At 42.0% G+C, this 58,185-nt stretch overlaps 2 protein-coding genes across 8 annotated transcripts in view; both read left to right on the plus strand.

Annotated features, from left to right (window-relative positions):
- The first annotated feature begins 11,366 nt into the window (after positions 1-11,366).
- LOC110491683 (signal transducer and activator of transcription 5B) lies at positions 11,367-46,429 on the plus strand. 4 transcript variants are annotated; one of them, XR_005036482.1, is made up of 20 exons: positions 11,368-11,879; positions 13,769-13,909; positions 14,854-15,010; positions 17,461-17,550; positions 17,757-17,937; positions 18,442-18,572; positions 19,744-19,895; positions 20,160-20,315; positions 26,467-26,646; positions 31,173-31,260; positions 34,384-34,506; positions 34,922-35,014; positions 35,195-35,401; positions 35,907-36,001; positions 36,635-36,777; positions 37,114-37,269; positions 37,361-37,412; positions 37,705-37,812; positions 43,922-44,005; positions 44,170-46,429. XR_005036482.1 is itself a non-coding variant. In XM_036946577.1 (19 exons), exons 2-19 carry the CDS (start codon positions 13,782-13,784, stop codon positions 44,291-44,293), a joined length of 2,367 nt encoding a protein of 788 aa, XP_036802472.1. In that variant the 5' UTR covers positions 11,367-11,879; positions 13,778-13,781; the 3' UTR covers positions 44,294-46,429. The 4 variants fall into 4 exon arrangements, 3 of the variants coding, with proteins under 3 accessions (XP_036802472.1, XP_036802471.1, XP_036802473.1); XM_036946577.1 differs by lacking the exon at positions 43,922-44,005 and having other exon boundaries at positions 11,367-11,879; positions 13,778-13,909; positions 44,167-46,429; XM_036946576.1 differs by lacking the exon at positions 43,922-44,005 and having other exon boundaries at positions 44,167-46,429.
- Positions 46,430-57,355: 10,926 nt separating this feature from the next.
- Positions 57,356-58,185, plus strand: part of ghdc (GH3 domain containing) — a 22,491-nt gene continuing 21,661 nt past the window's right edge. Inside the window, exon 1 of one of the 4 annotated variants that reach the window (XM_021565314.2) lies at positions 57,356-57,466. Coding sequence is in view for 1 of the 4 variants with exons in the window: in XM_021565313.2 (XP_021420988.2) it covers positions 58,023-58,134 (112 nt within the window). In the remaining 3 variants the exon portion in view is untranslated. Of the gene's footprint in view, positions 57,545-57,787; positions 58,135-58,185 lie in introns of those variants that run through there. The other 3 variants (XM_021565315.2, XM_036946579.1, XM_021565313.2) reach the window with 3 other exon arrangements.

The raw sequence follows: 58,185 nt of genomic DNA on the forward strand, positions 1-58,185 counted from the left end.
TTTACAAGCAAATGGAATTATTCACACAGAGGGGAAATTGTTTCAATGCGAAGACTGTGTGAAATGTTTCAGCAGTAAGGGAAAACTGAAGAAACATGTTAAGATTCACACTGGGGAGGTGAGATACAAATCAGAGAGAAAATATACCTGTCCTGTATGCAGAAAAGGCATAAGCACAGCATTCGGGTTTAAAAATACATCAGAGAATTCACACAAGGGAGAAATCATTTCAGTGCCTGTTGTGTGGAAATGTTACCCATCAGCAAATTATCTTTAAAACAACACCAGCACACTCAAACATTGAGAGAAGACATTTCGGTGCAATGATTGCGGCAAGCACTACTGCTGCAAAAGCGCCCTGAACATGCATTTAAGGATACACACGGGACAAAAATGTTATTGCGCAGAATGTGGCAAATAAAGTGCATTCAAAAAGTATTCAGACCCTTTGACTTTTTCCACATTTTGTTACGTTTCAGCCTTATTCTAAAAATGTATTGTTTTTTTTCTTCATCAATCTACACACAATAACCCATAATGACAAAGGAATAACTGTTGTTTTTTTTTTGCACATTTATAAAAATAAACTATCACTTTTACAGAAGTATTCAGGCCCTTTACTCAGTACATTGTTGAAGCACCTTTGGCAACGATTACAGCCTCGATTCTTCTTTGGTATGACATGTCAAGCTAGGCACACCTGTATTTGGGGAGTTTCTCCCATTCTTCTCTGCAGATCCTCACAAGCTCTTTCACGTTGGATGGAGAGTGTCGCTGCACAGATATTTTCAGGTCTCTCAAGAGATGTTCGATCGGGTTCAAGTCCGGGCTCTGGCTGGGTCACTCAAGGACATTCATGTCATGAAGCCACTCCTGCATTGTCTTGGCTGTGTGCTTAGGGTCGTTGTCCTGTTGGAAGGTGAATATTTCCCCAATCTGAGGTCCTGAATGCTCTGGAGTAGATTTTCATCAAGGATCTCTCTCTACTTTGCTCGGTTCATCTTCCCTCGATCCTGACCAGTCCCTGCCACTGAAAAACATCCCCACAGCATGATGCTGCCTCCACCATACTTCACCGTAGTGATGGTGCCAGGTTTCCTCCAGATGTGATGCTTGGCATTCAGGCCAAAGCTTTCAATCTTGTTTTCATCAGACCAGGAAATCTATCAGATTGACCATCAGGTTCTTGGTCACCTCCCTGGCCAATGCCCTTTTCTACAATTGCTCACTTTGGCCGGGTGGCCAGCTCTAGGAAGAGTCTTGGTGGTTCCAAACTTCTTCCATTTAGGAATGATGAAGGCCACTGTGTTCTTGGAGACCTTCAGTGTTGCAGACATTTTTTGGTACCAATCCCCAGATCTGTACCTCGAAACAATACTGTCTCTGAGCTCTACGGTCATTACCTTCAACCTTATGGCTTGGTTTTTGCTCTGACATGCATTGTCAACTGTGGGACCTTATAATGTCCAATAATGTCCAAATAATGTCCAATCAATTGAATTTACCACAGGTGGACTCCAATCAAGATGTAGAAACATCTCAAGTATGATCAATGGAAACAGGATGCACCTGAGCTTAATTTCGGGTCTCATAGGTCTGAATACTTATGTAAATAAGGTATTTCTGTTTTTATAAATGTGCAAACATTTATAAACTTGTTTTTCACTTTGTCATCATGGAGTTTTATGTGTAGAATATTGAGTATTTATTTTTATTAAATCTATTTTAGAATAAGGAGTAACGTAACAAAATGTAGAAAAAGTCAAGGGGTCTGAATACTTTCTGAATGCACTGTACTTTGGTAGAAAGGCAAGGCTCACAGACCATTTGACAATTCACACAGGGTAGAAATCACACGCGTACAATATGCGGCCCATGCTTTAATGTAAAGTCAGCACTTAGAAATCATGTGAGGGTGCACACAGGAGAAATCACATAAATGCACTTGGTGTGAAAAAATGATTTAAAACAGCACCTGCTCTGAAACAACACCGACAAACCACACTTGTGCCTTTTGTGTGAAAAGCACTTTAGGAATGACCAGTGATCTCAAATACCACCAGCGGCGAACTCATTGAGAGAAACCATTTCCATGCCCTGGATGTGGAACGTGCTCATGACATCGACTGAACTTAGCGGTCATCAGCTAATTCACACTGGAGAAGAACTGTGACAAATGCTTTAGTCAACAGGAGCACCTGGCAGGGCAAGGACTCATACAGTAAATAAAAATACTTTTTAAAGATCCTGTGCAATAGAAATCTTAATAATATAACAACAAATCATTGCCTCAGTTTTATTGGTCTATAACAACATTAATGGTATTACTTTACAATGTGTCCCTATGACCCATGTATTCAGATGGTAGTTATAGTTGCGGTCAAATATATTGGCACCTTTGCATGATTCACTATTTCTTCAAAAATAAATTGAAATTTAAAGAACGTTTGGCGTTCACACTTGTATTTGCTTGATTGACAACTTCACAGGACCAAGAAAAATGTATTGGGTTGGCAGAAAGTGATTCTTGTTAACTGTGTAACTTATCTAACCTGTGGTAAGTTGCAGATGGCTACAGGGTAAAAAAATAGCCATTAAATCAGTTATGTTACACTTGGTTTGATTTACAACTCTGTACATGCAAATGAAGCAAATATTTCCTTAACTTACCTCATTTGCACTCACTGTATATAGACTTTTTGTTTTATTTTGTTCTACTGTATTGTTGACTGTATGTTTTGTTTATTCCATGTGCAACTCTGTGTTGTTGTATGTGTCGAATTGCTACGCTTTATCTTGGCCAGGTCGCAGTTGCAAATGAGAACTTGTTCTCAACTAGCCTACCTGGTTAAATAAAGGTGAAATAAATTAAATAAAAATATATCACACAGTACTCAATGACATCAGCAATCTCAAATCAATCGTTGTCCTAAATCAGCAGTAAACCAGTAAAGCTTACATGGATACCAGCAGACTCATAGCTTTATCGATGAAAAGCTGTCAGTATCTTCCCAGATCCTTTATAGGCATGATATAAATCAGGATAGAGTGGCTGAGTGAATGTGGTCTGGACTCTGTGGAGGAGGTTTATTGTGCCAGATACGATGTAGAACAGTGGTCGACAACCGATCGATCGCGAAAAGCCAACGAACGATGAAGGCTTGTGCTCCTTTTTAAAAATCGTGTTGAGCTGTTGCGGGTTGGTGCACTTGATTCAAAAGTCCTGTGCACCGGGTAAGCAAAGTGTTCCCATGAGACAAACTTCGCCTATTCGGCAGACTGGCCAATCTGTGACTGAAATCGAGTGCACCTATTGGGCTGCCCAATCGGTTAGCTCAAATCACCGTGGCTACAGAGCTTCCATGTAAGATTTAATAACTTTTAAACCCATGACCACAGAGAGACTGTCAATGAATACAGCAAAGAGCTGCGTTTTTTATGAGTGAGTTCGTGTTTAAAGGTTATATTCAGCACTGTCACTATTCAACACTATTACAACACTATTATCCGTACTTCCGCTCGGGCTGCAGCTGCTTTGAACGAGTAGCTAAGTATCGATAGCACTGCTCTTTATTATTATTAGCAGCTCGTCGTGTCGATTTTAATATTAAGGAATATTTAACTTTCTCTGGTCACTGGAACAACATTAATTTGTGCATGAGGCAGATGCGGTGCGACTCGAGTTTCGCCATCAGGTGGAAGACGGTGTCCCCTCTCTCTGGTCAGTCTCCCCGGAGGAAAGGAAGGAGAGAGCAGAACTATCATCCAACTCGGATTTGACCTCGTTGACCAGTAAAATAAAAAAACAAATCATTTCAATTCATGCTCCACAGTGCCTCAACAAGTGCTAAACTAACGGATCTATTGTTATCAAAGCTCGAGTTTTGAAATATAATATGATCTGATTAACAATATTGGCAGCCAATCATATTGCCAATATGCTGGGATAGTGTATTAGGCCTAGTGCACAAACCTCATTCCTACAAAACTGTTTGTGTGAGGTTAATGTAAGCAGTAGTTCTCAGCTTGCTTTTCGACTGCGAAAGTGATCTTGACTCAGAAAAGGTTGGTGACCACTGATGTAGAAGATGTAACATGCGTTTACCAAAAAACAAAACACGCAGGGATAGATTCGCTATGATCATCGTTGAAGCTTGTGTCGATACTGATATGATAGAAAGGCAGCGCTGCAGTCTGATCTGCTTCCTCCATTCAAACTTAACATTAGAGTTATGCCACAATACTGACGACGGGTCAGCTCCTAGAGAGATTCTAATGCTTACAATATAATAATGCACTAAATCAAGATTTGGCAAATAATTGCGCACGTTAGGCTAAACATCAGGAAATATATTGAGGCAAAACATTTCACAGTAGCCAAATGGCAAAATAAAACAACTGAATGAACATGAAATTGATTAACATATCATCGAACTATATAGGCCTATACCGTAGGTAGGCCATTTATCTTTTAATGCAGTCATCTCGGTTTTCATTTGAAGCGTGTTTTTATCCTTTGCTTGTTTGTAACAATTACAAAGACATTGGCAGCTTTAGTTGTAGTCAACTTCGTTGTGAAATAATAAATGTGTAAGTGTTGTGGAGGAAGCGCTACTTTTAATACACCACAACGGTGAAACGACGCCAACCCAAACCAACGCCCCAAACACGGGGAACTAAACAGTCCAGTAAAATACACACACGGACAACCGTAACCTACAGCCGTGTACACTGAAAATAATCCCGCACAACCAGCAGGCGGGCCGGCTGGTAAATAACGCCCAACCATTTATCCTAAACTAAACACAGGTGCAACTAATAAACAGAAAAGGGGGAAAAGGGATCAGTGGCAGCTAGTAGGCCGGTGACGACGACCGCCGAGCGCCACCCGAACAGGAAGGGGAGCCACCTTCGGTAGGAGTCGTGACACAGTGGTCATGGAGAGAAGGATAAACACTGTGATTCTATGTTTAGCGGAAATCTTCTGTGTATAAAGTGTCGTGGCAGAGCACACTCCTTTGCCTTATATAACTTAGACCATCCCATATAACCCTCAGGATTTCATCCAGCTTCAACCACAAAAAAAAAACAGCCCCAGACCATTTTTTATCTTCCACCAAACTTTACAGTTGGCACTATGCATTGGAGCAGATAGCGTTATCCTGGCATTGGCCAAACCCAGATTTGTCCATCGGACTGCCAGATGGTGAAGCGTGATTCACCACTCTGGAGAACGCATTTCCACTGCTCCAGAGTCCAATGGCGCCGAGCTTTACACCACTCCAGCCAAAGCTTGGTATTGCGCATGGTAATCTTAGGCTTCTGTGCGGCTAGTCAACCATGGAAATCCATTTCATAAAGCTCCCGACAAACAGTTATTGTGCTGATGTTGCTTCCAGAGGCACTTTGGAACTCGGTAGTGAGTGTTGCAACCCGAGGACAGACTATTTTTACGTGCTTCACTCGGCGGTTCCGTTCTGTGAGATTGTGGCCTACCACTTCGCTGCTGAGCCGTTGTTTCTCCTAGACCTTTCCACTTCACAATAACATAACTTACATTTGACCGGGGCAGCTCTAGCAGGGCAGAACTTTGACTAATTGACTTTTTGGAAAGGTGGCATCCTATGATGGTGCCACATTGAAAGTCACTGAGCTATTCAGGAAGGACATTCTACTGCCAATGTTGTGTAGAAGCCGGATGTGGAGGTGCTGGGCTGGCATGGTTACACGCAGAGGTGTAAAGTATTTAAGTAAAAATAATTGAAAGTTATACTTTAGTCGTTTTTGGGGGTTACTATTTATATTTTTGACAACTTTCACTTCTCTACTTTTCTGAAGAAAATTATGTACTTTTAACTTACATTTTTCCTGACACCCAAAAGTACTTGTTACATTTTGAATGCTTAGCAGGACAGGAAAAGTGTAATTTACACACTTATCAAGAGGACATTCCTGGTCATCCCTACTTCCTCTGATCTGGCAGACTCACTAAACACATGCTTAATTTGTAAATTATATGCGAGTGTCCTCCTGACTATCCGTAAATTTAAAAAACAAGAAAATAGTGCCGTCTGGTTTTGCTTAATATAAGGAATTTATATTTCAGCAATTACATTTGACTTTTAATACTTAACTATATTTAAAACCAAATACTTTTACTTTTACTCAAGTAGGATTTTACTGGGTGACCTTCACTTTTACTTGAGTCATTTTCTATTAAGGTATCTTTACTTTTACTGAAGTATGACAATTGGGTACTTTTCCCACCACTGGGAATGGTCTGCGGCTGTGAGGCCGGTTGGACGTACTGCCAAATTCTCTAAAACGACGTTGAAGGTAGCTTAAGGTAGAGAAATTAACATTACATTCTCTGCCAACAGCTCTGGTGGACATTCTTGCAGGCAGCATGCCAATTGCACGCTCCCTCAACTTGAGACATCTGTGGCATTGTGTTGTGTGACAAACTGCTCATTTGAAAGTGGCCTTTTATTATCCCCAGCACAAGGTCATCTTAAGGGCATTGAGCCAGTAACCGAAAATTCACTGGTTCGAATCCCAGAACCAGCAAGGTGGAAAATCTGCCATCTGCCGTTATGTCCTTGAGGAAGGCAGTTAAGCCCCAACAGCAACTGTTCCCCAGGCACCAATGACGTGGACATTAAGGCAGCCCCCACCTCCCTGGTTCAGCGAGGTTGGGTTAAATGCGGAAGACACATTTCAGTTGAATGCATTCAGTTGTGCAACGGACTGTTTCCCTTCCTGATCTGAGCAGCCCTAAATACAGCCCAGTAGGTATACAAAAGGTATGTCAATTGGTATTTGCATGATATCATGCAGATCACATTTACCATCCTCCTCCCTTACCTCTTCAATTAATATCCCATAGGCCTCTACATTATGGACAAGTTATGTGTATGAAAACTATTATCAAAGCAGTTTTTTTCATTCACATTTACCACAAAAACCAAGGCATGAATACTGTTGTATATTTTGTTAATCTGTATAATTCAAATGTTTTTAGGATTCACAGACTTCACCCTCCCTACACCTCTATGAATATAACAGGAAACCTGTTCGATCACCATGACTGCAAAATCATTCTGGCAACACATTAGCATCAAAACGCCAGATTAAATACCCATTGGACTTGGGGCTCTGCTGGGAGTTTACCTCATATTTGGATTTTTAAAGTTCTGCTTTGTCACCAAAATCATAATAAACACTGAGAACTAAAATATTATGTTGGTATTATTAATAATACACATAACAAAAACAATAACGGGGGTGTAGCCCAAAAGGTTATTCAAAAGGTTCTTTGAGGATCCATTGTAGGGGTCACCCCACTGTTTCAATTGGAATAACCCCTAAAGGATACTCCAGGAACCTTCTCTTTTTAGAGTGGATCTGACATCTGAGCCAGGAAGCCACCGTCGACGGAATACAAGCCAGTCCTACTCCTCAGAAAAATAAATTTACTGTATCTCTGGCTCTCACGCTACATTTGTTAGTGTGTGCATCAAAATGGCAGAGGCCATGGACTTGATCAGTTGCTCGATCTGTCTGGAGCTACTGAAGGATCTAGTGACAATTCCCTGTGGACACAGCTCCTTGTCTGTATACCTGCAGACACAGATGCTAAAGTGAGCAGTCCTCTGCACCCAATACAGCTAGCCTTCAACATATTCTCATAGCCGGTATATTCTTACCTCTTCATTGCTTGATATCCATTGACTTGTGTCCATTCTCTGTTTTAAAAAGATTTGCACAAATATGAAAAGATACATGGTATCATTATGAAACAATATCAATGTACAAGGGACAAACCTTACCTTAAGTTGAGGAGATATTTACATTTTTCAGTTAAGTGCCTTCACCTGCTGTCCTTTCAAATTCTAATCCAAATGTTTCAGTTGGGCAGTTAGTTTCCTGCAAGAAACCCCACCAGCTAAGGAGGTTCCTCGATGAACCCCACCTCCTATGGGGTTCTTGGAAGAACCTTTTTGGGTGCCATTTTCAGTGCCAAGAACCTTAAGTTTCTTCTGAGAACTTTGAGGATCTTATAAGAACCCTTGTTGAACCCCTAATTTTTAGAGTATGGCAGGTCTGTCCAGCAGAGGGCATGAGTGGTCTGTCACAGCCAGAGAGAGTGAACATTCTCACAGTGGTCTATGATGTTCAAGATCAATAGCTCCCGGATCATCATTTCTCCCTATTCCGTAACAGCCACTGAATGCAGAGAGGGAATACAGGTGAAACAAATAGAGCCCTCCCAATCTTCACTATAACTTTCTCTGTTTAATGGGACCGTGGCAGGGCCTTCGATGGGTTACAATGACCTGAGCTAGGTAAGAGGGAGGTCCAGTTTTTTTTTTATCATAGAAAACACAATGGCTTGTTCTGAACTTAAACTATACTAATGACGACATGAACCATCATCATCAACAACTTTAGTTACACTGTCTAGAAACTTATGGAGGACTCTGTCCATAACCTACACAGCCACTTTACTGCTGATGGGGGTGTGGTTTATACACACCTCCCCTCAGGTTACAGGCTCACTGAAGGGATTCAATTAAGCTGCCAGGGTTTTTAAAATTTAACTAGGCAAGTCAGTTAAGAACAAATTCTTATTTACAATGACGGTCTACCCTGGCCAAACCTGGACAATGCTGGGCCAATTGTGCACCGCCCTATGGGACTCCCAATCACAGCCAGATGTGATGCAGCCTGGAATTGAACCAGGGACTACAGTGACGCCTCTTGTACTGAGATGCAGTGTTGTAGACAACTGCGCCCCTCGGGTGAAAAGTGATTGCAGTGGGAAAGTTAATTTAGCATGGCCTGGTGTCCTCGGATTGGGGGAGCTTGTATATTTTAGTCCATTCCATTGATCATTTAGTGAAATCTCCACCCACTCACGGCACCGGACCATGCAAAACAAACTTGCCCATTCATTTTATGCTGTATTCATAGCCAAGTGTTTCAAGCTGACCACCATTGTCCCAGTTTCCCAAGAAATCCAAGGTAACCTGCCTAAATGATTATCACCCTGTAGCACTCCGATATGTAATTATGAAGTGCTTTGAAAGGCTGGTCATAACACACATCATCATCTCAGACACCCTGGACCCACTTCAATTCGCATTCCATTTGCAACAGATCCATAAGATACTGCCCTCTCCCACCTGGACAAGAGGGGAAATTACTATGTGAGAATGCTGTTCATAGACTTCAGCTCAGCGTTCAACGTCATAGTCCCCTCCAAGCTCATCACCAAGCTCGGGACCCTGAGACTGAACACCTCCCTCTGCAACTGGATCCTAGACTTTCTGACGGGCTAGCTCCAAGTCGGGAGGGTAGGCAACATCACCTCTGCCACACTGACTCTCAACACGAGGGCCCTTCAGGGGTGTGTGTTTCATCCCCTCCTACACTCCCTGTTTACCCACGATTGCGTGGCCAAACACGACTCCAACACCATCATAAAGTTTGCTGATGGGACACTGGTGGTAGGCCTGATCACCGATGGCGAGGAGGTCAGAGGCTTGGCAGTGTGGTGCCAGGACAGCAACCTCTCCCTCAACATCAATAAGACCAAGGAGCTGATCATGAACTACAGGAGAAAGAGGGGAGAGCACGCCTCATTTACATCGACAGGGCTGTAGTGGAGCAGGTTGAGAGCTTCAAGTTCCTTAGCATCCACATCACTAAGGACCTAACATGGTCCACACACACCTGCACAGTCGTGAAGAGGGCATGACCTCGCCTCTTCCCCCTCAGGAGGCTGAAAAGATTTGGTATGGGCCCTCGGCTCCTCAAAAGGTTCTACAGCTGCACCATCGAGAGCATCTTGACTGGCTGCATTATCACTTCGAATGGCAAATGCGCCACCCCGGACCGCAAAGCACTACAGAGGATGGTGCGGATGGCCCAGTACATCACAGGGGCTGAGCTCCCTGCAGGACTTCTATATCAGGCGGTATCAGAGGAAGTCCCGAATAATTTACAAAGACTTCAGCCTTCCGATTTTGCAGGTTTTCCTACTTACAAAGCATGTAGTTGTCTGTCATTTTTTTATCATAGGTACACTTCAACTGTGAGAGACAGAATCTAAAACAAAAATCCAGAAAATCACATTGTATGATTTTTAAGTAATTCATTTGCAGTTCAATCCCTGGCTGAGTCATAACCAACGTCTGAAGAAATGGGACCCAATGCATCTCTGCTTGGTACTCAGCATTAAGGAGATTGGGGGTAAGGCCCATGGCGTGTACACAGCTACTTCTTATAGTGAATAGAACCACAACACCTTCAGTGGCTTAATGCAGTGGTGGAAAAAGTATGCAATTGCCATACTTGAGTAAAAGTAAAGATACCTTAATAGAAAATGACTCAAGTAAAAGTTAGTCACCCAGTAAAATACTACTTGAGCAAAAGTCTAAAAGTATTTGGTTTTAATGAAACATAAGTATCAAAAGTAAATGTAATTGCTAAAATATACTTAAGTATCAAAAGTATAAATAATTTCAAATTCCTTATATTAAGCAAAGCAGATGGCATAATTGTATTTTCCTTTATTTGTGGCTAGAGAACACACAATATTTGACAAACCAAGCATTTGTGTTTAGTGAGTCTGCCAGATCAGAGGCAGTAGGGATGACAAGGGACGTTCTCTTGTTAAGTGTCTGATTGGACAATTTTCCTGTCCTGATAAGCATTCAAAATGTAACAAGTACTTTTGGGTGTCAGGGAAAATCTATGGGGTTAAAAAAATATATGGGGTTAGAAATGTAGTGAAGTAAAAATAGTAAAGTACAGATACCACAAAAAACGACTGAAGTAGCATTTTAAAGTATTTTATCTTAAGTATTTTAAAGTTTACACCACTGTCCCCATGTGAGGGGGAACTGTAAACGAAGCCAAGTGAAGAGTCTGGAGGCTATTCTAGTACCTTCCCGCGAAGTAGTGATGAGCAGACCGAGTCGTATCCGTGAGCCGGCTCATTTGGCTACCAAACGGCTCTTCGTTCAAATTGCTTAAAAATCGACCTAGAACAACAACAAAAAATGCGAAACTACGTTTTTTTTCACGCACTGCAAACATCCGCGTGGACCAGATTGATGCGCTCTCCCCACTATGTATTGCTTCTGTAGTGAGGATTCATCCTCTGTAGATAATTATTGCCTCTTATCTGCAGAAAAACTTTGCCTTGAGCTCATAAAGCAGTAGTAGTAGGATGCAAATGGGGAGCCAACTGAATTGGCCTTCACCGATGCGATTCGCTCCCCGAAAAAAGATCCGTTCATTCGCGAACGACTCATCATTACCACGTAGGAGAAACCAGAGCTGCGTCTATAGGATATGCTTCTGCTGAAGCCGGACCAATAATAAAAAGAGAACAAAGAATTGTCTCCGTTTTATTGGACTAGAGCGGAAATACATTACATTTATGCCCCCACCCGTACCAATGTCTTTAGGGTCTACATTGTAGTTGGTGTTACACTTGCATGGCTTTGTATTAACTAGCTTATATAAATAACGTTAGCATATTTTAGCTAGCTATAAGACGGAGGAGGTAGCGCTGCTATAACCAAAACGAGCATTCTCCCCGGAAGTGGGTGGTGCATGCAAATAGTTTTATGCTAACGTTAGTTAGTTAGCTATATGGTAGCAGCAACAGCTGGTTGCTAGTTGATTTTCTTGCCAAGCAAATTAAAAACTGGCCATTACGATACCGGTAATGGTTCGATATGACAAACCGCAACATTCTGGGTAACATTAGCTAGCTAGGGAACGTTAAACACAAAACGTTTTGAAGGGCTTAGTTTTGGTGTTTCCTGTGCCCTATGATCTAAATCAGATTTGCTGTCTGGATATAGGTAAGCGACTGATTGCACTCATGTTTTTCTTTACATTTCGAAATATTTGTAAACTAACTTGACTGATGTTAGCTAGCCTGCAACGTAATGCACGATTTGCATTTTATTTCTAAGGTCCTAACTAACTATCTAGTTGTTTATATGTGTCGTCCAACTAACGTAATCAGATAGCTAGCGTTAGTTAGCTACAGTAGCTGCTATCAACACGCATGTTTTCACTGGCAAACAGGCTAGGTAACGTTACCTAGCCTATCTATGTACTTTAACAATACTCACTTAGCTAAATAGTTAGCTGGCTAACTGAGCTAGTTAGCTACCTAGCTTCGAATCAAATAAAAATATCACACATGTGCCGGATACAACGCATGTAGACTTAACCGTGAAACGCTTGCCTTGAGCCTTCCCTAACGGTGCTAGCGGTGCTAGCAGTAAAGTTAGTTAAAGCAAATACACTAGTTACATTAGACAACTAAGTTAGTTGGCCAGATCACAAACTATATTGTGCCTAGTTATAGCTAGCTAAACTGTTTATCACAACAGAAGTATAACTGTCAATCAGCTGGCTAAACCCGAAAGCGAAATCGAATGCTCGCAAAATGGACATTCCATGATGTGGTGCTAAGAAGCTACATGTCCAACGCTGTCTCACACACATTCGTATTATATTATACATCAGTGTCAGCACACTGTATAAATTGTAAACATGGCAAACACGCCATTCATACAGCTACCTATCCATACAAGTAATAGTTTTTGGACAGCTAGTTATTATACATGGAACTGTTTTAGACTGGCCAAACCCTTACTTGTGTTGATGGCTAGCTGCATGAATTGCGTGTTAAAATCAAATTGTATTGATTACATGCAGATGTTATTGCGGGCGTAGCGAAATGCTTGTGGATGAATGTGCTGTTTGATTTTTATGAGACTACATGCGAACAATATTTTTCTGCTAAAGGGTTTGAAGGCTTCTTGTTGGGCTCAATGCATACTACTAACTAGTCTCTCAAGCTTTTGCATTCATGTCAGCAGTTTAAGGCAAATTACTGGACCGATAATTGTGTTCCTTGACCATACATTTGAGTATGCCAAAATGGTTTTGCAAACTTTGAGGAATGGCAGCATCCATATCCCATTTGACACTGCAAACCTCAAAAAAGATGTGTGTATCTTCTATCCATGCAAAAGACTGGGCTGCATCGCTAGAGCCTACTCTGTCCTAAGACTACTAGCTAAGTTGTCATTCCACTCCTAACCCAGTGCTGGCACCATATTTGGAAAGGAGTGTTAGGAGTGGGTTTAGGCTTAGTCGATGGCACACTTCCCATCACCTGTTAAACCAATGCTTTGGCAATGGCTTGGCTGGAGTAAGGTTTTTGCATGTCCAGATTTAATGAGGTTGTTGGTCAACAACATCCTGAGTCTGTCAGCTGCTGGTCCTTCTCATTCTGCCGGTGACAGCCCGGAGCATAGAGTTTCTCCAGGATAGGACACACAGCCTATTTATTTGATTGTCACCCCACACACAATTTTAACTTTTCCCATCTGTCTCCCTGTTACTCTTTACTTTTCCTTCACGCATCTTGGACACTATCCTTTCCTCTACTCTCCCTCCATCCTCACCTGTTTCCTCTGCTCTCCCTCATTTATTTGTCCCATCTTTTCTTCTCCTCTACCCACTCTCACCCTCCTTCCTCCTCTCCCCTTTCCTTCACTCACCATTTCCTTCACTCACCCTATCTCTTCTGCTCTCCCTCTGCTCTGCTCTACCAACTCTAACATTCCCTCATCCCTCTGCCTCTCCCCTCCACTCTCCCTCTTTTCTCCACTTCTCTGCATCTACCCCTCTCTCTCACCTCCTTCCTGTGTCTTTGTGTGCTCGGGGCAAGGGGCTGAAGGAGGATGGCGGTGTGGATCCAGGCCCAGCAGTTGCAGGGGGATGCGCTGCACCAGATGCAGTCTCTCTACGGACAGCACTTCCCCATCGAGGTGCGTCACTACCTGGCCCAGTGGATCGAGGGGCAGCTCTGGTGAGTTTACACCACTTTTCTCATGGCTTTTATCCCTTTTCCCCTCTATTTACCCAGGTTAGTCTTATTGATCATATTGATGGCTGGAGTCTTAATGCATGTCTTAATATAGGCTTCAGTTTTTTGTTTATTTTTATACAAATTGTGGACAAATCATGCACACACTCAAATAGGTGCTTAAATGTCCCACACACAGGTATTTTACTTGAGACTTGAATTTGCATTGGCCTTGCTTTAACAAGGGCATGATATGCACTGCTCATGCAGACTATCATTTTTCATTTGACAAGCTTCAACTGAATGACGCTTTGACTTAGCCACAGAACAGTTGTTGCAAAGTGCACTGACTGAGAAAAGGGTGAAATATGTATTGCATGCGGGTGTGTGCACAAGAGCGGTAGCAATGGCATTTGTTAATTATTTTTTTCGCCTATTCTCTGTAGTTTTGAGTGGGTCTTGACAGTTTTAGTTCACTTCCGAACAGTGGAGAATTTTTAAGGTTAAACATTAGTGTGTGTGTGTGACTGTACAAGAAAAGGAGTCTGTCTTGTTTGCACATTTGATTGTTGATAATGAAGAAAAAAAATATGGTCTCTTAGGGACCTGGAAACCCAGAGAATTTTAGGCTAAATGTGTGTGCGTGTTTCTAAGGAATTGAGTCTAATTTGACAGGGACAGTAGCCCATTTACCATTTAAGATTTCACATCAATGTGTATGTGCTGGAAATGGCTATGGAGCTAGTTTACATCTGTAGTACTTGTGTGCACGTGACAAAACAATGTTGTGCGAAATGCACAGAAGGTTACACAGGACAAAAGAGAGCCTGTGTGTGCTACATTTAGAGAGCTGGAGATAAAGGCATGGATAATGAGTATATAAACCCATGTCCCACAACTTAGTACTTCTGATGTTGTCTGTTTGACCCCTGACCCGGGCAACCCAGGGATTCTGTGGAGCTGGAGAACCCCCAGGATGAGCTGAAGGCCAAGCGTCTGCTGGACAGCCTGGTGCAGGAGCTGCAGAGGAAGGCCGAGCACCAAGTGGGGGAGGACGGCTTCCTGCTCAAGATCAAACTGGGACACTACGCCAGCCAGCTCAAGGTAAGAGACCAAAGGGGCCAGAGTGTGCACCCCAAGTAGTAGCGGATGTCTTGTGTAATGCAGCTTGAATTACATGTCTTCTGGTTCTCCAGCACAGGAGACAATGCCTAACCCCCCCCCCCCCCAAAAAAAAAAATATCTTGTAGCATCTCGAAGCGAACCTAACGTCTCTGTTTTAGGTTGATGCACCATTGAGCAGGTTCCATAGAAATGCCTGTCTGTAGTTATAACACTCTACCTTTATGGGAGAGACACCTACACTAGTTTGTGTTCATTAACGTCTCTGGGATAATTGGGACGGTAGCGCCCCACCCCGTCAACAGCCAGTGAAAGTGCAGGGCGCCAAATTCAAAACAACAAATCTCATAATTAAAATTCCTCAAGCATAAAAGTATTTTACACCATTTTAAAGATACAATTCTCGTTAATCCAGCCACAGTGCTTGATTTCAAAAGGCTTTACAGTGAAAGCACCACAAACGATTGTTAGTTCACCACCAAGTCACAGAAAAACACAGCCACTTTTACAGCCAAAGAGAGGAGTCACAAAAAGCAGAAATATAGATAACATTAATCACTAACCTTTGATCTTCATCAGATGACACTCATGACTTCATGTTACACAATACATGTTTTGTTCGATAAAGTGCATATTTATATCCAAAAATCACATTTTACATTGGCGTGTTATGTTCAGTAGTTCCAAAACAGAGAGCCACATCAATTCACAGAAATACTCATAATAAACATTGATACAAGATACAACTATTATACATGGAACTTTAGATGAACTTCTCCTTAATGCAACCGCTGTGTCATATTTTTTTTTTTTTACTTACGGAAAAAGCATACCATGCAATAATCTATGAGTACGGCGCTCAAAGCCCAAACCAGCCAAAGAGATATCCGCCATGTTATGTAGTCAACATTAGTCAGAAATAGCATTATAAATATTCACTTACCTTTGATCTTCATCAGAATGCACTCTCAGGAATCCCAGTTCCACAATAAATGTTTGATAAAGTTCATAATTTATGTCCAAATACCTTCCTTTGTTAGGGCGTTTGGTGAACAAATCCAAACGCGCGTGCAAGTCCAGCCGAAAGGTCGGACGAAAAGTCCAAAAAGTTCCGTTACAGTCCGTAGAAACATGTCAAACTACGTATAGAATCAATCTTTAGGATATTTTTAACATAAATCTTCAATAATATTTCAACCGGAGAATTCCTTTGTCTGTAGAAAAGCAATGGAACGCGAGCTAACTCTCACATGACCGCGCGTCACGATCTCAAAGCATTCTGCCAGACCTCTGACTCATTCCCCTCCCATTCGGACCCACTTCACAGTAGAAGCCTCAAACAAAGTTTTAAAGACTTGACATCTAGTGGAAGCCTTAGGAAGTGCAACATGACCAATATCCCACTGTATCTTCAATAGGGAATGAGATGGAAAAACAACCAAAATCAGATTTCCCACTTCCCGGTTGGATTTTTTTCTCAGTTTTTCGCCTGCCATATGAGTTCTGTTATACTCAGACATCATTCAAACAGTTTTAGAAACTTCAGTGTTTTCTATCCAAATATGCATATTCTAGCTTTTATGGCTGAGTAGCAGGCAGTTTACTCTGGGCACCGTATTCATCCAAGCTACTCTATACGGCCCCCCAGTCACCAAGAAGTTAAGGGACGCAGCGTTTCTGCACTGAAAGATGAAAACAAGCTTCTCTAAATGGGCAGGTCTGGGTTTTCTTCCGTTTGGTGCCTAATTATGGCCCAGCACTGTTACAGCAGGAGGTGGCTAATCCGGCGTTGGCTCACACTGAATTTTTGGCACCTTGAAATGAAGCAGAAGATTAGGAAAATTCCAAAGGCGTTTCTCTGTAGCACTCTCTAACTTCACAACGTGGTATGAAATTGTCACTACTTCGAGGGTCAAGTGGCAGTGTTACAAATGCCTGGCGTCAACACTGATGTTAGCCCACAAAACCCATTTCAGTTGATTGATCTGATTGAGTTAGCCTTGTTAGAGTATGTATGCAGTATGTTCTCCCTCCCCTGGTGGTGCAGGGCTCCGTATTGGAACAGCAGCCAATGCTACTGGGGTGGCGTCGTGACGGCAGTGGCCGTGTCCACTTCGTCATAGTGCAGCTTTTTCTTCGTGTGTATGTGTGGGAGATTCTCAATTAGACAAAAGTCTGCCCTTTTTGACTCCTCCGTCCTCCTCTCCTCTGGAAACCGAGAAGGGTGTCAATTCGGTAGTAGGCGAACGGAGGAGTTTGCTCCCTTTCTCAATTACCTCCTTTAGCGAAGGATACTGAAGTGCATCCTCGGCGTATCCTCTGTGGAAGAGTATTGAAATCTTGCGGCTGTGCGCCTTTTTGTTTTTGTGTCTGCATCTGTTTGTGTGTACACTTGTGTGTTTGTATGACAAATGCATCCTTTCCTTCCTCAGAGCACGTATGACCGCTGTCCCCTTGAGCTGGTGCGCTGCATCAAGCATATCCTTCACTCGGAGCAGAGGCTTGTGCAGGAGGCCAACAACGTGAGACTTACACACACAGAGTTTATAGAGCTGGAATGACTCCCTATTCTACAAGACAGCAAATCATATAAATTGTACAAAATGCTTTGTTTTATGATGTCGCTCTCTGTTGAACGGGCCCTTGGCGGCCTTGACTATACTTCATCCTGCTGGAGCTCTGTCATCCAATTGGACTGCTCTCTCAAGGCCTCTTTCCCCATTGGCAGGCCGTCGGGAGTGGCGGTGGGGGTGGGACCATGGACAGCCTGTCCCAGAGGCACCAGCAGATCAACCAGACGTTTGAGGAGCTGCGCGTGTCCACGCAGGAGACTGAGAACGAGCTGCGCAAGCTGCAGCACAACCAGGAGTATTTCATCATCCAGTACCAGGAGAACCTGCGCATCCAGGGTGAGACGCTGACTGCCTATATTACAGCAGCGCTTCTCAATGCATTCCTTGAGGGATTAACCCACTTGGGCACACTGTAGCAAAACGTTTCGCAACCAAAACGAGCATTTCTTGTTGGACAAGTTCAGGTAGTTCCTCCCCATTTCACTCTGTTTTCTTCCATGTTGTGCCTAATGAACACGACCCAGATTCAACTAATCGACCGCGCCTCAGGGCCTTGATGAGCTGAATCATGTTAGAGTGGATCAACCCTGTTAGTGGTTAGAGTAAAAGCCTGCATACTCCGTATAGTAGCTCTCCAGGTGGGTGTATGTAACGGGGAAATTAGATGTATTTACCCATGCCGCCGCCACCACCTCCACTTCTCCCTCTCCTTCAACCTCCCTCCTCTCATCTTCTTCCTCCATTAATCACCCCCCCCCCCTACTTCAACCCTCCCCTTCCTTCTCTCTTCCCCCCCCCCCCCCCCCCCCCCCCCCCCCCCCCTCTCCCTCCACTCTGTAGCCCAGTTGAGCAGTCTGTCAGCCGTGCCGGCAGAAGAGCGAACCCAGAGGGAGACCAGCCTGCAGGCCAAGAGAGCCACCGTGGAGGCTTGGCTCACCAGGGAGGCCAACACACTGCAGAAATACAGACTGGTACACTACTAAACACACACACACTGCAGAAACAGACTGGCAGATATACAGTGCATACACAAGCAACACATTCAATACTACTAGATTGGGGCCAGAAGCATAAACATTTCTTCCAATTAAAGGAATTGGGGAGTGAATTTTGTAAATTTGTAAATTTTGTTATATTTATTTCGTTACTACAAATAAGCTGACCTGGTACAGATGTTAGTAAACCATTAGTAAACCATTAAATTTATTAGGCTACAGAGGAAATAAGTTCTGATGGGGCCTCCCGAGTTGCACAGTGCTAAAGACAGACCCGGGTTCGATCCTGGGCTGTATCACAACCGACCGTGATCGGGAGAACCATAGGGCGGCAGACAATTTGGCCCAGCATTGACCGGGTTAGGGGAGGGTTTGGCCGGGGGGGGGGCTTTACTTGGCTCATCGCGCTCTGGCTATTCCTTGTGGCGGGCTGGACGCCTGCAGACTGACCTTGGTCGTCAGTTGAACGGTTTTTCCTCCGACAGATTGGTGCGACTGGCTCCCAGGTTGAGCGGGGTTTGGCGGGTGATGTTTCGGAGGACGTATTGATCGAAATTGGGGAGAAAAGGGTGGTAAAATACAAAAAATAAGTTCTAATGAACTACACAGGGTGGTGGAAGTGCATGGTTATGAGCTTGACGCACCTTTCCAATAAGTATGGAGGGTCTTATTCTGGTGACATGATGATCGATGCTTGGCTGCCGTTAGACTAGTAAACTCTTCTTGCTCTTATCCATAATAATGTAATCATGTAGACTAGCCTACCCACACTGTATCTGCCAGCTGTTGGCTAGAGTGCACATGCCAAGACCAGAGTAGGCACATTTGCTATTTAACGCAACAGTTCTTGTGACACAACTATCGTTAGATTTGGAAATGCGCCGGAAACATGTTGAACTTCAGATTTTTATTCGGTACATGAAAACTTAAGCAATAAAGTACATTTTGTGTGTACTTGAGCCGACTGAACATGCCACTGGTGGGAACATGCACATATTTTCTTTAAGCAGATTCTAGAATATTCGCATGAAAATCTGTCGCCAATTGGATGGAAACCAAGCTTGCGTGTGTCTCCATTTGTGTGTGTTTGCGATTTTAAATTTTATTTTAAATTATTATTGATATTCTTTTTTGTGTGTGTGTGTAGGACCTGGCGGAGAAGCACCAGAAGACTCTGGGCCAGCTGAGGAAGCAGCAGACGCTGATCCTGGATGAGGAGCTGATCCAGTGGAAGAGACGTCAGCAGCTGGCCGGCAACGGGGGACCCACCGAGGGGGGACTGGATGTCTTGCAGTCCTGGTGAGTCCCACCACACACACACACACACACTCCTAGCTGTCCATTGCTGCCGACGCTCTTCTTGGGTTGCGGGGTAGGGGTGCTTTCGCGCTCCTGGCGCTGGTGTGCCACTTAGTCTCTCTCTAGCCACTCTCCTTTACAAATTGAACACAAACCGCTTTCCCATCCCTCACTCTGATTCTGTTTTTGTGTGTGTGTGTGTGTGCGCATCTCTGCTTATGTGTGTGTGTTTTCTTGGGGGCTTGTTCTTGTTTCCCTCTCCAGGTGTGAAAAGCTAGCGGACCTGATCTGGCAGAACCGGCAGCAGATCCGGCGGGCCGAACACCTGACCCAGCAGCTACCTCTGCCTGGCCCAATGGAGGAGCTGCTCACCAAGCTCAACTCTGACATCACCGACATCATCTCCGCTCTCGTCACCAGGTAGGGGTGGGTGTGTGGGGGAGGCATGTGGCGTTTGTTTTCCAGGTTATCCACAATAATGCAAAGAGTACAGGTTTGTTAATGTGCTGATCATGATGTGAGTGTGTATGTGCTTCTGTACTAGTTTGCAGAACAGCATGCTCAGGGCAGATAGTTCTGTGTGTGTATTTGTAGTCATTTGCCTCCAATTCCAGTCTAATGGAACTAATTTTGGGATTATTTAAGAAAATACAAAGTGTTGGTCCAGATTCTATATATACTGAACAAAAATATAAACGCAACATGCAAAAATGATCAAAGATTTTACTGAGTTACAGTCCATATAAGGAAATCAGTCGATCGGGATAAATACATTAATTTCAAATCTATGACGGGGAATATAGATATGAATTTGTTGGTCACATATACCTTAAAAAAAAGGTGTGGACGTGGATAGGGTTGCAAAGGGTCGGGAACTTTCCATGGGAAGCTAAGCCCTTGAATTTGGGGGATTTTGCTTAAAAATATTAGTGAACCTTTTTTTGTGGGATACAAATTAGGCAATTCTAGGTTTTGTGGCATATTTTGGTTAAACTATCCCCAATTCAATGGAATTGCAACCCTCTGCATGCACAGTGCATTCTTCCATCACATGTACAGCTGATTCTCAAGTTCTTGCACACTAATGATATGCTATTGAGCCCACACTACTACACTGTCTGAGCCAAGGACTACATGCTTTCTGGTAAGTTTTGATTACAATACTGGGTGGGGTGAATATATTTTATGACATTATTTTTTGTTAACTAGTAAATAGTAGCCTACAGCAAAGTGTTTAACCTGTTAGATCTCTAGGGGCGCTATTTCATTTTTGGATAAAAAACGTTCCCGTTTTAAGCGCGATATTTTGTCACGAAAAGATGCTCGACTATGCATATTATGCATATAGTTTTGGAAAGCAAACACTCTGAAGTTTCAGAATCTGCAAAGATTTTGTCTGTAAGTGCCCCAGAACTCATTCTACAGGCGAAACCAAGATTATGCATCAACCAGGAATTAGCAGAATTTCTGAAGCTCTGTTTTCCATTGTCTCCTTATATGGCTGTGATTGCGCAAGGAATGAGCCTACACTTTCTGTCGTTCGCCCAAGGTCTTAGCAGCATTGTGACGTATTTGTAGGCATATCATTGGAAGATTGACCATTAGAGACTACATTTTCCAAGTGTCCGCCTGGTGTCCTGCGTGGAATTCGGTGCGCAATTGCCAGCTGCTTTTACTTTACCATTTGATTCAGGGGAGAAACCATGTGTCCAAGAACGATGTATCAATGAAGAGATATGTGAAAAACACCTTGATGATTGATTCTAAACAACGTTTGCCATGTTTTCAGTCGATATTATGGAGTTAATTTGGAAAAAAGTTCGCGTTTTGAGGACTGAATTTTCGGGGTTTTTTTGGTAGCCAAATGTGATGTATAAAACGGAGCTATTTCTAATACACAAAGAATCTTTTTGGAAAAACTGAGCATCTGCTATCCAACTGAGAGTATCCTCATTGAAAACATCAGAAGTTCTTCAAAGGTAAATGATTTTATTTGAAGGCTTTTATGTTTTTGTTGAAATGTTGCGTGCTGGATGCTAATGCTAATGCTAACGCTAAATCCTTTGTTTGCTAGCTACTGTTACACAAATTATTGTTTTCCTATGGTTGAGAAGCATATTTTGAAAATCTGAGATGACAGTGTTGTTTACAAAAGGCTAAGCTTGCGAGATGGCATATTTATTTCATTTCATTTGCGATTTTCATGAATAGTTAACGTTGCGTTATGGTAATGAGCTTGAGGCTGTAGTCACGATACCGGATCCGGGTTTGGGAGATCAGAGAGGTTAAAGTCATTTCTAACTTGTTAACAATTTCTGCTAGTTAGTTTTTTTGCAATCATGTGGGTTTTATCTTGCTTGAGCCTGCTGAGTGTTAATTCACCTGTTTCCATACATTTTTTATTTTACAACATTTATCTTACAAAGGAGTTGTTTAATCTAACTGCTTAACTATTTATCTGTACATGGAATTGTATTTTTTTATTTATTTTCTTTTTACAATTGTTTTTCTAATCTTTACAGGATAATGCCACGGGCACTATCTGATGGGTGGAGTCATTTCACTGTAGCTAATGTAGAAGGAAAAGCTGTGTACATTTGCAAATACTGTGCCAAATCATATGTGAAGAATGCAACAAAGATGCAGAATCATCTGGCTAAGTGCATCAAGTTCCCTCAGTGCTCACAACAAGCAACCTCTGACAAAAGTCCCTCTACTTCTATTCGAGGTGAAAATTATGAATCAGACACCTTATAGATAGCAACAGCTCATGGTCCTCCTGGAATCAGAAGTTATTTTTGACTCAATGGACGAATGTAGTCAGATGCATACACAGCTCGAGCAAGACATTCAACTGGTTCACCGCTGCTCACAGGCAATGTGTATTGGAAGAGATTTCTGAATGTTCTTCGCTCAGCATACACCCCTCCAACCAGAAATGCTTGATCTACTCATTTGCTGGATGCGGAGTTCAACAGAGTTTAGTGAAAGTCAAGCAAATCATAGAGAAATCAATCATCTCTGATGGGTGGTCGAATGTTCGTGGGCAAGGAATAATTAACTACATCATCTCCACCCCTCAACCAGTATTCTACAAGAGCACAGACACAAGGGACAACAGACACCGGTCTCTACATTGCAGATGAGCTGAAGGCAGTCATCAATGACCTTGAACCACAGAAGGTATTTGCACTGGTGACAGACAATGCTGCTAACATGAAGGCTGCTTGGTCTAAATTGGAGGAGTCCTACCCTCACATCACGCTCATTGGCTGTGCTGCTCATGCATTGAATCTGCTCCTCAAGGATATCATGGCACTGAAAACAATGGAAACACTCTACAAGAGAGCCAACGAAATGTAGATGTATCTGAGGGTAGGACTGTAAGTGAGAAGAATAAGAGCACCACATGGAAGCTGCCCAGCAACACTCATTGGGGTGGTGTTGTCATCATGTTTGATATGGACAGCCGCATCAAGAGGATCCTCCTGGATGATGTATTTTGGGAGAGAGTGGTAAGCAGCCTGAAAATCCTGAAACGTATAGCAGTAGCCATTGCACGGATTGAGGGAGACAATGCCATTCTGTTTGATGTTCAGACTCTGCTTGCAGATGTAAGAGAAGAAATCCGTTCCACCCTGCCCACTTCACTGCCCTACGCACTCCAAGCAGAGGAAACTGCAGTTCTGAATTGCATCAAAAAGCGTGAAGACTTCTGCCTGCAGCCCATACACCGTACATGTTAGACCCCAAGTATGCTGGCAAGAGTATCCTGTCTGGTGCAGAGATCAACAAGGCCTATAGTGTCACCACTACCGTATCTCACCACCGTGGCCTGGATGAGGGCAAGGTTCTTGGAGGTCTGGCAAAGTACGCTTCCAAGCAAGGGCTTTGGGATGGAGATGCAATATGGCAGTTGTGCCAACATATCTCATCTGGTGGAAAGGACTTTGTGGATCTGAGGCTCTTTCCCCTGTTGCCTCCACCGTCTTCCAAATCCCACCAACATCAGCCGCCTCAGAGGGCAACTGGTCCTTGTTTGGGAACACACATACCAAAGCATACAACAGGCTGACCAATACAAGGGTTGAAAAATTGGTGGCCATCCAGGCAAATTTGTGTCTTTTGCGCCTGACAACGAGCTATCCTCAACAAGGTAGGAAAGTAACTGTGAAGATGAGGCCTCAGAGTCTGATATTCAAAAATTGGACATTGAGGAGGTCTAGGGAGAAGACATGGAAGCCTGAGAGGAAGACAACCAAAGCTTTAGTTTCTAGACTATCATTTTACAGATGTATGTTGAAAATGTTATTGGGAGATGCGATGGATCAATCAATATTCCCTTTTGTCCAATGAAATCATCCCATGTGACTCATTTGAAGTTTAATTTGTAACTAAATGTTTTTATTTTTATTGGAAGGATTTAATCATTTCCAATTATGTCTACTTATGATAAGGTAAAATATTTATGTTTCTGTATGGTAAATATATCCAAAGCAAAAAACATCTATATTTAAATGGTATTAACCTTGTTGAGGATGGCTATTCAGTCTGTCTACAAACAGGCTTGATAGGAAGCCCAATAGCCATCATCACTGTTCATTTTGATTAATGGGCATTGTCCCTGTAAAAATAAACTCAATATTAATTTGCTTATATTCCCACGGAAAGTTTCCACCTCACAATTATCCCCAAAATGTTCATCAGAAAACCAGTCAGTATCAGGTGTAACCACCATTTGCCTCGCACTTCTCCTTTTGTAATGAGTTGATCCGACTGTTGATTGTGGAATGTTGTCCCACTCCTCTTCAATGGCTGTGCGAAGTTGCTGGATATTGGTGCAAACTGGAACATGCTGTCTTACTGAGCATCCCAAACATGCTCAATGGGTGACATGTCTGGTGAGTATGCAGGCCACTGGGACATTTTCATCTATCGGGAATTGTGTACAGGTTCTTTCAACATTTTTCATCTGCCTGGTACAGTTGCAACCGGGATTCATCCATGAAGAGCACACTTCTCCAGTGTGTTAGTTGCCATCGAAGTTGAGCATTTGCCCATTGAAGTTGGCTATGATGCCGAACTGCAGTCAGGTCAAGACCATGGTAAGGACGACTAGCACGGAGATGGGCTTCCCCGAGACGGTTTCTGACTGTTTGTGCAGACATTCTTTGGTTGTGCAAACCCAGTTTCCTTAGCTGTGTCAGACGATCCCGCAGGGGAAGAAGCCGAATGTGGAGTTCCTGGGCTGGTATGGTTACACGTGTTCTGCTGTTGTGAGGCTGGCTGGACATACAGCCAAATTCTCTGGTACAGAAATGAACATTCAGTTCTCTGGCAACCGCTCCGGTGGACATTCCTGCAGTCAGCATGCAAATTGCATATGACCTCAAACTTGAGACATCTGTGGACATTGTGTTGTGTGACAAACTGCTCATTTTTAAAGTGGCCTGTGTGGCATCATGCTGTTTAAATAGCTTCTTGATAAGCCACACCTGTCAGGTGGAAGGAGAAATGCTTACTAACAGGGATGTAAACACATTTCTGGGGTCTTTTATTTCAGCTCATGAAACATTGGACCAACACTTTGCATGTTTTATATTTTTGTTCAGTATATGATCATGAGTCATATAATGCCTGATAAGAGCACAATTAGGAAAACCAACACTTTGTAGTTTCTTAAATTAACACAAAAATAAAGTGCAATATGGGTTTGAAATCAATATGTAAACATGGCTGACATTGCATAGGCCTATGCTATAAGGTTCTCTTACAAAGAGAGAAATATGCACTTGTGTGACTCATATAGGTGGCGTGTCTGTAGCACGTACTTCTCATTTCACCCTCCGGGGTAATGTGATGGGCTGTCACTGTTAAGAAGCCCTGGAGGTCCATCCACCTGTAATGAGCACAACACCGGGTGCGTTGGCCAATTCATTGACGACTTCTGCTTTAGCTTGCTTATAGAGCGGGTACTGCTTGTTTGCTGAAGTCAGTGCGAGAGAGCCAAGTTCATAACGTGGCACGAGCACTTTCACAAGGTGCTGAAACCCCCTATTCTTCTCAACCACTGAGAATGGGTGCATATCCGCGGCTATAAACATACCTATTTCTCTCGTGATTTTCTTAGGCCCGATCAGAATCGGCTGCGACGGGCTGCTTGAATGCAGAGGGGAGGTGTAGTTATTTTTTTTTGCTCTGGTGCACGGAATACTGGGGTGATGGGCTCTAGTTGCTTTAACGGAATAGCCAGATGACGAGAGATTCTGCTCCGATTTTCCTCGAGGCGTACAACAGTGTAGGCAGCCTGTAGGCCTAGTGTGATCTATTATGTATTCATTCAGCTTCAAAGTGCGTCCCAAACTGAGATCCCAAAACGGTTTGGTGTGAATCCGTGTACCGTTACACCCCTACAATCTGTAGGTCATGTCATTTTATCTTGTACGCAGCCTCTAATCTTTTAAATGCAGCATTTACCCACTTTCTCTCACTCTTTTTCTACCCAACCATCTTTTCTCCCTTGCTACATCCCCCCCCCCCCCCCCCCCAAATCCCTCACCTCACCTATCAGTACGTTTATCATCGAGAAGCAGCCCCCCCAGGTGCTGAAGACCCAGACTAAGTTTGCGGCGACTGTGCGCCTACTGGTGGGCGGGAAGCTCAACGTGCACATGAACCCCCCGCAGGTCAAGGCAGTCATCGTCAGCGAGCAGCAGGCCAAGGCCCTTCTCAAGAATGAGAGCACCCGCAAGTGAGAAGCCACACACACACACCCTCTGACAGGCATACACACTTAAACACACACAGGGCCATAGCCAGGGTCTGAGTTTTGGTGAGGTCCGGATGGGGGTGGGGAGAAATGTTTGCAGTTTTAAAGCTTATTTCCTGCAATTTTACACTTTTCCATGCCTTATGCCATGTTAATATATTTGAGTGACAGAAAAAATAGTGCCCTGCATGCCCAGTCTATAATTCAGCCATGAATATTACAGGTGTAGATAGCTGGCTAGCTAGACGACCTAGACTAATTTACCAATTACATTTTGTTTGTCTTTTACAGTGACTGTCAGTGAATCTGTTTGTTTAGAATCGCGCTGCAATGGAAAGCTGCCGTTTTACGGTCTCCTGACCAACTCTTTTTTTTGTTGCACAGATCTGAACTTATTTGTACATAATGTTTCCGCCATTGTTTCTTTCCTATGACCGAAAAGACCTTCTGGACATCAGAACATCGATCACTAACCTCGATTTGCATCACTGGAGGTTGGATCATAATTGGTCATATGGACACAGAGAGAAACAGATTACACTGAGTGTACAAAATATTAGGAACACCTGCTTTTTCCTGTACACACTGACATGGTGAATCCAGGTGAAAGCTGTCATACCTTTGTGGATGTCGCCTGTTAAAAACCACTTCAGTCAGTGTAGACCGGTTAAAGAAGTATTTTCAAGCCTTGAGACATCGTTAATGTGCCATTCAGAGGGTGAATGGGCAAGACAAAAGATTTAAGTGCCTTTGAACGTTGTATGTGCCAGGTGCACTTGTTTCAGTGTGTTAAGAACTCAAACGCTGCTGGGTTTTTCACACTCAATTAACCTGATTGTGGAAAATGTATGCTCAGTTTGTTGTGCACCGTATTGCGGTACCGCTAGCAACATTTTAGCAACAGACTTATGGGCTAGCTGTCTAGTCTGTGTTTTATAAATGTGCAATGAGCATAAAATAGATGCATAAGGAATTGGCAAATTGTTCTCTTTCTGAGAAATTAGCGTCTTATCCAGGTAGGCCATTTGATTTCAACATCTAAACAAAGTGAACGACCTATCGTTCAAACGGTTGGAGACAGACAGGAGGGTGTATTCATAACAGTTCAACTGTTCTACCTTGTTAGCAAAGCAAATAGATCCAAGTTGGCTGCACTTCAAACATAAAGATTAGCTGGCTACTCACTAGCACTGGGCTTGTGCTTGAGAGATTGTTTGAGACCTGTGTTAACGTTCTATAATGCCCGCTACCAGAGTTGGTCGTTATTGTTGGATGTGCATTGTACATGGATGGTTCTGGTTAGTTTTTCTAACAAATAGGGCATATTTATAGACATGAAAGCCAGATCCGTGAATATAACTATTTTGATTAAATTAACTTATTTGTGGGTCTTATGGTTGAAGGATCATATTTACTCTAGGTTTAATTTTACAAGCCCTGAATTCATGAATCATTCATGAATGTTTGAAATGCAGTGTGTTGATATTTTATTTTATTTTTACTTAAAAAAAAGAAAGTCCAACAAAAACAGCTGGTGTCTATTTACCACCACTAACCGATGCTGGCACTAAGACCAACCTCAACGAGCTGTATAGGGCCAGAAGCGAACGGGAAAATGCTCTTTCTAGCATGTCACCTGTGCAACTAGAGGATACAAAAGTCCATCGCCTTTATTCATTAGTCAGTGTGGAGCTGCTGGACGAATGGCAAGTCATTTTGTTTGGCTTGGTAGCTATCTGGCTATGCGATCCTTATTTTTATTTTTTTTACCTTTATTTAACTAGGCAAGTCAGTTAAGAACAAATTCTTATTTTCAATGACGGCCTAGGAACAGTGGGTTAACTGCCTGTTCAGGGGCAGAACGACAGATTTTCGGGGATTCGAACTTGTAACCTTTCGGTTACTAGTCCAACGCTCTAACCACTAGGCTACCCTGCCACCCCGGATGTAGCAGGGCTTTTAAACTATCATGGATTACAAAGGGAAACACAGCCACGAGCTGCCCTGTGATGCGAGCCTACCAGACGAGCTAAATGCTTTCAAAGCTCGCTTCGAGGCAAGCGACACTGAACCATGCATGCGAGTGCCAGCTGTTCCAAATGACTGATCACGCTCTCCGTAGCTGATGTAAGACTTTCAAACAGGTTAACATTTACAAGGTCGCAGGGCCAAGCCGGTAATCAGGATGCATACTCTGAGCATGCTCTGGAAAGTGTCTTCACTGACATTTACAACCTTTCTCTGACCCAGTCTGTATTACCTACATATTTCAAGCAGACCACCATTGTCCCTATGCCCAACAACGCCAAGGTAACCTGTCTACATGACTATCTCCCCGTAGCACTCACATCTGTAGCCATGCAATGCTTTGAAGGCTGGTCATGGCTCACATCAAGGCCATCATTCCAGACACCCTGGACCCACTCCAATTTGCATACTTCCTCCACAGATGACACAATCTCTATTGCACTCCACACTGCCCACTCCCATCTTGACAAGAGGTACACCTATGTGAAAATACTCATTGACTACAGCTCAACGTTTAACAAAAACGTGCTGAATACTACAGGTGTAGACCTTACCGTGAAATGCTTACTTACAAGCCCTTAACCACTGTATTCGTAGTAATATGTACATGCAGTTTAAGTCGGAAGTTTACATACACCTTAGGCCTTACATTTAAACTCAGTTTTTCACAATTCCTGACATTTAATCCTAGTAAAAATTCCCTGTCTTAGGTCAGTTAGGTTCACCTACTGATGATTTACCTGCTGATTTATTTCAGCTTTTATTTCTTTCATCACATTACCAGTGGGTCAGAAGTTTACATACACTCAATTAGTATTTGGTAGCATTGCCTCTAACTTGGGTCAAACGTTTCGGGTAGCCTTCCACAAGCTTCCCACAATAATTTGGGTGAATTTTGGCCCATTCCTCCTGACAGAGCTGGTGTAACTGAGTCAGGTTTGTAGGCCTCCTTGCTTGTGCACGCTTTTTCTGTTCTTCCCACAAATTTTCTATAGGATTGAGGTCAGGGCTTTGTGATGGCCACTCCAATACCTTGACTTTGTTGTCCTGCTTGGGGTCATTGTTCATTTGGAAGACCCATTTGCGACCAAGCTTTAACTTCCTGACTGATGTCTTGATGTTGCTTCCATATATCCATAGAATTTTCTTTCCTCATGATGCCATCTATTTTGTGAAGTTACCAGTCCCTTCTGCAGCGAAGCACCCCCACAACATGATGCTGCCACCCCGTGCTTCACGGTTGGGATGGTGTTCTTCGGCTTGCAAGCCTCCCCCTTTTTCCTCCAAACATAACGATGGTAATTATGGCCAAACAGTTCTATTTTTGTTTCATCAGACCAGAGGACATTTCTCCAGAAAGTACGGTCTTTGTCCCCATGTGCAGTTGCAAACCGTAGCCTGGCTTTTTTTATGGCGGTTTTGGAGCAGTGGCTTCTTCCTTGCTGAGCAGCCTTTCAGGTTATGTCGATATAGGACTCGTTTTACTGTGGAAATAGATACTTTTGTACCTGTTTCCTCCAGAATCTTCATCAAGGTCCTTTGCTGTTGTTCTGGGATTGATTTGCACTTTTTGCTCCAAAGTACATTAATCTCTAGGAGACAGAACGTGTCTCCTTCCTGAGTATTATGATGGCTGCGTGGTCCCATGGTGTTTATACTTGCATACTATTGTTTGTACAGATGAACGTGGTACCTTCAGGTGTTTGGAAATTGCTCCCAAGGATGAACCAGACTTGTGGAGGTCTACAATTAAAAAAAATATATATAATAATAATTGCTGAGGTCTTGGCTGATATCTTTTGATTTTCCCTTGATGTCAAGCAAAAGAGACACTGAGTTTGAAGGTAGACCTTGAAATACATCCTAACTGACTTGCCAAAACTATAGTTTGTTAACAATAAATCTGTGGAGTGGTTAAAAAATGAGTTTTAATGACTCTAACCCAAGTGTATGTAAACTTCCGACATCAACTCGGTACTGGTACCCGTGTGTATACAGCCACGTTCTACTTTGTGTATTAATTATTACTTTTATTATTGTGTTATTACATTTCTATTATTTCTCTATTTTTTTTCTTTCTGCATGGTCAGGAAGGGCCTGGAGGAAACAGGTACAGAAGTATCTATAAGCATTTCACTGTTAGTCTACACCTGTTGTTTACGAATGTGACGTAGAAGATTTGATATATAATGAGGAAAACTGCTAAAGCGCAACTAAGTTTCGAAATTGCACCTTGTGTATTCAAACTTTCAGCAGTAAGTTAAAGACCTGATTGAGTTCCTAAAAAAAACTGAGGTCCGGACCTTCATTGTTGGCTACGGCCCTAAACACACACACATACAAAATGTGAAACTTCTACTCGGTCCAATTCTAGGGCCACTACTGTCACCCGCAACCAAAAGTTGACAAATATACACATTTGTACATGTACACACGCACACAACAGTTTGACAGATTTATGTCTCTTGTCTGTGTTGCAGTGACAGCAGTGGAGAAATTCTCAACAACAACTGTGTGATGGAATACCACCGAACCACAGGAACCCTGAGTGCTCACTTCAGGAACATGGTGAGTTAGGATAAATAAGCAACCAACGCTCAGTTTTTTTATTTTTATGTCAAACATGTACAGGTGTATTAACCCTTTACACCGTTGGGAATTGGCCAGAAGAAATATGAAAAGCACATGCATAAGCTTGGTAGCAATTGAAAGGGAACAATTTGGAGATTACGGAAGCATTATTAGACCAAAGTTGAGGATACAACAGTTCACCTGACACAAGACTGAATCCAGACATTACAGAGTTGATCTTATGTGCATTTTACATTTACTGTACTTTTTGCTGCATTTGTTAACGAAATCTGAAAATACATTCAGTAACATAAGAATATTCCTGCAAAATGTGGGGTAGGTGCAACATAAGACACACAAAAATGACAAGAAGAGCTCCCCTATGTGCTGTTGAGGAACTAGAGCAAGCACACTTGTAGTTTTGTTTGGAACACAGCCCTGCATCACACAATTACTGTTTACGGTGGATCCAAAAACAGGCCATTTTATAAATCGCGATCTGAGGTGGGCATCATTTGAAAGCTTGTTTTATTGCCAACATGACCAGCTAAGTTTCTAAAATATGATCTTAGTGTTTGGGCTTTCACAGGGCAATTCGGGTAGAAATGAGTCATGCGTGCGTTCAGGTGTGTGTTCCGCAGCTCCATTTTCTTGACAATGGACAAACCGGTTCATTCTGTTCAGGACAGCACAGGGTTGTGATGCCATGTCATCTTGTAACTGTACATCAGACGTGGTGATCATAAACGTTGAAACTGTATATATTATGTTATGGAAAGGTGAAGTACACATTTGGTGTTTAATGTAATCCTCAAGGTCTCATCTTTCACCAGACATAGTCCTCTTAATTTACATTGTTTCCATCTCTGACAACAAATGTGCAAAGGTTGTCCAATTTAGCGGGAGGGATGTGGGGCAAGTTCTTGTTGCGAGCGGTGCTCAAGTTCAGAACGGCTGTCAGTCAAAACCCATAGTGCTTTGAAGCGCAGAGCATAAGTTTAACTGTACAGCCAGCTCGTTCCAATTTAGGGGCTTATCTGCTCAAATCTGCCATTTTCAACCTATATACAGGTACGAGTGTAAAGGGTTGATACGCATGTGTGAATTGGAAATGTGTTTTTTGCATATCCCAACTCCCCCTGAGACACCCTCGGAGAGTGGGGTCACGGCCTGGGTCTGCCATTATCAACGGCGACCCTGGAGCTATTAGGTTTAAGTGCTTTGTTCAAGGGCACGTCGGCAGATTTTTCACCTTGTCAGCTCGGGGATTCGTTACTGGCCCAACACTCTAACTGCTAGGTTAGAATGAGTTACAATTACATTACTGATTTATTGTAAATATATTTATAATTGGACTTAATTGGCATTTTACTCGAACCTTTTGTGGTTTTGCCAAATTGTGATACATATACAGTGCCTTGCGAAAGTATTTGGCCCCCTTGAACTTTGTGACCTTTTGCCACATTTCAGGCTTCAAACATAAAGATATAAAACTGTATTTTTTTGTGAAGAATCAACAACAAGTGGGACACAATCATGAAGTGGAACGAAATTTATTGGATATTTCAAACTTTTTTAACAAATCAAAAACTGAAAAATTGGGCGTGCAAAATTATTCAGCCCCCTTAAGTTAATACTTTGTAGCGCCACCTTTTGCTGCGATTACAGCTGTAAGTCGCTTGGGGTATGTCTCTATCAGTTTTGCACATCGAGAGACTGAAATTTTTTCCCATTCCTCCTTGCAAAACAGCTCGAGCTCAGTGAGGTTGGATGGAGAGCATTTGTGAACAGCAGTTTTCAGTTCTTTCCACAGATTCTCGATTGGATTCAGGTCTGGACTTTGACTTGGCCATTCTAACACCTGGATATGTTTATTTTTGAACCATTCCATTGTAGATTTTGCTTTATGTTTTGGATCATTGTCTTGTTGGAAGACAAATCTCCGTCCCAGTCTCAGGTCTTTTGCAGACTCCATCAGGTTTTCTTCCAGAATGGTCCTGTATTTGGCTCCATCCATCTTCCCATCAATTTTAACCATCTTCCCTGTCCCTGCTGAAGAAAAGCAGGCCCAAACCATGATGCTGCCACCACCATGTTTGACAGTGGGGATGGTGTGTTCAGCTGTGTTGCTTTTACGCCAAACATAACGTTTTGCATTGTTGCCAAAAAGTTCAATTTTGGTTTCATCTGACTAGAGCACCTTCTTCCACATGTTTGGTGTGTCTCCCAAGTGGCTTGTGGCAAACTTTAAACAACACTTTTAATGGATATCTTTAAGAAATGTCTTTCTTCTTGCCACTCTTCCATAAAGGCCAGATTTGTGCAATATACGACTGATTGTTGTCCTATGGACAGAGTCTCCCACCTCAGCTGTAGATCTCTGCAGTTCATCCAGAGTGATCATGGGCCTCTTGGCTGCATCTCTGATCAGTCTTCTCCTTGTATGAGCTGAAAGTTTAGAGGGACGGCCAGGTCTTGGTAGATTTGCAGTGGTCTGATACTCCTTCCATTTCAATAGTATCGCTTGCACAGTGCTCCTTGGGATGTTTAAAGCTTGGGAAATATTTTTGTATCCAAATCCGGCTTTTAACTTCTTCACAACAGTATCTCGGACCTGCCTGGTGTGTTCCCTGTTCTTCATGATGCTCTCTGCGCTTTTAACGGACCTCTTAGACTATCACAGTGCAGGTGCATTTATACGGAGACTTGATTACACACAGGTGGATTGTATTTATCATCATTAGTCATTTAGGTCAACATTGGATCATTCAGAGATCCTCACTGAACTTCTGGAGAGAGTTTGCTGCACTGAAAGTAAAGGGGCTGAATAATTTTGCACGCCCAATTTTTCAGTTTTTGATTTGTTAAAAAAGTTTGAAATATCCCATAAATGTCGTTCCACTTCATGATTGTGTCCCACTTGTTGTTGATTCTTCACAAAAAAATACAGTTTTATATCTTTATGTTTGAAGCCTGAAATGTGGCAAAAGGTCGCAAAGTTCAAGGGGGCCGAATACTTTCGCAAGGCACTGTATGTACATGTGGTCAAAATGTTGCAGCATTTTTGTAGTTGTGGTCGATAAGCAGAGATTGTGTTGTGGTCTCTCCTGTGTTTTCTAGTCCCTGAAGCGGATCAAGCGGTCGGACCGTCGCGGGGCAGAGTCGGTCACAGAGGAGAAGTTCACTGTCATGTTTGAGTCTCAGTTCAGCGTGGGGGGCAACGAGCTGGTCTTCCACGTCAAGGTTACAGGAAAATCCACTTCTAGAAACACCGGAGCCCAGTTTGTCTAAACATTTAATCCAGATCGAAATAATTCTGTGTAGTCTGTGGTCCCTCTTTTTTTTTTTTATGCAGTTTAAGGCAAAGAGAAGCAGATCTCTAACATACCTCATCATAATGCTATTACAAAGATCATGTTATATGATACCATGATATGTGGTTGAAATATTGTCCGCGTCCTTAAATTAAAGGGGAACACAATTGAATAGGGCAACAAGATTGAGACAACACAGGATCATTTTGATCAGATTGGATGTCTTTCATTTCATTGACATCCATTCTTTAGTGAACTTTGAGTAGGATGACTTAAATGAGTCTATTTAATCACTTAATGCAGTCAGTGTAACTTTTATTTTGTATTCCCCCCCTCCCACCCAGACATTATCTCTCCCCGTCGTGGTGATAGTTCACGGTAGTCAAGACAACAACGCCACGGCAACGGTCCTGTGGGACAATGCTTTTGCAGAGCCGGTGAGTTTATTGGCCTTTACTGGAAGACACTTTGCATACACCCCTGTCTCTTATCTGCCACTAAGCGTTGGAAAGGTTCGGAACAACTCCTGTATATATCATTCTTATTGCTGTTCCAACCCTCTTTTCCACTCCCTCATACACACACTCTGCTTTCCTCCTCCATCCCCCCTCCCCCAGGGCAGGGTGCCATTCGTCGTTCCTGACAAGGTGCTGTGGCCCCAGCTGTGTGAAGCCCTAGACATGAAATACAAGGCAGAGATGCACAGTGCCCGCGGCCTCTGCGACGACAACCTGGTCTTCCTGGCCCAGAAGGCATTCAGCAGCGCCAGCATAAACCCAGAAGACTACCGCAGCATGACCATGTCCTGGGCCCAGTTCAACCGGGTACGACCGTTTTTGATTAAGACTTTTAGATTGTTTTACCACAGCAGTGACTATTATTACCGCCACATGACCATGTCTTGGCCCCGGTACAAACCAGTTCTAACCGTTTCACCACTGACTACTACTGCGACATGACCATTAAACCACTGGAATAGGGATGTTTCCACACAGACTTAAAGCTGGAATCCACGATGACGAAACGGCCATGTCCGTTTGCGGTATTACAACAAAAGTAATTTTACTGCAAACAACAGTTTTTTTTCCGCCCTTGGACTTCATTGCACACATAATTAAAGAGCACTATGTATTGTAATTTAGTTGACCATTCTCAACAACGCTCCTCAGCTCGGTAACAATGGTGGTGGGGAGGCCAGTGGAGCTGTTTGACCCTACTGCGGATTCCATCTTTAAGACTTTAACAGCAATGCCAGTGTCAAAAGTATTTGTAATAGAAAGAAAACCAATGGTATTGCGAAGCAGGTTTGATTATCTATGCTATCCACAGGAGAGCTTGCCAGGGAGGAACTTCACTTTCTGGCAGTGGTTTGACGGAGTCATGGAGCTCATGAAGAAACACCTGAAGCCCCACTGGAATGACGGGTAAGAGAGGAGTGCTTCAATTCAGAGCTTTTCCATTCGTGGATGTGTGGCCAAATTCTCTGGATGCTTCTTCCCTATAGCTTAACAACCGTACCTTTTGCGCTCCTGCGGGATTATCTACTTTACACAACAGCAAAAAGTATGTACCCGCTGCTCGCTCTGCTACCGCTTCTGCCTCCTTCCTGTTCTCACTCACCCCCACACATGATCGGCCGTCTTTGTCTGGTGTACAAACTTTGACAAACTGCAACTGTAAAGTGCCTTTCTCTGTTGTAAGCTGTCTGTAATAAACAACAAACAAATTTACTGCTCGCACACATTGTAACATCTGTGGGACGGGGCGGTTCAATTCGCTCCTGCAGCCTCAGCCTTTCCATTAACCCTGTTATTAGACCATTTTTGATGAAAGGAATGAGTTGAATAAGCAGCCTTTTGACCATGCTCTTATTGTGAAAATCTGTCTTTAGAATTGTGCAATGAAATAGGGCAACGTGTGTGCACTTTTTAATTTTTTTACATATTGTGTGAATTTGTGTGAGTGCTTGCGAAACATTAACTTCCATACTGTGTGTGTGCGCGTGTACTGTGTACGCATGTGTGTATGTTTACGTACTGCGTATTCGTGTTACACAGGGCGATCTTGGGCTTTGTGAATAAACAGCAGGCCCAGGACATGCTGATGTCCAAGCCCAACGGGACCTTCCTGCTCCGCTTCAGTGACTCTGAGATCGGGGGCATCACCATCGCCTGGGTGGCAGAGAACCCTAACAAAGCGGGTACTGTACTCTACTACCCACCTAGGAGTAAGCAGAGTGTTTTCGGGCCAATACATGAGCCTATGCATGGTTCTCCACATCGTGTGATGGAGTGTAGGTAATTGAGGCAGGAAAAACCTTGTTGCCGATTTTATTCAGTTGGTTGACAAACGGCTAACATAACGTAGATGCATATGATCTTAATATGTGACTTGTACACAAAGCTACTTAATGGACTTTTTAGATGTTCTCTGTCGCCTTAGTCCAGGTCTGTCCCTCAAAAAAATGTGATGTCAATGAGCCTAATCTGGCTAAATTGAGGTTGAAAGGATATTTTTCTATGATATTGTTTTCCAGGGGAGAGGCTGGTGTGGAACCTCATGCCGTACACCACCAAAGACTTCTCCATCCGCTCACTAGCCGACCGCATCAGTGACCTCAACCACCTTATGTTCCTCTATCCCGACCGGCCCAAGGACGAGGTGTTCTCCAAGTACTACACCCCTCCCCTCTGTACGTACCCTCCTCCTCATCCTTAACTTTATTTTTGTTTCTTAAATAAGTTAAGGTGATCTCAAATTTGTCTGTTCTCATTTTCTCTCAGCAAAAGCAGTGGATGGCTACGTCAAACCACAGATCAAGCAGGTTGTGCCAGAGTACGTATACTATCATACCATTTTTTTACGATTTCTAAACCCACACACTGAACCGAAAATACCCAATTCCAAATCTGGCGCTAGCCTCTACGCTATCATATGGCGATTTGTAATTGGGCAATTGCGTGTAAATTACTTTTCTTTGTTTTTCTTTTGGTTTATGATGAAGACTCATGAAGCATTTCTAAGTTATATTCTTCAATAATCAATGGGTAAATACCCAAAATGTAAACAGTTTCCCAAATCCCAGACTGTAGCTTTAATGTGATTGTGCTTCCTGTCCTCCCTGTAGATTCACTACTCCCAACCCTGAGCCGTCCAGTGGGAACCCCACCTATATGGACCAGGCACCCTCCCCGTCAGTGGCTCACCCCATCAACTTTGCAATTTTCCCTCCCATGTAAGTACACTACAGATGGGGAAAGTATCAATGTACAGCAGTGACTAGTCATTAGATGACATGCAGTTCCCTCTAAGCTGCGTGCTTGCCCCGGCTACCCACCTCCCCCCACGACTGCCGCGCAGTAGAAATACCAGCTCACGCAGAGATGCACAAGTATACTCCGTTAGTTTACACTATATATTTATATCAGCGTTTCCCTCTAATATGGGACTTGTGATTGAATCAACATATATCACCAACCCTTTGAAAGCAACAAAACTAGCTTTGCAAGATTGAGTCAGGGATTTTGTTGTAGGTAGAGCGCACTAGAGGAGAATTCTGACAGGTAACCTACGAGCTGTATTTTTCTTTATCCCACCATCGCGAGTGGGTGCGCTTATCAGATCGAAGTGCAGATTCGCGTGTGCACATTTGTTGCTATTTACAAGTTATTAGCCTATATATGTGTATATATATATATGTATATATATGTATATATATATCATATATATATATATCATATATATATATATCATATATATATATCATATATATATATATCATATATATATCATATATATATATCACATATATATATCATATATATATCATATATATATCATATATCATATATATAATATATATATCATATATATATATATATATAGATATCATATATCATATGATGTATAGCTGTAGATATATTTGTGTGTGTGTGTATAATTAAAAACGACAAATTGTGTTTTATGTAGGAATTGGTTTGAAGCTGAAGAATAAAATAAATTCACATGAGCACCCAATATGCGTATTTCACTCATGTGCTACCAAGGTTTTCCAGCACACAGCTTTGACCTACTACAGTAGCTAAGTTGGTCTATTTTACTTCCAACAATGTGTAGGCAGGTTGCTTAGGATTCAAACATTCTTAAACAGCCTAATTCATACTCTTCAGCTGCATAATGGACTTTACAGTGACCTGCTATTAAAATAATGTTTATCATTAGCCTATAGTAGGTCAAAGCTGTGTGCTACAAAACCTGGGTAGCTCATGGGTGAAGTACGCATGTGAATTTTGCTACACGTTTGAATCATCAAAAACAAGAAAGCAACATTTGTCCGGTGAAGTCCACAAAACATTGCATGTAACAATCAGATACCCGTGTCCCTCACGCGTTACGGTTGAGCTAACGTAGGCTAATGTGATTAGCATGAGGTTGTAAGTAACAAGAAAATTTCCCAGGACATAGACATATCTGATATGGGCAGAAATCTTAAATTCTTGTTGATCTAACTGCACTGTCCAATTTACAGTAGCTATTATAGTGATAGAATAGCTTGCTATTGTTTGAGGAGTGCACAGTCATGAACCTGAACATTTATTAATAAACCAATTAGGCACATTTGGGCAGTCTTGTATAACAGTTTGAACAGAAATGCAATGGTTTATTGAATCCGTCTAATATTTTGCACAAACAATGATGCCATCTAGTGGCCAAAATCTAAATTGCACTTGGGCTGGAATAATACATTTTGGCCTTTCTCTTGTATTTCAAAGATGGAACAATTTTAATTTGTGTTATCTTTTACCAGATCTAATGTTTTATATTTCCTACATTCATTTCACATTTCCACAAACTTCAAAGTGTTTCCTTTCAAATGGTAGCAAGAATATGCATATCCTTGCTTCAGGTTCTGAGCTGCAGGCAGTTAGATTTGGGTATGTCATTTTAGGTGAAAATTGGGGGGGGGTTTAAGAGGTTTGCTTCCAACATTTTTGGACTACCTAAAAGCTGTTGATTTAGAACCAGAGTTATCGCAAGTTGCAAAGAAAACAGGAGCTGCCTCCACTATTCCAGCACCATTTCAACGTCAAATCGCCTATGCTTAGTCTAATACAGTGACAACTTAGAAAATACCAAAAGTTTTTGTCCAATCAACTGTAAGCTAAATATGTTGTGGCTGTACATGGCACTGATTTGTGTGTGTTGACTCACTCTACTTGTAGAGGAACGCCAATGCCATCCTCTTTCATGTTACTGAAACGGTCTATGACTCCATCATATATTACACACTTTTTAGATTTTGTTGTCCTAGGCTACCTGGCTAAATTGCTTGCTCGCTAGCCTAACTTATTTCATGGGCAACTATGAGCCAGCATGTTAACATTAGCCTACTACATATTGAACTTCAATCATCTAAGGCCAGGCGTACAATGTATGAGTTTATGGCTAGATCAGAATCGCCATTATAATCATTAGCCGGTACGGAGATTTAAGTAAAACCACAAGTCCAAATCCCGATCTTCATCCATGACTAATTTAGGAAATGGACGATTTTAGCCACTGGAGGACAATGACACTTTCTGTCAATTACATTTAACTTTTATTGTGATTGGTGTGAAGCCAAATCCAAGCTGGCTTCCCTTGACACTTCTTTTTTTTTTTACTCCAGGACCATTCAAAGTTGAGTTCACTCAGTTTAGCTCAACCCTGATTTACTATTATTTTCTTACCAAAGGAGGCCAAATGCTCGCTGGCTTTCCTTACTATTGAATTCAATGCTATTGGAGGAGGGGGGGGGGGGGGGGGCTCTAAGCTGACATTTGGAATTGTTGTCTGATGGTGACAGTAAGCTTTCATTGCACAGTGTTTTGTTGTTTGTTCACTCTGTACTGATTTTTAAAGATTTATTTCTCTGGCTTGGTTAAAAAAACATGTCTAAAACAGTTGCTGTATTGAAACCGGTAACATAGCTAACCAAGTTGGCAAGCGCAATGTTTTATACAGCACATTTTAGTACGTTCCTGCCTTATTCTAAAATGTATTAAATAAAAATACAAAATCCTCATCAATCTACACACAATACCCCATAATGACAAAGCGAAAACAGGTTTTTAGAAATGTTTGCAAATGTATTTATAAAAAAAAATTAACAGTGACTTCCCAAGTGGCACAGCATTCTAAGGCACTGATCAGTGCTAGATATGTCACTACAGATCCTGGTTTGATCCTGGGCTGTGTCGGAACTGGCTGCGAACAGGAAACCCATGAGGTGGCGCACAATTGGCCAAGCGTCGTCCGGGTTAGGGGAGGGTTTGGCCGGCTTGGATGTCCTTGTCCCATCGTGCTCTAGCAACTCCTTCTGGCGGCCGGGCTCATGCATGCTGGCTTCAGTTGCCAGCTGTATGGTGTTTCCTTCCATACATTGGTACGGCTGGCTTCCGGGTTAAGCGAGCAGTGTGTCTTGAAGCAGTGCGGCTTGGCGGGGTCTTGTTTCAGAGGACTCATTTCTCTCGATCTTCACCTCTCCCGAGTCCGCATGGGAGTTGCAGCGATGGGACAAGACTGTAACTACCAATTTGAATATCACAAAAAGGGGATAAAAAGTACATTAAAAATATATATATGAATAATTAAATTAAATAATTTACATAGGTATTCAGACCCTTTGCTATGAGACTCAAAATGTAGCTCCTGTTTCCATTGATCATCCTTGATGTTTGGAGTCTACCTGTGGTAAATTCAATTGATTGGACAGGATTTGGAAAGGCACACATCTGTCTATATAAGGTCCCACAGTTGACAGTGCATGGCAGAACAAAAACCAAGCCATGAGGTCAAAGGACTTGTCCGTAGAGCTCCGAGACCAGATTGTGTCGAGGTACAGATCTGGGGAAGGGTACCAAAAAATTGCTGCGGAATTGAATGTCCCCACGAACACACTGGCTTCCATCATTCTTAAATGGAAGAAGTTTGGAACCACCAAGAGACTTCGTGGAGTTGGCTGCCGAGCCAAACTGAGCAATCGGGGGAGAAAGGGCATTGGTCAGGAAGGTGACCAAGAACCCGATGGTCACTCTGATAGAGCTCCAGTGTTCCTCTGTGGAGATGGTTGTCCTCCTGGAACTTTCTCCCATCTCTGCAGCACTCCACCTATCAGGCCTTTATGGTAGTGGCCAGACAGAAGCCACCCCTCAGTAAAAGGCACATGACATCCCGCTTGGAGTTTGCCAAAAGGCACCTAAAGGACTCTCAGACCATGAGAAACAAGATTATCTGGTTTTATGAAACCAAGATTGAAGTATTTGACCTGAATGCTAAGTGTCACATCTGGAGGAAACCAGGCACCATCTCTACGGTGAAGCATGGTGGTGGCAGCATCATGCTGTGAGGTTGTTTTTCAGCTGCAGGGACTTGTAGACTAGGACAACAGGACAACGACCCTAAGCACACAGCCAAGACAACGCAGGAGTGGCTTCGGGACAAGTCTCAATGTCCTTCAGTGGCTCAGCCAGCACCCGGACTTGAACCCGGTAGAACATCTCTGGAGAGACCTGAAAATAGCTGTGCAGCGACGCTCCGCATTCAACCTGACAGTGCTCGAGAGGAACTGCAGAGAAGAATGGGAGAAACTCCCCAAATACAGGTGTGCCAAGCTTGTAGCGTCATACCCAAGAAGACTCAAGGCTGTAATCGCTGCCAAAGGTGCTTCAACAAAGTACTGAGTAAGGGGCTTGAATACTTATGTAAATGTGATATTTCAGTTTTTGCTTTGTCATTATGGGGTATTGTGTGTAGATTGAAGGTTAAAAACAATTGAATCCATTTTAGAATCCGGCTGTAATGTGGAAAAAGTCGATGTTTTTGAATACTTTCCGTAAATAGCTATTTCCATGTACAAATGTTATGGAATGCATTTGCTCCATTTGGTTTTACTGGTAGACCACTGATAGGCCTACATTATGCTCAAATAGCCACAGTAGCCTATTTGGCCACTGTATAAAACTAACCTCTGTGTTTATGGTGAACACACGCTGGAAGTTTCTCACAATGTTGAAGTTTCTGCTCACAAGACCTGAAATTGACTTTGAGCTGATTATTGTTAATGTATTTAATGTTTTGGATGATTTTATATCTATATTTGGCTCCAAGTATCGATTTCTTTTTTCTAATAATAAAATTTTTATCTACATACACACACACACACACACACAATTATATCTATCTATCTAAAGGTTTGGACACCTACTCACTCAAGGGTTTTTCTTTATTTGTACCATTTTCTACACTGTAGAATAATAGTGAAGACCTCAACTATGAAATAACACATATGGAATAATGTAGTAACCCAAAAAGTGTTAAACAAACTATATATAATAATATATTCTAAATTCTTCAAAGTAGCCGTAAATAGCTATTTAAGTAGCCACCCTTTGCCTTTGCACACTATTTGCTTTCTATTCGCTTTCTCTCAACCAGCTTCACCTGGAATGCTTTTCCAACAGTCTTGAAGGAGTTCCCACATATGCTGAGCACTTATTGGCTGCTTTTCCTTCACTTTGTGGTCCAACTCATCCCAAACCATCTCAATTGGGTTGAGGTCAGGTGATTGTGGAGGCCAGGTCATCTGAAGCTGGTTAAGAGAATTCCAAGAGTGTGCAAAGCTGTCAAGGCAAAAGGTGGCTACTTTGAAGCGTCACACAGAAACGCCAATATAAACCGTTATATTCTCTCTTGATATCGGGAAAAAGTCAGATTGGAATCAAAATCCCTACCCTTGGCTTTCAAGGCTAGCACACTACAAACTGTACCAGAAGCCCAGTCAAGGCTTGCTTAGTCACGGGTTTCCTAATATGGTCGTTTTCGGAAAGTTGCAACATACAAAGCATTGCGGATTGAAATGCCCTTAAAAGAGCTGACGTGATTTCTAGGGCTGGGAATTGCCAGGGACAATAAAATATTATCACTGTACTTCGGTGCCGATACCATATGTTTTAGAGATTCTATATGTATTTTGATTCGATACTGCAATTTTTGTGAGTCAATGTTCCAAACATTGCTCACTATACATCTGCTGCAGAGGGACAATTAGAGAGCCATGACAAAACCAAGTTTTGATCAGTCGTGGAGATAAGGTAATGGGTTAAACTTGTTTGCTCACCTTTAAAAAATTTTTTTTTAAAAGAAGAGAACGAGATAAAATGATGAGAAATACTGCCTAGCAAATCAATACTTGGAGTCATAGCATCTATATAAAACCGGAAAACAATTATATTGCGACACAATACTACCCTCAAATTCAACTCTGGACTTCAAATTGCATTTTTTCATTGTTCCTCTCTAATCAGGGACTGATTTAGATGTGGGACACCAGGTGGGTGCAATTAATTATCAGGGAGAACAGAAAACCATCAGGCTTCGGACCTCGTAGGGTAAGAGTTCAATACCCCTGCCCTACTATATAGATTCTTTCCCCCATCACTAATGATTCCTTTTCTCTACATGTCCGGCTTTTGGTACAGATATTCTATCAGATATCACACAACGTTATGCCTTACTGATTGCGGTCTGTATGTCTCCCTTCCCACCCCAGCAGAAGTGACCCCATGATGGACGCAGATGGAGAGTTTGACCTGGAAGACACCATGGATGTGGCCCGACACGTGGAGGAGCTTCTGCGGCGGCCCATGGCCAACCAGTGGGACGGCCAACAGTCCTGAACTTTCACCTTTGACCCCTGACCCTACACCCAACAAGAGCAAGCACCCAGAAAACATCCAATGGTTTTGGTCCCATTGGTTTATATTTTTTTGTCAATTCTCAAAGGTGAAATGTAATATTTGACAGTTCTTGGATTATTTTCTGATCTTCTTGACGTGGCAATTGATTATTTAAAAGAAATAACTAATTGTACCTGAAGAAAAAGCACAGTTGAAAAGGTTTGTTTGGAAGTAAGTACTGAGAAAAATGTAGAAATGTGTGTTACTACAATATACAGCAATATTTTTACAAAAATGTTTAGCTATGCTGCTTATGGCCATCCTCTGAAAATGTTTAAAGAGCAGGAAGGCCTGCACACTGTTTTTATGCTCCCAATTCACAGCTTTATTGACAAGGTTTCGATCCGAACCGGATCTTTGTCAGGTCAAACAAATGGAGTGCTCACAACCCGAAAATGTACACGTTTCACCTCACATGACCATGACACATGGTGGGTGTGGAAACAATTCAATTAACTTTTACTCACAGTTAATCCGAGGTACATGTGGTCCTAAAGGATTATAGACATACAAATAGGGCTGAGTTAACCTAGGCAACTTTTTTTTTTTTAAAGGCCTTAGATCTAATTACAGTGTTCCTTTTCAAAAACCAACTTGTGTACCTCTAATAATTTAGATATCAATGAGATGGGCACGTGTAGTAGTCTTCGAAAATATAATATGTACAAAATGACCAACTGGAGACCTAGCCGTCAAGACAAATCAACGTAACATATTTATGTAAAAAATAGTCTCAAATTCTTCATTCATAGCTTTAGGAGACAGTACCCCCCCCCACCCCCCAAGTAGCCTTAACATGTTCAATACCCGTGTATCTCAGAGAGCTGTTGTGACGAGCCTCTGTGAAACGTGCAGCCACAGTTTCTCTGATCAAGAGTCCTGATATTTCTCTTGTGTTCTATGTTTTCACAGCTCGTTTTGTTTTTCCTTCATGGCATAGACCACAAATGCACTTGATCAGGTATACCATTTTAGTTTTTTGTATAACACGTGATACACTTAATCTTAATGGCCTTGCCTGTGATGGGTTGATTGAACGTTGTGCATTTGTTCTTAAAGTTACACTGGGTGCATCGGCCACATCTGTAATTACTGTCCGGCACGTTATCTAGGAAGGTGTTACGTGGCATCGGTGGGAAGGGATGGTTTGGGAGTGAGGCCAGGTCATGTTTTTCTAACGGTCCCGTGCGTCATACACCCAATCCTCTGGTAACGGTAAGGGCAGGAAGCCTAGTGGTTAGAGCGTTGAGCCAGTAACCAAAAGGTTGCTAGATTGAATCTCCCCGCCGACAAGGTAAAAATCTCTCGTTCTACCCCTGAGAAAGGCAGTTAACCCACTGTTCCCCGAGCTCCGAAGACCTGGATGTTGATTTAAGTGTGATTTTTTTTTTTAAATGCGGGAGACGCATTTCAGTTGAATGCATTCAGTTGTACAACTAGGTATCCCCTTTCCCTGTTTGGAGCGTTCGTCCAGACAGTGCAATTGATTGTACTTACAGATCCTGCTTATACAACTGTATTGGGTGATAGGGAGGCTCTTTTTCAGGGAAAGGTACTTTTACTCTTCAGGTTGGTATCGTCAAAGAGGCGCTATAGTCAAAGTACACCGCATTTCTTTAAATGCTCAGTGCTGTATTTGTTTCTAAAGGTTTGGAATGTAACTATGAAATGATTTGAGTCTTGCGTCTGTCTCTGCACCGTTAAATTCAAAATCAACATAACAAAATTACCATTCAGAATGAATTACGTTTGAAGTAGATTCCACCGTTGATTATTGAAATACGATAGTACAGTATTTTGACCCTTTGCATCCTCAAAATGGGGCCCTTGGTTTGAACCGCCATGTGCTGTGTACATTCTGCCTCACATTACATGCGTAATACATGTACAGTATCTTCTGCCTTTGAATGTCAAGTTTACTAGCCTTAATTCAAACTCCTCTTGCTTCTTATTACACTGAACTAGTTTCACTTAGTGTATCAGTTTATTTTTCTAAACAAATGAACTATTAACTAGTAACTTAACTATTGAATTGCTACTCAAATTCATCAGACTACATTATAAACTCAGCGATAACCAATGACCCGCTCTCTTTTTGCTTGATTTAATTTAGTATGAATTAAATACAAAACAAAATGTACCTTTTGCCCAGATCATACCTTGTTGTTTAAGATGTTAATGTTAAGTGTTACCCTTTCACTGAAAATATCCATTTTGAATGGGCTGTGTGATCATGTATTGATATTTCTTTTAACTGTATGCAATCATGTTTTTTGTTACCTATATTTGCAGGCACGCCACCCCTGTTCCTGACACTTAGCTACCCACTCTTTTATCTCAAGTACCACATACAGCTACTACCTTATTTGCCTATTCAGAAGTACTTGCGCAGTATCGTAGCTTCTCTCCTTCTCTTTCTGTGCCTTAAGACACTGACCACGATTGTGAAGTGGCAACATCAATGTCCAGGCAAGAGATTGTATAACCACCTACCTTTTAGTATGCTCTCCTTTGCCTTTACAGCACAAGCGTTCAGCAGGGAATGGGCAATGTTGTGGAGTGTAGATTAAAAAATAAATAATATACAGTGCCTTTCAAAAGTAGACATCCCCCCTTGGCGGTTTGCCTATTTTGTTGCATTACAACCTGTATTTTAAATGGATATTTATGTAGAATTTCATGTAATGGACATACACAAAATAGTCTAAATTGGTGAAGTGAAATTTAAAAAAGGAAAAGTGATGTGTGTCTATATATATATATATATATGACACATCACTTTTCCTTTAAGTCATTTTTTTAAAATTTATATTTGCTATGAAGCCCCTAAATAAAATCTGATGCAACCAATTACCTTCAGAAGTCACATAGATTGCACACAGGTGGACTTTAATTAAGTGTCACGTGATCTCGGTATATATATATATATATATATATATATATATATATATATATATCTGTTCTGAAAGGCCCCAGAGTCTACAACACCACTAAGCAAGGGGCACCAGCAAGCAAGCGGCACCATGAAAACCTCAATCACAACTTTGTTCTTGACCTGTTTGGAAGTACAGATCAGGGTTCAGTTAGATTTTTTTTTATAACCTTGAACATCACACGGAGCACCATTAAATCCATTATTAAAATATGAAAAGAATATGGCACTACAACAAACCTGCCAGAGCGGTCCACCCACCAAAACTCACAGACCAGGCAAAGAGGGCATTAATCAGAGAGGCAACAAAGAGCACAAAGATAATCCTGAAGGAGCTGCAAAGCTACACAACGGAGATTGGAGTATCTGTCCATAGGACCACTTTAAGCCGTACACTCCACAGAGCTGGGCTTTACGGGAGAGTGGCCAGAAATATAAGCAAACATGTTTGATGTTCGCCAAAAGGCGACTCCCCAAACATATGGAAGAAGGTACCCTGGTCAGATGAGGCTAAAATTGAGCTTTTTGGCCATCAAGAAAAATGCTGTCTGGCGCAAACCCAACACCCGTCATCACCCCGAGAACACCATCCCCACAGTGAAGCATGGTGGTTGCAGCATCATGCTGTGGGGATGTTTTTCACCGGCAGGGACTGGGAAACTGGTCATAATTGAAGGAATAATGGATGGCGCTAAATACAGGGAAATTCTTGAGAAACCTGTTTGTCTTCCAGAGATTTGAGACTGGGACAGATCTCCACCTTCCAGCAGGACCCTGAGCATACGCTAAAGCAACACTCAAGTGGTTTAAGGGGAAACATTTAAATGTCTTTGAATGGCCTAGTCAGGCAGTTCTGCCTAGAAAATTGGGCAAAAATCCCAGTGGCTAGATGTGCCAAGCTTATTGATACCAGAAGAGACTTCCAGCTGTAGTTGCTACAAAAGGTGGCTCTACAAAGTATTGACTGGGGGGTGAATAGTTGTCTTTTTCAAGGTGGTAGGCATGTTGTGTAAATCAAATGATACAAACCGCCCAAAAATCTATTTTAATTCCAGGTTCTAAGGCAAAACATATGAAAAATGCCAAGGGAGGTGAATACTTTTGCAAACCACTATGTTATGAAGAACACCCAAGCCTCTCTGACATGGTAGAATTACGCAATAAGGCCCGGGGGGGGGTATTGCCAATATACCACAGCTAAGTGCTATTCTTGTGTACGACGCAATGCAGAGTGCCTGGATACAGCCCTTAGCCTTGGCATATTGGCCATATACCACAAACCCCTGAGGTGCCTTATTGCTTTTATAAACTGGTTACCAATGTGATTAGAGAACTAAAAATGTTTTTTCCATACCCGTGGTATACGGTCTAATATACCACGGCTGTCTGCTATCAGCATTCAGGGCTCGAACCACCCAGTTTATAATAATTAATCACGTGAACTCTGACATTTCTGTCTGTGACATACCAGGTTTGCCTACTGAACGTAGCCCAGGTTTAACCCCTTATTTACCCTCCCCATTGATCATAGTAGTGAATTATGTTGCTAGTCTCAGGAAAATGTACTTTGATGTAGGGTTCATCCCAGAGAATTCGAGGTGACCACACCTTAGGAAGAGATGAAATAGTGCCTACCTGTCTAAATTTACTGCATGTATTCAGAGCTAGTTATTTTCTTGTGCTATTTTTACCACCATAATGCTATTTTACTACCAATATGTGGCATGCAAATTTGTATGTGAATTAAAGTTTACTAACAAATGTCAAATGGGCAGAGTGGATATGAGCTTTTCCACTCACGAGACCATTTGTTTTGTTGCTTTGCTTGAGTCTATTTTCTCAGCATTTTGTTTTTTTCTTGTTCAAGTCCAGACGTATATGGGAAAGTACTGTACAAATTGTCCTTTTTATTTGTAATTCACCTGTATTTCTTAACTGTGTGGGTTTTAGTCTTGAATATCTGGGTTGTATTACACAAAGCAGAACCAAGAAATCAGAAAGCTAACTTTGATTAACAGAGAAATAACTGTTTTCTTGATAAGGTAAATTTCACTATGGGTTCTTGAAAATCATTGCCGTTATACCATACCTTTTTGAAGAGAAAAAGATATTTGTGCAACCAGAGATTAAATGCTTTCAATGGAGAAGCATTATTTTTAAGTCGATGCTTAATCTGTTTCTGGGAAACCGGGCCATAGAGTATTTCCAGGTGCATGGAATAAACTGTATACAGTATAAAATGAAAAACTCCAGCACATTAATTTTGAATACTCCACAAACAAGATATACCTTCAAGTTCAGTTGATGAACATTGATCCTGCTTTGTGAAATAGATTTTAAACTGTCCTGTGTTTTTATCTTCCTGTGTTTTGCTTAAAAATATAGTATAGTGCCCTGAGTTTTCCCCATGTAACAAGACCAGGAAAAATTCTGGGCCCTACATTGAAGTTGGGCAGGGGGGGGAGGAGCCGGAAATAAAAGTTTTATAAATAATTTTAAATCAAGTTTGAGTGACAATTTTGTGTGTGAATGTAATAATTTTTAAAATAAGGGATGCAGCTAACTAAACTCAACGAGGACTGGATCTCGGTCACATTAAGTTATCGAAACTTATTTCAGCACCCAAAGAATAGCCATTAATTACACAGAACAGTGTTGTGTGTAATTGCAGGCTATTCTTTGGGTGCTGAAATCAGTCTTTTAAAAAATAAAAAAAAACGGAGCTCTAGTCGCCGCTCAACTTCATTGTAAATCATGGAGTTGAATCAGCTATAAGGCACGATGCAAAGCAACCAGATCAACCTGTATAACCCTTTTCATAAGTGCAAGTGCAACTATGATTCTGAACTGAGCAGGCCTGCGGTGCACTGTTCTGTAAACTACATTGTGTATGTATTTATGTCATGTATTTGTTGTGTGAGCAAAATTGCAAGATTGGAGTACTGTTATTGTATCAAATGGTTGTTTTATGCAACAGAATAAGGGGTTGTTAGAGCGCTCATCTGTGTGTGTTCTACTGAGGATGGGCCTCTGTGAGATTTACGATGTCTTTGGGTGATATCTCATACTCTGGAATGCGGTAATATTTGTTTTCTATAGGGTACCAGGGAGAGATTACCCCAGGGCTAGACCTTGGTCTCTAAGAGAACTGTTTTTACAGCAGATACTGTCTTCTCTGAGTTATAAGTATCTTTCATACAAATCTTAACCTTGTGACCCATTCCATACATTTGTTCATCATGTTGACTGAAAGGAGTGTATCTTGGCTATAAAAGACCTTTGTGCTTTAGTCTTGGGGCTCTCAAAGAAACATCTGAGGGTGATTCGTCGACCAGCCATCATTATCGTAGAGCACTCAATCGATTAACTTTATATGTGTGTGTTGTATTGACCTGCTCCCTTATTAATAAGTAAATAAAGATTTTGTTTAAGTAGATTCAGTTTTCCCAGCCTGGTGCAGGTCTACAATTTTGTTTCTGGTGTCCTTTGACAGCTCTTTGGTCTTGGCCATAGTGGAGTTTGGAGTGTGACTGTTTGAGGTTGTGGACAGGTGTCTTTAATACAGGTAACAAGTGGAGGACAGAGGAGCCTCTTAAAGAAGAAGTTACAGGTCTGTGAGAGCCAGAAATCTTGCCTGTTTGTAGTTGACCAAATACTTATTTTCCACCATAATTTGCAAATAAATTCATTAAAATCCTACAATGTGATTTTCTGGATTTTTTTTCTCATTTTGTCTGTCATAGTTGAAGTGTACCTATGATGAAAATTACAGGCCTCTCTCATCTTTTTAAGTGGGAGAACTTGCACAATTGGTGGCTGACTAAATACTTTTTTGCCCCACTGTAGGTTTCATGACGCTTGTGACAAAACCGCACATTTTAAAGTGGTCTTCTATTGTCCCCAGCACAAGGTGCACCTGTGTAATAATTTTTTTTTATCAGCTTCTTGATATGCCGCACCTGTCAGGTGGATGAATTATCTTGACAAAGGAGAAATGCTCACTAACAGGGATTTAAACAAATGCGTGTACAACATTTGAGAGAAATAAGCTTTTTGTGTGTGTGAATTTCTGGGATTTTTTATTTCAGCTCATGAAACACGGAACCAACACTACATGTTGCTTTTATATTTTTGATCAGTGTGTAAGACATCACCAAATGTGAACTTTTAGGCCTATAGGCTTACATTTGTGCACAGGTCAGGTAGGCAACTTCTATGTTTACTCAGGCAAAATATATAAAAAATAAACCTGAACAAAAACGGTAGGCCTAAACAATTAAATAATGAATGCGCATGAATTAGCTGGAGAATTAAGAACAGGAGAATGTAATCAAGCATACTATATACAGGGTCAATCAGTTACAGTACCATATTAAGTAAAAATCAATCAAATGTTTTTATAAAGCCCTTTTTACATCAGCAGATGTCACAAAGTGCTATACAGAAACCCAGCCTAAAACACCAAACAGCAAGCAATGTAGATGTAGAAGCACGGTAGCTAGGAAAAACTCCCTAGAAAGGCAGGAACCTAGGAAGAAACCTAGAGAGGAACCAGGCTCTGATGGGGAATCAGTCCTCTTCGAGCTGTGCCGGGTGGAGATTATAAGAGTACGTGGTCACTTAAGGCCAGATTGTTCTTCAAGATGTTCAAACGTTCAGAGATGACCACCAGGTTCAAATAATAATCAGTGATTGTAGAGGGTACAACAGGTCAGTAACTCAGGAGTAAATGTCAGTTGGCTTTTCATAGCCAAGCATTCAGTGGTTGAGACAGCAGGTGTGGTAGAAAGAGAGAGTTGATAACAGCAGGCCCGGAACAAGGTAGCAAGCACGTCTGGTGAACAGTTCAGGATTCCCTAGCCACAGGCAGAACAGTTGAAACTGGAGCAGCAGCACGACCAGGTGGACTGGGGACAGCCAGGAGTCGTCAGGCCAGGTTGTTCTGAAGCATGATCCTAGGGCTCAGGTCCTCCAGGAGGGGAGGGGGAGAGAGAGAATTAGAGGGAGAATACTTCAATTCACAAAGGACACCAGATAAGACAGGAGAATTACATCAGATATAACAGACTGACCCTAGACCCCCGGCACATGGACTATTGCAGCATAGATACTGCAGCCTGAGACGGGTGGGTCGTGGGACACTGTGGCACTGTGCACCCCTCCTAGGGACGGCATGGAAGAGCACTAGTAAGCCAGTGACTCAGCACCCATAATAGGGTCAGAGGCAGAGAATCCCAGTGGAGAGGGTAGCCGTCCAGGCAAGGACAGCAAGGGCGGTTCGTTGCTCCAATGCCTTGCCGTTCACCTTCGCCTTGCCGTTCACCTTCAAGGCACCTGTTTTGAGCCCCACCTGTTAAGCCTGTTTTCAGGCAAGCTAGACAAACAGTTATCACCATGAATCACATCTACAATCTACTGGCAAATACTTTTTAATCCTTGTCATATGAAGATAAATTATAGAAAAAATGTACTGCTGCTCATCGGCAATTGGACATAGACATTACACAACAAGTCGAGAAATCACAAATTCAACAATAAGTGGTTTGGAAGGAATCAGTGCCTAACTGCAAGTGTTGCAAAGCAATCACTATTTTGCTTCCCTGTGCCTGCTATTCGGTGGAGAGGGTGTGTGGTCCAAGTCTGGGTTTAAGGATTTAAAACATCTGTCTGAAAAAGTATATTTTCCAAGCTTAAAAGGATAAACATTCAGCACCAACACCATAGGTCAGAAAAGGTTAAATACATTGCCCAAGCTGTTAATCCAGCATGACTTCTGCTGCATTCAAAAAACAGGAAACTCAGGAACTGGGAAATCTAGGAATTCAGTGAGTTCAAGACAATTGGGAACTCCGACTGGAAAAATACGAGCTCCGACTGGGAAAATAGGTTTTGAAAAGTCGGGAACTCGTGCCTCTTTCTAGAGCTCCGACCTGAAGATCACTGACGTCATGATTCAACCTTGTTTTTTTCCGAGTTCCCAGTTGTCTTGAAAGCACTATAAATCCAGAGAATGACAGATTTTGATGGCAAAGTTTGATGACAACATTTGCCCACAAGAAGGACCACCGCGCCAACTTCCTGTTCAAGGGAGGACAGCACAACAACGGTGAGTCCAAAAATGTATTGTATGCTGCTGCATAAATTATGTAATATGCCAGGGAGATATGTATACTGTAGCTAAGAAAGTTATACAAAGTGTATGTTATGTAGTAAGCTGTTAGTAGCCCATGTGCCTCACCCTAATAATTTGATCCCCAGAACTTAGCCTACTGTTCTGACTTGGTGGTGCACATTTAGCCTATAGCCTGTTTTAGAGAAATGTCATCATCGAATATTGTAAGAGCTTTCTGTGTCTGCTTACATGCCCCTTTTTTTATCCTACGGTTCTGACTTGGTTTACAGGGAGAATACTGTAAGAACGGCCCATGTTCTGAATTATGTCATTACATTTTAAAAGTGCTGAACAAATAGTTATATTGACCATGTCCATCTTAGCTTGCTCGTTAATGTCTTCATCGCAATTACGGATTGCCTCTTATCTGCTCATCGTTCCCTTATGCTTGTACATCTCAATTGTTATATTATTATATTGCTCAATTGCTTATATACAGTGCCTTGCGAAAGTATTCGGCCCCCTTGAACTTTGCGACCTTTTGCCACATTTCAGGCTTCAAACATAAAGATATAAAACTGTATTTTTTTGTGAAGAATCAACAACAAGTGGGACACAATCATGAAGTGGAACGACATTTATTGGATATTTCAAACTTTTTTAACAAATCAAAAATTGAAAAATTGGGCGTGCAAAATTATTCAGCCCCCTTAAGTTAATACTTTGTAGCGCCACCTTTTGCTGCGATTACAGCTGTAAGTCGCTTGGGGTATGTCTCTATCAGTTTTGCACATCGAGAGACTGAAATTTTTTCCCATTCCTCCTTGCAAAACAGCTCGAGCTCAGTGAGGTTGGATGGAGAGCATTTGTGAACAGCAGTTTTCAGTTCTTTCCACAGATTCTCGATTGGATTCAGGTCTGGACTTTGACTTGGCCATTCTAACACCTGGATATGTTTATTTTTGAACCATTCCATTGTAGATTTTGCTTTATGTTTTGGATCATTGTCTTGTTGGAAGACAAATCTCCATCCCAGTCTCAGGTCTTTTGCAGACTCCATCAGGTTTTCTTCCAGAATGGTCCTGTATTTGGCTCCATCCATCTTCCCATCAATTTTAACCATCTTCCCTGTCCCTGCTGAAGAAAATCAGGCCCAAACCATGATGCTGCCACCACCATGTTTGACAGTGGGGATGGTGTGTTCAGCTGTGTTGCTTTTACGCCAAACATAACGTTTTGCATTGTTGCCAAAAAGTTCAATTTTGGTTTCATCTGACCAGAGCACCTTCTTCCACATGTTTGGTGTGTCTCCCAGGTGGCTTGTGGCAAACTTTAAACAACACTTTTTATGGATATCTTTAAGAAATGGCTTTCTTCTTGCCACTCTTCCATAAAGGTCAGATGTGCAATATACGACTGATTGTTGTCCTATGGACAGAGTCTCCCACCTCAGCTGTAGATCTCTGCAGTTCATCCAGAGTGATCATGGGCCTCTTGGCTGCATCTCTGATCAGTCTTCTCCTTGTATGAGCTGAACGTTTAGAGGGACGGCCAGGTCTTGGTAGATTTGCAGTGGTCTGATACTCCTTCCATTTCAATATTATCGCTTGCACAGTGCTCCTTGGGATGTTTAAAGCTTGGGAAATATTTTTGTATCCAAATCCGGCTTTAAACTTCTTCACAACAGTATCTCGGACCTGCCTGGTGTGTTCCTTGTTCTTCATGATGCTCTCTGCGCTTTTAACGGACCTCTGAGACTATCACAGTGCAGGTGCATTTATACGGAGACTTGATTACACACAGGTGGATTGTATTTATCATCATTAGTCATTTAGGCCAACATTGGATCATTCAGCGATCCTCACTGAACTTCTGGAGAGAGTTTGCTGCACTGAAAGTAAAGGGGCTGAATAATTTTGCATGCCCAATTTTTCAGTTTTTTATTTGTTAAAAAAGTTTGAAATATCCAATAAATGTCGTTCCCCTTCATGATTGTGTCCCAATTGTTGTTAATTCTTCACAAAAAAATACAGTTTTATATCTTTATGTTTGAAGCCTGAAATGTGGCAAAAGGTCGCAAAGTTCAAGGGGGCCGAATACTTTCGCAAGGCACTGTAGGTCTATCTTATTAGTATCTTATTCATCATTTTAGGCAATGTTGGAATTTATTTATTGTTTTGCTTACTTTGTGTACTATAATTAGCTCATGTGCTTTTCTTGACAAGGAGGAGATACTATATAATGTTGTTGAGTCGGGAACCATGTTTGCCAGTGACAGTCTTATTCCCGTTCAAATATATGTTTTCAAAAAAAAGTTCAGTAATAAACCCATGTAATTTCAGTTGATATTGCAAGGGTTGTTGTGTTTGTGCAATGTGCTATCTGTGCCTTGGTATATTGTACATAAAAGTGGATCCTCATGATTGTATTTTCCTTCCTTTTTAGACCACATAGGCCTAATAAAATACTTCAAATGGTAGGCTAACCGAGTCTCTCTCTCTCTCTTACTCTCGCTCTCTCTCTGTGGTGACTTAAAGAAGAGTAAAGTTAAGGCCTCAACATCTCGCTGAATTTATCCAAACTACATCTATCTGAATTTCTTTCGGTGTCCATTTTGAAAGTGCTGAACGAATAGGCCTACCTCGTCACAGCTCATTTGCTTATACTTGCTTTTACTTAGCGCTAAGTGTTATTGATATAAGAATAAACATTATGAATTTACTGAACATAAATGTAATAATGTTTGTGTATGGTTCAAAAGTCCAAACTCATTTTGGCGTTTGTTATTATTGAAGGAGAAATAAGTTCTTATCCACAAGGAGTCAGGAGTAACCACATTTGTTGAAGCAAGTCAGCCATGTCAGCTATGGTTTTTAAAAAAGCAGGAAATGTGGCTGAATGAACTGTTTTGCTGCCAGACTAAGCTCCGCTGATAGCCAGGTGTAGCAGTGGTAAGGATTCACTCCATGGTGCTGAAAGGAAAGCTCTGCTGTTGGCACAGCTTTATGTAGGCCCTAGCAGTTTGTGGGCAGTTATGGTGCAATTAATGCAGGCATGCATGTAAAAAAATATATATGTTGATTGCCCCACCAAGATTTACATGCTAAAATTGCCACTGGGATCTGGTATACCTCAGATCTAAATCGGATCGGTATTAATTTTGGGGTGAAAATTACTGGTTGCTGTCAGTCTTGGATGGGAATTTTACAGATACAATTAGGTTCGTGTAACAGTATAACTTTAGACCGTCCCCTCGCGAACCAGGGACCCTCTGCACACATCAACAACAGTCACCCAAGAAGCATCGTTACCCATCGCTCCACAAAAGCCGCGGCCCTTGCAGAGCAAGGGGAACCACTACTTCAAGGTCTCAGAGCAAGTGACGTCACCGATTGAAACGCTATTTAGCGCGCACCACCACTAACTAGCTAGCTATTTCACATCCGTTACATTCGGATTTCAATTTTGGCATACGAAAATACCTCTACCTCCAATTCCTATGATATCGTACGACCACTAATCCATTTGTAATGTAATATAACGTTACATATCATACTAAATGGGGGGGTATCAAGTTTACATCTCAAATGCTAGGCATTGCCCTGAGGCCAGGTTTCCTGCTGACACCACGGAGGATGAGAATGTCAGGAACCCAGAAGTTCCTGCTGTGACTGCTGGGCTGGGGTCCGATGTCTCTCCAGGTGCCTCTGTCTCGTAATTTAACCTTCAAACAGCCATGTTCTTGACACCTAGAATCCAACCAACACGAACACTGCAAGCACTGGTTGAAAAGCAGCCATAAGTAGCAAGACAGAGTAAGTGGAGAGACATTTGCTGCCGTTCAAATGTAGATTGGATTGGACTGTGACTGAAGGAGTGGGATGTGTCTATGTTTGTATTTGCATGTCGTTTTCTCCGCCTTCTACCCGCAATGGATTGTTTTATTTTCTCGTTCACTACCCAGTACAGTAGGTGGCGGCAAAACAGTTTACATGTTGTAGTCTGCCAATAAACTTCAAAGAAGAAGAAGAAGAAGAATCAGCAGAGAGGAAGAGGCGAAGCGAGAGGGGTAATACTCCGCCCAAAATGCATCTACACAAATAAGAACATGAAGTGAGGAATTTTTGTATGGAGGTCAACAAAAAATGTAATTACTAATTTGCTATGTGAGGCTTATTTTATCGAATATAAGTGTCGTAAATGTTAGGTTGTTACGAATGAACTGATATACGTGGACGACCGTGGCATTTCGGTAACTTAAAAAAAACGACTATATTGCAGTTGTGCCTGACATGCGTATCTGCCCTCTCATTGGCTAGAATCACGGATAGTTTAGATGTAAAAATCTTTGCTAGAAAGGTCCCATCTGCTCTCGCCTCCCTTCTATCTTTGACGAAATGTATATCCATTGTTAGTGGCCACTCGACCATCTTGTCTATATAATAGAACATCTTTGGTGACCGGTCGAAACAAGGAAGTGAAATTCTTGCTTTAAAACATCTTGCAAAGTGAAGAATCCTCATGTTTTAAACTTAGTTAACGGACTGGAAAATGCTTTTCCATTCGTTAAAGTTAACAAATTGACAGCTTTAACGTGAACGAAAACCTTTTAATCTTATTTTGAAATGATTTATGAGTTGATCAGTTCGATGGCTGTATTAGGGCCCTCGAAATTTATTCGTTGTGCATTAGTCATTACAATTCTCTCCATTATTATAGCCACTGGACAAAGTCTTGGTAAGCTACATTATGAATATTTGAAGTGAACCATTGCTTGGACTACTGAAC

Source organism: Oncorhynchus mykiss, chromosome 16, assembly GCF_013265735.2.
Source record: "Oncorhynchus mykiss isolate Arlee chromosome 16, USDA_OmykA_1.1, whole genome shotgun sequence".
NCBI classification, from domain to species: Eukaryota; Metazoa; Chordata; class Actinopteri; order Salmoniformes; family Salmonidae; genus Oncorhynchus; species Oncorhynchus mykiss.

Bases quoted from the DNA above. Each gene is read 5' to 3' on its own strand.
- LOC110491683 (XM_036946577.1), top strand. From the start codon at position 13,782: ATGGCGGTGTGGATCCAGGCCCAGCAGTTGCAGGGGGATGCGCTGCAC. The intron at 31,261-34,383 runs GTGAGTTAGGAT...TGTGTTTTCTAG, and splicing joins GTGCTCACTTCAGGAACATG to TCCCTGAAGCGGATCAAGCG. The intron at 34,507-34,921 runs GTTACAGGAAAA...CCTCCCACCCAG, and splicing joins AGCTGGTCTTCCACGTCAAG to ACATTATCTCTCCCCGTCGT.